Source organism: Chiloscyllium punctatum, chromosome 22, assembly GCF_047496795.1.
Source record: "Chiloscyllium punctatum isolate Juve2018m chromosome 22, sChiPun1.3, whole genome shotgun sequence".
Taxonomy (NCBI): Eukaryota; Metazoa; Chordata; class Chondrichthyes; order Orectolobiformes; family Hemiscylliidae; genus Chiloscyllium; species Chiloscyllium punctatum.
In genome coordinates, this window is record NC_092760.1 from 59,006,707 (window position 1) to 59,078,795 (window position 72,089).

Genomic DNA, 72,089 nt, shown 5'->3' on the forward strand with positions numbered 1-72,089 from the left:
TCACTGTATTTTGTTTTTCCTCACTGTAAAATATATTACAATAAAATTATTTGATTCCTGCCTTATGGATTCAAGTTATCTGAAAACGTGGAAGTTCTTATACTTTTTTCAAAGCAACAGTTCATAACTGTTGTCATGGACACTACTACAGCAACTAGATTTGTACTTCAAATTTCTTTCCTGAATATTTTTCAATAGTGTCCACTAGCCCAAGCTAATGTTAAGATTACTATTTATCCTAAATTAGTAATATCTGATCACAAATAATCAAAGAACTATCAACATAGCTGTTCTACTTAAAAAAAACCTAGCCCTTTTCTAATACATAGTTTACCACGACCCCTACCTCAGTAGTGCACTGGCAATAAGTCACCACCACCCTGGTGACACTACAGGGCCCTGGCTGCCACTTCCACTGACAGGACATTTGATGTCAAGGAGAGCCTGCCACTATCCAATCAAGTGCCTTAATGGTACAAAACCCAGCTGATCTTTCCTTAATAGAAAGTGATGCAGGACTCTTCAGATCATGGATGAGATCCCCATCATCTCTTTGAAGTCCTGACGCTGGAGAGGGGTGTTGGGTCAGATTGTCTTGGTCTGTGTGGGTACCAACAACTCCTAAAGAAGATAGCGTGCTGAGGGACAATGAGAAACTAGAGGCTGAATTTTAAAAACACAATTCATTGGTGGTAATCTATGTATTACTACCTAAATCATGAGCAAACTGGCCCAGGGTAAGTACGATCAGAGAGTTGAGGACGTGGCTCAACAATTGGTGTGAGTGGGATGGTTTTTGTGTCACTTGGCACCAGAGCAAGAGGGAGATGTATGATCAGGATGACATTTGCTGGATGCTATGAACAGTTTTGAGCCTCTTATCTAAGACAATATATACAGGCACTGGTGACAATGCAAAAAACAATGTTCAGTAAGGTTCACCTTGGGTGTGGAGGAATCTTCTAGTGAGGAGACATTGAATGGGTTGAGCCTGTACTCACTGGAATTTAGAAAAGTAAGAGGTGACATTGAAATATATTCTTGGGGGACTTGACAGGGGGAATGTTTCCCCTAGTGGGAGAGTCCCCTGGTGAGAGGACCAGAGGGCAAAATGTGAAAATTAGGGGTCACCCATTTCAGATGAAGATGATGAATTTCTTTCTCCAAGGGTATTGAATCTGTCAAGTTTTTTATTGCAGAGGGCTGAGTCACAAAGTATGTTCAAGGCTGAGATGGGCAAATTTGTAATCAGTAAGGGAATCAAGGGTTATAGGGAAATTCAGGAAAGTGAAGTTAATGATTATCAGATCAGCCATGACCTCATTGAATGATGAAGCAGATTTGAAGAGCTGGAAGACCTATTTCTGCATTTCTGATTTATGGTCTTTCTTGAACCTTGCTGAGACCCAGGTCCTGATAAATTCTATACCTCAGCCTGCAAAGGGGGCTTTAAACTAAATAGAGTTGAATTTCATTGTGATAACAAAATTTATGAAGTTAATAAAGAGAGTGATGACCAGAGTGAGACAAAGACCTGTAAAGCTTACAGATAGAAGAGCACAACAGCAAATGGGATAGCATAGTGGAAGGTGGTAAAGACAAAGGCTGTTTATCTGAAATTAAAACAAGGATGAATTACAGCAAAAAAAAGATTAAATGGGTATGTTATGACAGCCCTTACATAGTTGCAAAGCGACGGAGGCTGGGAACTGAAGAGATGACATTTCAGAAGGAAAGAAGGAAAGGAAAAGGATGTGGACTAGCTCAGTTAATAATGAATGAGGTCAGCACAACAGCAAGTAATCATCATGTCTTCAAATATGAAAATGTAGAATCAGTTTGAGTAAAAATTTTAAGTGGCACAGAAAAGAAATGGGTAGTTTATGGGTCCCATTAGAGTAGATTTAATGTAAAATAGAATAAACATCCCAAACTAATGGAGCTTGTAAGAAAGGCAGTGCAAAACTTGCACATGCTTATAGTTATATTAACAATTGGACAAATCAAATTCATTGCATTGAAAATTAATTCATAATATATTCACGACAGTTCCTTAGAAAAACATACTCTGAACCAACCAGAAAATAGACTAGTTCAGTTATGTCATCTCTTACGTCTCATAGCTAAGAATCCTCAAGGCAAGAGTGAGCAATATATGGAATTTTGCTTTCAATTTGATGGCGAGAAACGTTAGTTTCAAACTAGTGTCTTAAGCATCCATAAAGATAGCTACAATGGTAGAAAAGCAAAGGTTTTCCAGCATGCTCTACTTTTGTTTCTTATTAATGTTCCGAGAACCTGGGTTTGAATCCCACTGTGGCAAATAGTGGAATTTTAAAATATTTATCTGGAATTAAAGGTCTAATGATGACCATAAATCCGTTGTTGATTGTCAGAAAAACCCATATGGTTCACCTTACATCTTCTAGGGGAAGGATTCTGCCAATCTTATCTGGTGTGGCCTACATGTGACACCAGACCCACAGCACAGTGGTTGATTCTCTACTGCCTTCTGGGCAATTAAGGGTGGACAATAAATGCTGGCCTCATCAGTGACACCCTGATCCTGTGAATGGAAAATAATAAAACTTCCTTTCCCTTTTGTCATCTGCAAATTTAACTATCAGGCTTGCACCCCACTCATTTAAGGAGTTGACATACATTGTGATAAAAGAAATTGAAAAATGTGTTGCTGGAAAAGCGCAGCAGGTCAGGCAGCATCCAAGAAGCAGGAGGATCGGCGTTTCGGGCATAATCCCTCATTCCTGAAGAAGGGCTTATGCCCTAAACGTCGATTCTCCTGTTCCTTGGATGCTGCCTGACCTACTGCGCTTTTCCAGCAACACATTTTTCAACTCTGATCTCCAGCATCTGCAGTCCTCACTTTCTCCTAGTTGAAAAAAAAAGTCCATCGCAGACTCCCGTAGGACTCGAGATTTCAATAAAGGTTCACTTGACTGATTCCAGAGTTGAAGGGATGGATTTATGAGAAAAAGGTTGGAAAGGTTGTGTTCATTTCAGTTTAGGAGATTAAAATACAATGGTATTGAGACATAAAATCCCGACGGTCTAACAGAGTGAATGCTTTTGCCATCGAGGAGATAATTTAAACTTAAAAACTAGGAACGGAGTAAATTATTCACTTTTTTAAAAGCCTGCTCCACCATTGAATAGAATCATGGCTGATCCTCTACCGGAATGTCATATTCCAACTTTCTCCCCATTCCCCTGGATGCCTTTCAAAAACTAGAGAACACAGGTTAAAAATAAGGAGTCTCGCAAACTGAGAACAAGTGAAGCTGTGTTTTTCATCGTGAGTCTGTGGAAGCAGTGGTGGCAAGATCATTGCATACTTTCTTTTAAAGGCAGAAGTAGCTAGATTCTTGACAGACTTGGAGATGTGTAAGAGAATTGAGGCCACAATTAAATCAGCTATGATCTTCCTGAACGGTGGAGCAGGCTCAAAGGGCAGTCGGCACCTGTCCCCGATTCGCCTTTTCGGATCAATAACTGATAAACCCATAAACACTTCTTCAGAGCTGAAGAAAATAAACGGCAAAACACTTAATAAAGTTTATTGTTTTATCGATGTACTGGAAATGTGTTACGTAACATATTGAGTATCATAAATATATTTAATATACAGATATTTCTAAAAGTATGACAAGTGTAATGTGCCAATGGCTCCTCCTCATGTCCTTCCTCATTCAGGTTGGATGCGCCCCCAGCTCCGCCCAATCCCCGCCGTAACTCGGTGAAAGTGAAACCCGGGCGGAACGGAAGCTGCTGGTTCATGTTGTTGGGTTTACAACGAGAGAGATTCGCGTCCGGGATTCGGTCGATACGGAGAGACCATGAGCCGGGTGAGGAGCTCGCTGCCGCCCCGGGTCCCGGTGTTAGTGCTGCTGCTGCTGACTCTGGTACCGCTCTCAGGTAAAGGTCGGGGATAGGAGGAGCGGCCGTTCGGCGGGCGAGGCTCGAAAGTTGCTGCAGATCTGTGGAGGGGCCGCGTTAAAACGAAAGCAACAATTTGCCTCTCGATCACCCCAGATCCTCACCCTGTTTCCGGGGAAGTCAGAATGGGAGAGAAAGTAAAACTGGCGAACGGTACACGCTGGTCTGACTTATACTTCCATTTCCAAGTATTACTTTAGTTTCATCCCTCTGGGAAAGTTATCCATTTAATCCCATCCTCCGTGCATTAAACACGCCCCCAGTTTCCCGATAGACATTTCCCTCTTCAGCAATTTATCCCATTCCTTTTGAATACATTTTCAAACCAAGCTTCAGAAGATGATTAGTTTTGGGCTTTCTGGGGTTTAATGTATGTAGGACTAATCAGGAGGCAAGGAAACACACGTCTGCTAAGAGAAGGGACACTCCAGTGTAAAAATTCACCCCACAAAATATATGTGCGCATGTGGGTCTTTGTCTGTCTGTGTGTGTCTGTCTGTCTGGGGTCGGGGTTGAGAGTGTGAGAAAGTGTGTGTGTGTATGTGTGTAGTGAGTGCAGAGTGTCTTAAGTCTGTAAGGGAGTGCATATGTGAGTGTGGGAGTGTGTGTGTCTATAAGGGTGTGTGTGGATGTCTGTGTGTGCGTCTGTGTGTACCTGTGTCCGTGTGTATGTGAGAGTGTGTGTGTGTGTAGGAATGTCTGTGTGTGTGTGTAATGCAATGGTGATCACCTGTAATGTGACATGAACCCAAGGTCCCGGTTGAGGCCCTCCCTACGGGTACCGAACTTAGCTATCGGCCTCTGCTCAGCCACTTTCCTCTGCTGCCTGTCCCAAAGTCTACCTTGGAGGATGGTCACCTGAAGATCCGAGGCACACACACTTTCTCACACTCTCAACCCCCACCCCAGACAGACAAACACACACAGACAGACAAAGACCCACATGCGCACATATATTTTGTGGGGTGAATTTGTACTTGCAGAGTTACATTGCACTTTGCTCAAAAACTGCATACACTCATGTGGAACTCTTGAGTTCAAAAACTGCATGAATTTATGTAAAACTCTGTTATCTCACTTTTTAGATTAGAATCAATCTAAACATCAGGTCATAGACAGAGAACAAAGGGGGCTAAGACCTTCAACATATTGTCTAGCTATCACCATTATTAACAGCTAACCTGAGAATGCAACTTTAAAAAAAAGTTTTGTGATTCACACATGAAAGAAGTGAAACTATCACTGTATTCTAACAGGTGAAAGGCTTAACAGACAATCAATTTTTCAATGTATAATTTCAGTTACATGACACTGCAAATTTTTGCTATAAATTCTGTGTTAGGATTGAGCCCTCCACTATCACCTAATGAAGGAGCATCGCTCCGAAAGCTAGTGTGCTTCCAATTAAACCTGTTGGACTATAACCTGGTGTTGTGTGATTTTTAACCTGGTTCAGGCAGTGAAGTTTTCAATTCCTCCAAAATAATTACCTCACTAAGGGCATTGTAGGTTTGCTCAATTTTTAAAGCTCTTATCCATCTATTGAAATTACTCTGTTTGATCCTTTCAAACTCAATATAGGTTGACCAGTGTCCCTCTTTAGATCCCTGAAACATTATCTATAGGCTTCCTCGCTCAGGTTACCGTCAGTCTTTATCTCCAACCTTTTAAGCTGACTTTCCTTTTTAAGTGTCAGTTTCTGAAGTTCAAACCGTCTCTCTTTTTCTCTCTGTTCTGCTGCTTTCTCTTTTTTTCCCTCTCTTCTGTTTTTATTTGTAACTCAAACTTTTTCATTTCTGCTACCCTTTCCTTTTCCCGCCTCTAACTCAAACTGCTTCAATTGCAATTGAATTTTTGCCATCTGTATCAATGCTGATGGTTTCTCTGGCAAGTTGGATGCTAAGCCACTGATGTAATTATCTCTCCTTTCTTCACAGAAGCAGACAGGTCCAATCCCAGCTGGTCTGCTAATTCCTGCAGCTTGGTCTTATTCTCCTTTTGCAAAACTTCCAAAGTCACCGCATTCACTTCCAGAAAACTTTTGACGACTGAAAGAGCCATTACTATCCCATGCTTTGTCTACCGAAACAAACCAACACCCAAAATAAAGACACTAACACCTACCACTCACAAAAAGCCCCCAGTATCTTATGGACTAAGCCAGACTACTCAAAACGTTCTTAAGTAGGCAGCCCAGACCATAACATTGCAATTTGTTTCAGTAAGTGTACAGTGAAAATTACTCAGAGTAAGTTAGCTAGGTTGACTACCAGGTTTTAAAACAGACAAAAATGTATTCACAAAATTACATAGTGAAACACAATGAACAGAATAAAGAACCCCTACAGAACTCGGTCTATCCATGCTAGACTTAATTATGTTGTTCTGAATATACACAACAGCCCCAATTGTCTTCCCATTGGCCCCACCCCGCAGTCGAAGTAAACGCTCAGTGACGCAGTATAGTTTTACCTCCTTCATCTTTATTCCGGGCCCTGGAGGGAGAGAGAACGATCGCCCATTTGCACAGAGACATGAGTTCACGGTCTTCTCTGGAACAGCAGTTTCTTGGGGAACTATATAGTCATTTTACAGGGAGGAGCATCCAGATAAGCCAACGTATTAATTGGGTGACCGTTACAATCAACATGTATGAATAGCAGAGACCAAGACCTTTACTATTATACAATGAATGTTCTTAACCTTGTTAACTGGATTCATATAATGAATACTTTTCACCTTGTTAACTGTCCTTAGAAACTGAATGCTTCCAATATTTTTAAATGGCTGTACATAATGAATACTTTTCCACCTCAGTCAGTGTTTAAGCAAGTTATTGACACACAGCACACAGTGATTGAAACAGCAAAAATTACTAGTCCATTACAGTAATTAGAATTTGAAGAGTCCTCCCATGTGGAAAAAAAATTCACTAGTAAAGTTCTTAACTCCACAGTCCTTAGTGACCACTCCATCCCCCCAAGTCGAGTGAAAACAAACCAGTTCTCCAAAATCTCCTTTAGTAAAGTCCAAACTGAAAACAAAATTCAGTCTATCTTAGCATCACTCCTCGGAGAAATCAGATTTCTTGGATAAGGGCAGTTAAATGTTTAATAAAACTGACAAGACTTCCTTCCTTGCACTGATGCTTCAGATGAAGGATACCATCTGAGCATACAGTGCAGCTGCAGCAGCAGGCTAGGTGAATGGAGCATTCTTTGCTGTGTCTGCTCCCGTGCTGCTGTTAAATGTAACAAAGCCAACTGGCTGTTGTGATGTTAGCTTGATCAGTGAACCTACAAATCCGTCAAGTGCTTGAAAGACAACGTAAATCTCACGTGGTTTAATGTCGATAGGAAGACCACTGACAAGAAGCTTACAGACCTCCTCTTCACTGTTGTTAACCTGTTCACTTTTCATCCTCGTGACTAGGGAGCTGATTGAATCTGTTGGATCAGGTTGTGGCGGGGTGGGCGGTGGTCCAAAGGTGTGCTTTACCTGTGAATGGAGAAACTCTAGTTACTTGCTGAAAGTATCTTTGCATTTCCTCTCTCATTCCCTCCTTGCCAAAGTGGTTATCAGTATGAAGACAGTCACACACATATACTAAATTGTGTCTGTCTATTCCAACATTCTTTGAATTCTTGAAGTCTGTTACTCTATTCACTATTTATGACTAATTTTGTAGAACCCATAAACTTCTAAATTGTTCATGCCTAAACAACTCAGTCAATTATAAACAACAATCAATGGTCCTAAAATCAAACCCTCGGGTACCTCCATTCAGGTTATTCAAAAATTATTCTCCTTTAACAAATTAATACTTGGCTAATGTGAAAGCTGTCAGGAAAAGTATTTCAAAAATCTGGAACAGCAAGAAAACAACAAAAAGTTTCCTGTGCTTTAGCAATTGAAGAGGCAGTTTAAGTTTAGATGTAAATCACAAATATTCGTGGGAAACAAATGCTGAATATTTTAAAATATGTTCTCCAAATGAAACTTCCCAAATAAAACAGTTGGAATCACAGTGCCAATTTTAGTAGAAATCAACATTCTTTGAATTTTCATTATGAAGGGGGCCAATGAACTCTTAACAATAATTAACAGAACTGAAACAGTTCAGCCTCAAGTTCTGATATTCTCTAAAATCTTAATAAAACATCAAACTCAAAGTGCGCTTTTCTTTTTGTGAACACTCTGCATTAAAAACACAGCAACAAAGATATTTTAGTACAATACTCTCATCTGGCTGAAGCATGACCACTAACCCAACTGTTTCTTTTTAAACAGGCATTGTAGAATTTCAAACAAATCAGGGGCTCAAGGCCCTCAATCAATTTGTTTTAATGTTACAAGTTTGATAATTTTAAAAAGAGCATAATGTTGTACAATTTCAATGTAAAAACAAAGTCTGTCCCATTACACAGCCTGCAAAACACATTGAGTTGAGATCCTGATTCAAACAAGGCATACCAGTTACTTAAAAGGATTTCCTAAGACAGTATCTTAACAAACCAAACTTTTTAAACGTCAAACACTCTCAGCATGGCATAAGCTACATTGAAACTTTCCTTTTTCAACCCAAGTATTAGAACAACCTTTAATTTCAGTGTTTCTTGTTTTTGATATTGCATCCTCTCACTGAAATTACTCTTGTAAAAAGAGAAAACCCTGACAGCAGACCACATGGCACCACAGTCCAAGCCACTCTCTTCCCCCAGAACAAAGACTCATAGAGCCTCAAATATCATCACGAGGGGCCTTTAACCCCTTTCTCACTTTACTCCTCCCGGGGGATCGAACCCCAATTAAACACTGACAGCTCGAATCCCAAACACAGAGAGCTCGAAACTTAAACACCGAAAGCTTGAACCTCAGCACAATGTGGATGACTTGAACCTCAAATCAACTCACCCAGTGGACTTGAACCCTAGTCCATGCAGAGGTCACGAACCTCAATCAAACCCACCCCAAAAAAACTCTAACCCCAGTACCACGCAGTAGACTCGAGCCTCAATCAAACCCACTCCAGGGGACTGTAGCCCCAGTACTGCACAGAAGACTCAGACTTCAACCAAACTCACCTGTAGGGACTGGAACCCTAGTACAGTGCAGAGGACTCTAACCTCAAATATACTCTCCCCACCTCCCCCGGGAGGCTCAAACCTCAATTATACCCCACTGCCCCCAATGCAGCGCAGAGGACTTGAACCTCTGTCTGCCACTGCACTTGCAAAACTGCGCTTTCAACTGAACTAATTACCACGTGGGGAATCCATAGAAAAGAGAGTGATTGAGTGAGGATACAGTCTCCAGCACACAGGAATATCAAGAGGGACCAAGGTTTATAATCTTACCTTGTAGGCCCATTGTCTTGAGACAGCGATGTTCCGGGTGGCTGCTGACACCATCTGACCATAACTATCCATTTGGATCCTGCCGACTATGCCAATATAGTCATCCCGTTTCACCCCCTCAGTGAAAGCAAAATGCTTAGCAACACGGTATTGTTTTATCTCCTTCACCTTTATCTCCGGCCCTGGAGGGAGAGAGAGAAAACAATCGCCCATGTGCACAGAGACATGAGTTCAAGGTCTTCTCTGGAACAGCAGTTTCTCAATGAACTATACAGTCATTTTACAGGGAGGAGCATCCAGAGAAGGCAACATACATATTAATTGGGTGACCGTTACAAACAATGAGTACCAATGGCAGAGATCAAGTCCTTTACTGTTATACACCGAATGTTTTTAACCTTGTTAACTGGATTCATACAGTGGATACTTTTCACCTTATTAACTAATGTCACATACTGAATGCTACCTCATTTTATTAAATGGCTCTACATAATGAATGATTTTCCACCTTGTTAACCCATTACCCTTGCCTCCAGCACCCCATTGTTAACTGTAACTTATTTGATCTGAGTCATGCTCAGCTGAACCTCTTATTTTACAAAACTCAGAACTTAACTTGTTCCCTGCCTGCTTATGCCCTATACACATTCTTACAGTAAGTAAACCACCTTAAAACACAGTAAAAAAAACTGGAACAGCTGCTTCCAGGTTGACGTTAGAAGGGCAAAAAGAGACAGAGAGAGCTCACAGCTCACAGACAGACACAGCTCACCTTTGAACTCCTAACAAATTCTGAACTGAACTGCTCAGCTAGAGAGCTGACCACTTCCCTTTTAGTATACAGGTCACTTCTAGAACATGACCACTTCAGCCTGAAGTCTCATCTGTTTACATATAAACAAAAAGGCCTCTCAATACCCTTTAATCTCTGTACAAAACCAGTCTAATTAGAACCAGGACAGTTTTATGACTCCTCTGAAAAAAAATCAAGGACACAGTATCCTTGAGAAAAGGAACAGCTTTTAGAAAAAAGGGTCCAGCTTTGTGACAATAGTGAGAGTAGTCTCTGAAAGAATTGCCCAAGCAATTGAATGTTCCTCTTGAATGTACCTGGAACCTTCTGAAAATTTCCATAAACATTGGACAGTTCAGATGTTTCCAAATTGAATTGAGTAAAATAGTTATCCAGGAAAAGATAGTCTGACTCCTGAATGGCTATTACACTGACCCCATACTTGACTGTCTCATACCAAACTACACCATTCCCAGATTACTTGCACCAACCAGACCGTAACCTGACACCCCCCACCCTTTCTAGGGAGCTGAAACCTCCACTGATTGAAGTGAGTCATGCAGACCTGGAAGGTTTTGGGGTACACCTCTGTTTGCACCATTAACTTAACTCGAAGTGTAACAATAGGATATGACCCACAACCATCTGATGAAGAAGCAGTGCTCTGAAAGCTAGTGCTTCCAACTAAACCTGTTGGACTATAACCTGGTGTAGTGTGATTTTTAACTTTGAACAATAGGACAGTACTTTTGGCATCGTCACAGGGAATTAACAGAGTAGGAATTGACCTTTATTGTCAGTGTTGATGGTGTATTACATGTTGGGTGAAGAGAGAATCAGGGTCGATGGTTGTGCTTTTCCAGCACACTGTATCAGGCAGCATCTGAGGAGCAGGCGAATCGATGTTTCGAGCATAAGCTCTTCATCAGGAAGGGCTCCCAATGAAGGGCTCATGCTCGAACTGTTGACTCTGCTGCTCCGTGGATGCTGCCTGACGTGTGGTGCTGGAAAAGCACAACCATCTTCGACTCTGATCTTCAGCATCTGCAGTCCTCACTTTCTCCTCCCTGAAAAGAGAACCATTCTTGGCTGTTGGGACTACGTTATCAATTAAACACAATTCATTTACGAGGTATGTATTTGAATAACACACTTTTAACTACAGGTCATACTGCTATAACGTGCATTTCGTTAACACAAATTTGCTATAACACTATTGATGAATTAGGGGCACTGTTTCTAAAGTGCAAAGTTTGAAGTGTGTACTGATTCTAAAGCAGTTCCAGCTCTATTAGTATAAATGGTGCTGCTATTACCCAATTTTCTTAAAACACAAGACTGCACAAGGACAGAACTACTGCATGATAGCAGAACTGACTGTACCAGAGAGATCTCAATCATTGTCTTTCACGACCATAACATTTTTACTCAGTAGAGTTTGCAGCTGGCCAGGCTGAACATCTTCACCATTCCTCCTGATATAGGATACCAACTTGCACAACGTTAATCTTCGCAGTGTTGTTAAACAAAGGGATTTCTTCAGGCTGTTTATACACAAGTCTCTGTGCCAAATGTGTGCCTTATTTGGAATTATGCTTACGTGTGATCAATCCTGAAAATGCATGTCGTATTTGGACTTATCCATGGATGTGAGCAATCCCAAATGTTTTGTCCAAATGTATGTTTTGTCTGGTAGAGACAGCAGTTCCTGATTTCCTGCACTTATAACTCTCAGTAGACCTGATCAGAATTATGCCGAGTCACTCACATAACACGTAAGTCATTCACATTTTTAGGTCTCTTATCAGTTCCTGTCTGTTCCTGTTATCTTCAGCCTGATCCAACATTATGAAGTACATGAAAAGTTGGAAGACTGTTTTGCAGATCATTGGCCAATAAGGATAGTTTGTTTGTCCTTTGCCTTGTTAAAATATTTCTGCAGAGTTGTGTTGTCCTTTGGGTTGGATGAGTGTCTTTGTATTTGTAGAAAGGGGACTTAAGTCTAACTCTGATTAAAAGCCTAATTGTAAGCAAGCTTTGCCACTTGCTTTTAGAAATTAGTTTTGTTTTATAATAAATGTACTATTTTTAAGCTCATTAAGGAAACTTGGTGGAAGTCTGAATAGCAGTACTAAAAGGGAAACAATTGGCCAGTTTGGTGATTTGAATCTAAACATTTATGATGACAGTGAGACTCATGGAGTAGTCTGGTTGATTACTAGCACATTCCTTACAACACTGTGATTTCCACTTCAAAGTTTGCAGTTATACAAGCACTATTTGAACAGTGAAGTACCATAATGCAGATAATATGGGGAAATAAATCTAAGCAAGGACTCACTTGTTTTTTTTATAAATTTTTTATTGAAAACCTTTTTAAATCTTTTACAGAAAAAAAGGCAGTACAACAAAGCCATAACATAGTACTATTGTTAATGAATGATCTACTATTCTACCAGAAGACTACTTAACTTAAATGAAACTACCAACATATTAAATAAATACTAACTTAAACTAAATTCAAATAATGTAAATTAAATAATATCTCACTATTATATCTCACTTATCACACTGAGACTCCCATCCCTGGGAGCACCATCGACAGTACCTGTATTCTTTTTCCCCAGTTCCCTCCTCCTGGGGCCCCATGGGCACCTGTACCAATTCCCACAGCCCTAATTAATATTGCTGATATGTCAGCGTCAATATAATTTTAAAAAGGGTCACCATCTCTTGTAAATCTGTTCCGTTTAGTGGTGCACCACGTTTGTGAGGTAGTGTTAGGGGAGATGCTCCATCATCAGCCTCTGCCACCCCGTAAGACTTGGTGGTTTTTCTGACGTCCAATTCAGTAGCATGTTTTTCTTCGCACAATGGGTAAGAATATTACACAATCTCTTCCCATGTTCCCCCAGAGAGGGCACATTTTAAATCCTTGGGCTCCCACCAACCGGGTAAATGGCAAAGTCTTAGACCAATTGCCCTCTTCTTGCCTTATTATCCTCCAGACTCTCACTGTATTCAAAATAATTGGACTTTTACACTGCTGGGTCACAGATTTCATCTTGTCCATAAATAATAAATTAATTAAAGGACATCTTGACTGCGAGGCTTCAATACCAAGGACTCACCTTTAGTAGGGAAAAAAGGAGGAAACAAATCTGCTGAGAATATACTAGTGTTACTCAACGTCAACTTATCTTTCCCATCCCACAAGTGGGACTTTTTAATTCATTAATGGTCAGAGACATTTAAAACACAAACCAATGAAAGTTTTGAAGTTGAGATCTTGTCGGACTAAGCACACAAGTTAAGTTAAACGTTAAAAATCACAGACCACCAGGTTATAGTCTAACAGGTTTATTTGGAAGCATTAGCTTTCGGAGCGCTGCTCCTTCATCAGGTCATTGACAACCACCTGATGAAGGAGCAGTGATCCGAAAGCTAGTGCTTCCAAATCAGCCTGTTGGACTATAACCTGGTATTCTGTGATTTTTAAATTTGTGCACCCCAGGCCAACACCAGCTCCTTCAAATCAGGTTAAGTTAAATAAAGGGTAAGCCAGCGAGGAGTGAGTTGGGCCATGGCCAGCAAAATTTGGAATAGGTTGGAGTTTAAGCAGGGTGCAAGGTGGGAGACTAATGAGGAGAACATTGGAATAGTTAAATAAGCAAATGAGGGAGAAAAGAATAAGGGATTCCACTTGTGGTGTTCACTGAAGCATAGGAGGAGTTACCGTCAAGCTGTTTAACCTAAATGGTTATTTTTTTGCTGTTTGTTCTTTGTAAATCAAATGCATTTTAGAAAGTTTTGTTTGATGGACACTAACAAAATAGTCTTATGTTCTTTTTAATTCTCAGAAAGCAAGTTGAAGTTAAAAGACAGTCCAAGTTTCGTTGAAGTAATGTATAATGAAAATGGTCTTCTGAATTGTGAAATTGCTGAATTCACTGGGTCCGAACTGACTCCACAGAACTTGGGCATTTTATGGTCTTTCACTAGTGACACCAAAAAATCAAATGCATTTGTCTACACTTCTGGCATAATAACTGAGAAATGGAAAGAAGCTGAGCTGCTGACCAGCTCCATTATACGTGGAAACATGTCCCTGTTGCTCAAAGATGTTGTTAATAAACATGCTGGACAGTACCAATGTGAAATTTATATTCTACCAAATGATAAAGCTACTAAGACGGTAACACTTGAGGTTTTAGGTAAGAAGATTTATTTGTTGTAAGTCATTCTACATTCCAGTACAATACAGGTGTCATCTGCTTTTCAAATATTTGCTTTACACCACTTCACTTTTACGAAAGACCTACACTAGTACCTGTTTTTTGCAAATCTAAAGAAGATTTTCGTTTTTACAAAAAAATGGCAAAATTTTTCCCATATAAATCATGCATCTTTTCGCCATTTTTGGCTTATGAAAGGTTTCCTGGGAATGTTCTATTTCTGATAGCATTGTACAGGCATCCCCCGCTATCAGTTTAATATATTTAAAATGTATATAGTTAAAAGTTGCTATCTGTACTGTCAATTGTCAATCATGTATTGCAAGTTTATTTGCATGATGCACTGTAAATTGGCATTTACCAAATGAAACAAAAGTAGCAGATTCAATAAAGTACTTGAGTTTTGGGGAAATAAAGTATTTCAGTGAAGATAACTATGCAATCTGTGATTAAGAATATAGCATTAAAATTAAAGTTTGAAAAGCATTTTAGCAGCTTGATCCTGGCAGAGGTGAAGGGGACTTTGAGAAATTTTTCTTCACTTTCACTTGCATGCCAGGATTATCTTTTCCTTCTGAAACACCACAGCTAGTAGAATGGTTAGAATTAATAATAAGTTTTCTTCATTTTTCAACAAGCCATGCAGTACCTAAGTCCCATTGCATGTCTTTGAAATAGCCCATTGACTTGGGTTGGTTTATTGTCTCATCTGAATGATGACCTTGAACAATACCACGTGCAATGTTTTGTTATGTTGACCCTTATCACATCACACTCAGCCTTCACATTTCTAGGGGAGAAAAAAGGTCTGTTAGGTCTTTCCTAGTGGTTATAACTTCTCAGTTGCAGTATTATCCTTGTGAACATATCTGTTTTTATAATGTGGAAACCAGAAATGGACACATTACTTGAAATTAGATCATGTCAGATTAATATGCAAATTAAACACTTTTACAATTCAAAATTTCTAGAAATGCATCTCAGTGCTTGAGATTTGGTCTTGTTGTCTTGATTACTTTCTTTCTCCACTATCCCACTTTGACTTTATCTCGCCAATATCAGGGCTCTATGTTCTTATTAAAATGCAATTTCATGCTCATCTGAATTCATTTCCTATGTGTTAATTTGGGTGCAAGTTCATCAACATCATATTTTTTAGACATGTCCTTCATTTTCTGTTGTTTGCACTGTCTTTTTTTTTAAATTTCAAAATTATATTCTGGAACCAGAACTACAAATTGCTAATTTAAATCATAAACAACAATGATCCCAGCACCAATCTTTGAGGAATACCACTTCCCACCATTTGTCTGTCCTAACCCCTATATTTATGTGTTCTATTCTATTATCTACTCAGTCACCTATGCAACTTCCTTTCTAAAATGAAAATCATATTAATTGTCCTCCAGTTCTCTGGGAGAAAGTGAGGACTGCAGATGCTGGAGTAGAGTCAACAGTGTGGTGCTGGAAAAGCACAGCAGGTCAGGCAACATCTGAGGAGCAGGAGAATCGATGTTTTGGGCATAAGCCCTTCCTGATGAAGCGCACAAGCCTGAAACATCGATTCTCCTGCTCCTTGGCTGCTGCCTGACCTCCTGTGCTTTTCCAGCACCACATTCTCGACTCCAATTTTCTGGCACTGTTCTCTTTACTGATGATTGTTAATTGAGATATATTTATTTAATAATGGCTCTGCTATTTATTTACCTTGCATAGATCCAATCAATGCATTACTTTTGAAGTACACATGCAGTTATTGTTGAGACTAACATACCTGCTTATTTTGGTAGCCCGGCCTACAGTAATCGTGACTTCGGAAAAAATTGTGGAAGTTGGAACAGGTGGAGAGATGGCCTTGGGCTGTCAGTTAAGTGGGTATTATCCTTGCGAAAGCAATACGGAATGGTTGCAGACAACCCCAGCAGAAGGAAAGCCAAACGTGTTGACTGATATTTGCACAGCCCCGCCAGTCAAAAACCCTGATGGAACATGCAACATAACCACTGAAGTTAGATTACAGCCTGGAGTAGAAGACATTGGCAGCACTTTCACGTGCCGTGTCTCTCACAAGTCTTTTACAAAACCACACCAGGTGGAAGCTTTGGTGACTTTGAAAGGTGAGTTGCAATAAATTTAGCTTTTCTTTATTAAACACTAAGTCTATAGCATTTGGTTAAATTCATATTGAAAAGCATTTTAATATTAACCAAAGAACTGCAGTTATAATTTCTTGGGGACACAATCAAAGATGATGCTTTTGGAATGGATTTGTTTGATACGGGCAGGCTAGTGAAATTTTAACTTCCTTGTGTTCTTAAAATTTATTTTTACAAAGCATTTCAACTTGATATAATACTCGATTAACTTCTATATAAATGTTACTAAATTAGATTACATGTGTATTGTGAGTAATAACTCTGAATTTGCTGTGGTTTTGCGTATGTCAATGTTTTTCAAATGATCATTTTTAAGTACAGGTATTCCCTGACTTAGAATGCTCATATTTAGAAGTGCCATCTGACACATGATTATAATTTTAAAGACCTGACATATGAACACTTCCTATAACAAACAGCTGCTTTCAGTTGACGTGCATTGTGTTCTGACTTGCATGCAGTTTGGCTTGCAGGAATGCAACTGGAGACTGTCTTTGTTACTTGTGTTCCATCTAATGAATTAGACACCTATTCTTTACTAAATATCTACTTCTGCCTTACATGTGACTCGACAACTTTTCAGGATTCTTGGGACAAGTTTAATTGTAGTTTGTTTAACGGATTTTAATTTTCCATTTATTGCATTAACAAACATTTTTTGTGGAAAATTAGCCTATGACCATTGTTCCCATGCATTGTAATAAATTTTAATGAAGGTGTGTGGTGGGTAAGTTACTCAAGAAGATTTTTGCTGGATAAGATGTGCATGCATTTGGAAAGACAGGGTTTGATTAGGAGTAGTCAACGTGGCTTTGTGTGTGGGAGATTGTCAAATAACTCTAACAAATTTGTCAGGCACAAAGTGACCAGGAAGGTTGACGAGCGCAGGGCAGTGGATGTAGTATGTATGGATTTTAGTCAGGCCTTTGATAAGGTTCCACATGGAAGGTTAGATAGCAGTGGAATTCAGGGTGAGCTGGAAAATTGGATGCAAAATTGGCTTGATGGTAGGAAGCAGAGGGTAATGGTGGAAGGAGACTTGTCGGACTGAAGGCCTGTGACTAGTGTAGTGCCTCAGGGGTCGGTACTGGGCCAATTGCTGTTTGTTATCTATATCAATGATTTGGATGAGAATATAGAAGGCAAGATTAGTAAGTTTGCTGATGACACTAAAATAGGCAGTATCATGGACAGCAAGGAATGTTCTCAGAAATTGCAGCAGGACCTTGATCAGCTGGGGAAATGGGCCGAGAAATGGCAAACTGAGTTTAACATAGATAAGTGTGAGGTCTTGCATTTTGGAAAGTCAATGGTAGGGCCTTAAGGAATATAGTGGAACAGAGAGATTTTGGAGTTCAGATTCACAGCTCTCTGAAATTGGAGTCACAGGTAGACAAGGCAGTGAAGATGGCTTTTGGCACACTGGCCTTCCTCAGTCAGGGTACTGAGCATAGAAGTTGGGAAGTTATGTTGCAGTTATACAGAACCTTGATGAGGCCACACTTGGAATATTGTGTTCAGTTTTGGTCACTTTGTTATAGGAAGGATGTTATTAAACTGGAAAGAGCGCAGAAGAAGTTTACAAGGATGATGTCTGGACTCAATGGTCTGAGTTAGAGGGAGAGGTTGGACAAGCTAGGACTTTTTTCTTTAGAGCATAAGAGACTGAGGGGGCATCTTGTAGAGGTGTATAAGATCATGAGAGGCATGGATAGGGTGAATGCACTCAAGCCTTTTTCCCAAGTTTGGGGAATCGAGGACAAGAGGGCATCAGTTTAAGGTTAGAGGGGAAAGAATTAAAGGGAAACTGAGGAGCAACTTTTTTTTACAAAAGGTAGTATGCGTATGAAATGAGCTGCAGTGGAAGTGGCTCAGTGGAACATTAACAACATTTAAAAAGCATTTGGACAAATACATGGATAGGAAAGGATTAGAAGGATATGGTCCAAGTGCAGGGAAATGGGGTTAGCATGGATGGACATTTTGGTTGGCATGGACCAATTTGGGCCAAATGGCCTGTGTAGGTCTATGACTCCACGTTTAAAATTTAAAATGAAATTGGGTGTACATTGAATGAAGCCATACGACCCAACAATACTATTAGCATTTATGATTAGATTAGATTCCCTCCAATATGGAAATAGGCCCTTCGGCCCAACAAGTCCACACCAACCCTCCGAGGAGTAAGGCACCCAGACCCATTCCCCTACCCTATGTTTAACCCTGACTTGGCAATTTAGTATGGCCAGTTCACCTGACCTGCACATCTTTGGATTGAGGAAACCGGAACAGCCGGAGGAAACCCATGCAAACACTGGGAGAATGTGCAAACTCCACATAGACAGTCACCCGAGGTGGGAATTGAAGCCGGGTCCCTGGTGCTAACCACTGAGCCACCATGCCGCCCCATTTATAACCACACTAGTTTTCTCCCATGTCATCTGCCTTATCTCAGCCTCAAAAGTATATACGTTCTTAGCGTTTTCTCTTGTGTACTTACCTGGTTACCTTTTTAAAATCACCAAAGTTATCTGTCTCACTTACTGTGGTAGTGAATTCTTCATTGTAACCATTTTCTTGACTGAAGAAATTTTCTTTATTTTCTCATTGGATTTATTAGTCACTTCCTTGTACTTGTGGTCCTTAGTCTTAATTCCTCCTGTAAGTGAAAACATTGTTTCATTTCTACTTTGTCCAAACCACTTATAATTGTAAAGACCTCTTTAAGGTCAGTTGTAAGCATCCGGTTGTTTTGAAAATGGAGGCCCCAACCAGTTCAATTTTTTTCAGTCGATGTGATCTCAGTTCTGATACCATGCTTGTGAACGTATTTTACACTTTCTGTGTTTTTTTTATAATAGGCTACCAGAACTATTCACTCTACCTGTAGCCTCTCCAGGTTTCTGTACACATTTAACAAATGTACCAAGTCTAAAATCAATCCCATGATTTTACCTGACACATTTAATGCTTTGTTCCCTTGCTGCTGTCATTGATGTGTTCACCTGTTTTCCTGAATTCCTTCATACCTTTACTCTTTAAAAAATAAACTGCAGGTGACACTTCTGTTTATTTTTCTATTGACTTCATTATATTTCTTGATGTCACTTAACTATCTGCCCTGCAGGTTTTCTGATACGATGTTCTGTTCCGTTCTTTTGCTTATAGTGTCAACTAAACTTGCTCTTTTTCTTAAGTATTTGTAAATTTTGATATGAAGTTTCTTATTGCTCAGCCTGAAGTGTCAGTTTTTGTTTAAATTGCCCATCCCTGGTTGCCCTTAAAATGGTGATCATCTGCCTTCTGGAACCTCTGCGGTCCATTTGTTGTACATGGACCTACAAAGCCTTCAGGAAGGGCGGACCAAAATTTTGATCCAGTGACATTAAATAAATGCAAGTAATGAGCAATGTTGATCCCCACATTGACTCTTGTGCAAATGCACTTCCATTACAAATATCCTATTTTCCAAGTAATACAACTGGATCAAAATCAATGACATGTACAAGTGTAAAAACTAGTACCTATTAATTTGTCCTTATTAATTGGTTTGCCCAGGACTGTGCTAAGTATTTCTCTATTATACTTTACTCTATTGTACAGTATTACACAAGTGGGACTATTAAAGCAGTTGAGTGTAAGAAATATGTAACTTTTCTTTTGCAGAAGCTGAAATTCATTGGTCCAAAGCTTCAATAATCGGAAGCATCTTTGGGAGCATCATTACTTCTATTCTTGTACTCGGACTAGGAACTTATTTCTATATGCGGGTCTATTATAAAGGTAAAGCCACATTCTGTGTTCTGTGTGCTACTTCAGACACTTTAGGAGATAAACCTGGAGTAAATTACAGGTTGTTTATGGGTTGGGAGGAAACCTATTGAAAGTGCTTTTGCAGCAAAGCCCTATCTTTAGCCAATGAATCTCAAACTTACTATAGTTTCATTTTTTTTTGTTTTCAGATTATGCGTTGTTGTTAAATAGCAATGATTACTCTGCCAGCAAAGAGTGCTTAATCAAAATGCAAGCTAAAAACAAAATGCTCTGTAAATCAGATAGTTTCAGAAGTGCCCTGCTTGGTATTTTTGTTTAACCTTTATTAACTCCTCACCCAACTACTTCTTTGCTGCTGTAGAGTACTTCTGTTACTCTACCCTAACTTTGTACTGTTTTACTATATTTTGATCTTTGATCTTGTGCGGTGTTGCTGATAACAATTACCCAATGCATTCTGGAGTTTACAGTCAATGGATTCTTGAACATTTAAAAGGAAAAGAAACCTCAAAAGTACCAATCATTCTGCTTTTTAAAAGAGAAAGTAAGGATCTTGCTTTCAGCTCTTTAATAATTAATTCTAAAATGTAGCTGTTTTCTGCTATTATGAATGGTCTCTATAGCTGCTGAGCTGTTCTGGTAACATGAGTTATGTTCCAGATTTGATCTATTACCAGAAATAGAAAGCACAATTTCAAATTGATTTGCAGATCCTTTGACATGGTGAAACCATTCTGCATGCTTGGAGTGCAGATATATAATTATTTTTGTCATGTCTCACTTTCTTATTTTTAAAAACAAATAACTGTGTTTTATTTTAGTTTCTTTTCTGTGCCATTATTTAATTTCCTTCTCTAGTTCTCTTTCCTGTTGCTCTTTTATCCTCCTCATCTGTAAACCTTTAAATATTATTTTGAACTGCACCATTGTTGCCCTTGACTCTGTTGAAATCATATGTTTTCAGAAAACATTTAATTACTTTTTCTTAAAATTCTATTTTGAACTTTGCCTATTTATTTTTATGGCCACCTGTTTACTGTATCGCCACCTTTCTGCAAACTCTTAAATCACCATAGAAGATGTTTTGCATGCACTTGGTGTTCTTCATAAAAATGCTATTGCTCACTTTCCAAAAACCACTTCACCCTCCAATAGCTAGTTAATTCAAACATTGATTAGATTAGATTCCCTACAGTGTGGAAACAAGCCCTTCGGCCCAACAACTCCACACCGACCCTCCGAGGAGTAACCCACCCAGACCCATTTCCATCTGACTAATGCACCTAACACTATGGGCAATTTAACCTGGCCAATTCACCTGAACTGCACATCTTTGGACTGTGGGAGGAAACTGGGGCAAACCCACGCAGACACTGGGAGAATATGCAAACTCCACACAGACAGTCATCCGAGGCTGGAATCGACCCTGGTGCTGTGAGGCAGCAGTGCTAACCACTGAGCCACCGTGCCACCCATACCACATTATGTGAATCTAAGTATGCAAGCAATTCATCCTTGTGTTAGTGTACAGCACAGTTTACTTAATGTTTACTAATTTCAAAAGTCCCCGTTCTGACTGAGTATTTCCATAAGAGATCTACCGGTATTGTAATTTTTAAGATTTTTTTTTGGCAAACCTTGCTGAACCTTAACCATGAGAATTAAAACAAATAACAATAAATTGAGGCAAGTTGGTAAGAATTTTCAGGAAGTGCAAAAGATCACCTGGAAAAATGCAATTTTTTTTTATTCCTAGTTGCACCAAGCATGTCAGAAATTCAAAAACCTGTGCAAATTATACATCAAGAACCTGCAGAACTTATTTGCCAAGTGTCTGGATTTCAACCTCGTGTTATTACAATTGCCTGGTATTTGAAGAGGTTGAATGATGCTGAAATGAAGCTGATTGATGAATGGCAAGACAGCAACATATTCAGCTTTGCTTTGAACAAGGACAAGAAAATGGAAAAGGTTGAGAAAAGGAATGAAACTGGTGACGATGTTTGGAAAGTCAGGGCAGGCAGTATCCAGAAAAATAATGATGGAACTTTCAGCATTTCCAGCATTCTCGAGATTCATCCTGACATATTTATGGACAATGAAGCAGAAATCACATGTAAAGTGATGCATCCATCCAACAGTGAAGCTATCTATAAAAAGATCAAACTCCATGTTGATGGAAGTAGGTTTTTTTTTAAATGAATTGATCAAAAGACACAATTCTGTGAGGTAGAATGTGTGGACCCTAATGTTCAAATTGATCATAATTCCAATGTCCATTGTCATCATGGTAAATGATTCAATTGAATGTTGCTCTGTGTCTCTTGTCCTGTTACTTCCTCCATCCTATCATATTGTAATATTGTATTCCTATTGCTGGCATGTAACTTTCATCCCTTTGTCTGAAAGAGATCCTGGAATTTTGGAAAATAGGGCTGGAATTTGAATCTCTCTACATCTTTCCCAAAACAGCTGTTCACATTTGAAACAAAAGAGATTAAATAGTAGTACAAATTCAGATAAATCCATACAATCTAATGGCCATAACAGATCTATGATGACCTAGATTGGGACCTGAACACTAAAGTAGGTAGTGAGATGGTTGATGCATTGATTTTAATTTTCAAAAACTCATTGGATTCAATGAAGATTCCTTCACATTGGCTGTTTTCCAATGTAACTCCTCGAGATTGGCAGTTGAATATTGAAGGCAAGTGATGTTTGGGAAGAACAGGAAGCTAGGAAAGGAATGGCATTGTTACAAATGATGCTAGCACAATAGAAATAGGTGACCTAATTTCAGAAAACCAGGATATAGAAGTGGTCTGGGTAGAGATGAGGAATGATAAAGGTACAAAGTCACTTGTGGGAATTGTGTCCACGTGCACTAATAGTAAGCACTCAGTAGGACAGGGTTTCAAGGAACAACTAATGGCATGTTGTCAAAACAGTACAGTAATTATCCTAGGGGAATTTTACCTCCCTGGAAAAATCAAGTAAGAAAATATAGCCTAAAGGAGGAATTCATTTAATGTTTTGGAGACAATTTCTTCGATCTGTATGTTATGACATCATTAAGACTGCAGGCTATGCTAGGCCTGGTTTTGACCAATGGGTTAGGATTAACTATTGATCTCATAGTGAAAGTGCTACTGGGTAGCAGTGGCCAGAACATGATTGAGTTTAGTGTTCAGTTTAAGGGAGAGTTTAAACAAGGGCAATTATGAGGCTATGAAAGCAAAAATCAACTGATAATTTACATTAAGAGTGATAGGTCATTGAGGTGCAATGGTAAGCATTTACGGGGATAGTCCAGGTTTAGAATAGCCAGCTGTCTGACTGATGCCATAACATACTGATTGAACAATATGTACTTTTCAACAAATAAGGAAAATTCCGTGGGATGAATCCATGGTTACCAAAAAAAGTCAATCCCTTGGGAAAGCGGCTAACATAATCAAAGACCTCTTCCATCCTCTTCCATCAGGCAGAGGATACAAAAGTTTGAAAACATGTACCAACAGATTCAAGAACAGCGTCTTCCCCTTTATTATCAGACTTGTGAGCGGACTTCCTCATATATTAGAGTTGATCTTTCTCTGCACCTTCTCTGTGGCTATTACATTCATCAGAACAGAATGCAGAATATAGTGTATTATCCTGCTGTTTGTATGTAACATAGAATTTGTCTAGATAAATATGAAACAGTGTGACATTAATAAATCAAATCAAGCTCGAAGCAAAGGCCGATAATTTTGCAAAGATAGCTAGCAGTTTGGAAAGATTATTCAAAACAATAAATTACTAAATGTTTAATACAGAGGGAAGAATTAGCATGAGAGAAAGCTAGCCAATATTACAGACAGGATTTTGTTTTTAGATATTTAAAAAAAGAGAGTTAACAAAACAAGTGTTAGTCCTATAGTAAATGCATCTGGGGAATTAGGAACGGAGGATAAAGAGATGGTAGGCAATTGAACAGGGTATTTTGATCGCAGTTCATCACAGAGTAAGATTCTGGAAATAGCTGTAAATAAGGAATTGAAAAGGAGAGAGGAACTCCAGAAAATTTCAGTTACCAGAAGATAGTACTGAGTAAGTTTTTGGGACTGCGAGTTGACAAGTCCCCAAGTTCTGATTGATTTCATCCTAAGGGTTTTAAAAAGGAAGTAGTTCGGGTTGCATAGTGGCTCGGTGGTTAGTTCTGCTGCCTCACAGTGCCAGGGACCTTGTTTTGATTCTTGCCTTGGGTGACTGTGTGGAGTTTGCACATTCTCTCTGTGTCTGCATGGGTTTCCTCCGGGTGCTCTGGTTTCCTCCTCCAGTCCAAAGATATGCAGGTTATGCTAAATTGGCCATGCTAAATTGTCATGTAGCATCCAGGGTTGTATAGGTGAGGTGGATTAGCCACAGGAATTGCAGGCATACAGGAATAGAGCATGGGGTGGATAAGAGTGGGATGCTGTTTGGAGGGTTGGTGTGGACTCGATAGTGGACTGCTTCTACACTGTAGGGATTTTGAGATGGTTGACGCATTGGTTTTAATTTTGAAAATGTATTGGATTCAGGGAAGCTTCCTTCAGATTAGAAAACCACCAATGTAACTCCTTTATTCAAAAAAGGAGGGAGGGCGGCAGCAAGTATGAAACTACAGCTCAGTTAGCTTAATATCTGTCATAAGGAAGATGTTACAAAGTCACTTGGATAAGTTCAAGATAATCATGCAGAGCCAACATGATTTTGTCAAAGGGAAATAATGTTTAACTAATTTATTGATTTTTTTTTTGAGGAAGTATCTTGAGCTTTAGAGAAAAGGGAACCAGTTGATATATTGTATTGAGATTTACAAAAGGCATTTGGTAAAGTAAAAAAAAATCAAAGGCTATTGTGGAAAATAAGAGGTCATGATGTAGAGGGGTAACATTAACTTGGATAGAAGATTACATGGCTTTCAGGAAGCTGAGAATAGGAATGAATAGGTCTTTTTTAGGCCAGCAGGATGTCACAAGTCGTATACAATGAGCTAGGTGCTGGAGCTTTAACTCTTTACAATTTACGTAAATGGTTTGGATGAAGAGATTGAAGGTATAATGACTAAAATTGATGGTGACACCAGGATATGTAGGAAAGTGGGCTCTGAAGAGGATCTAAGTCTACAAAGAGATATAGGTAGGTTATATGATTGGGTAAAGATCTGGCAAATGGAGTAAAATGTGGGAAAGTGTGATATTGTCCATTTTGTCATATTTAAATGGTGAAAGGTTGCAGAGCTCTGAGGTGCATGAATCACAGAATATTAGTATGTAGGCACAGCAAGTAATCAGCAAAGCTAATAGAATGTAATGTTTTATTGTGAGGGGATTAAATGTAAGAGTTTGAAGTATTACTTCAGTTATACAGGTTCTGCTCTCTGGAGTAATGTATGCAGTACTGGTCACTGTGCTTATGAAAGGATATTGATAGTTGAAGCAGTACATGGAAGGATTACTAGATGATTACCTGGAGTAAGCAGATTGCCTTATGAGAATGGTTATTCTCTAGGATATTGAAAAATCAGAAATGACTTAATTGAAACATATGAGATTCTGAGGGAACCTGACCAGGTGGATGTCAGAAAGATGTTTCCTCTTGTGGGAGAATCTTGAACAAGGGGTCATAATTTAAAATTAAGGGGTTGCACACTTAAAACAGATATGAGGAAACTTTTTTTTCCCTTCTGAAGGTTGAGTGTCTTTGGAATTACCTTCCTCAAAAGGCAGTGGTTACAAAATCTTCAAATATTTTAAATGTAGAGATAGCTATATACTTGATTACATTGGGGATGAAAAATGATCAGGGAAACGTTTTAAATCGGGTCAGCCATAATCTTACTGAATGGCTGAGCAAACTCAAAGGCCTGACTTGCCTACTTTTGTTCCTTGTTTGTGAGAGGTTGGGTCAATTCAAAATTGATTTTTTTTAAGCTGGGCAAGGGTATAGAAAGAAACACTTGCATTTTTACAAAGCAACTTCTATAATCTAAGTTAAAAATCACACAACACCAGGTTATAGTCCAACAGGTTTAATTGGAAGCACACCAGCTTTCGGAGCGTCGCTCCTTCATCAGGTGGTAGTGGCCTGATGGCCCACTACCACCTGATGAAGGAGTGACGCTCTGAAAGCTAGTGTGCTTCCAATTAAACCTGTTGGACTAAAACATGGTGTTGTGTGATTTTTAACTTTGTGCACCCCAGTCCAACACAGGCATCTTCTAATCATGAGCTCTATAATCTAAGGAACGTAAGACACTTTATAACTGATAAAGTACTTTTGAGGTATAATAGGTCTTGTAGGAAATAGATAGCATTAAGATTCAAAATAAACCATAATTTAATTGGATAACAGAGTAAGCTTATGGGGCTGAATTGCTTCCTGCTGTTCCTATGTTCCTAACTGTGCCCTGGGTGACATTACCTTTCTGTTACATTTTACGTTTCTGGAATTTGGAATGGAATTTTTGGTATGACTACAAATTAGTACAACTGAAGGCAAACAAGAACTCCAACAGGGGTTAGAATGGAAAGCAGACTACTTGAATAATTGGAGAGCTTTAGAAAGGATTAAGATAAACAGACACAACAGTGTTTTTGATTGCATTTGTTTTGGTGAAAGATTTATGGGTTTTTTTTAAAAAGAAGGAATAATGTTTATCTTAAGTTCTCTATGATTGAAACTGATCTGTTCTTTTCCCTCTTCAGTTCCTCCTAAGTTGGCTCACATAATTAAGCCGCCAAACGTACAGCATGACAGTTCTGTGACGCTGACCTGTCCAATAAATTTTTTCAAGCCACATCCTCTAAAGATCACATGGTATAAAGAAATGCATGGAGAGAAAATCCCTTTGCTGTTTTTAGACAATGCAAATGAAGAAAATATGTATCCAGATAAATATTCCCACTATATGACTGGATTTAATTATTCTGACCACACTCGCAGTGTCTACAGCATGCTGCTTTTTAATGCAACAATCCAAGAAGAAGACAAAAGTCAGTACTTCTGTAAAGTTGAACACATTGGCTTGAGCAGTCCAGCAGAGGAACAGGTTCAACTGGACGTAACAGGTAACACAAAAACACAATTTTCTTTTCATTTATTTGTCTCACTTAAGATGGGACATCTTCTGTCCTCTTTCTCTCGGGCTCGTGAATATGGAGTTTTCTTCCACAGTGGAGGCAGGGTCCTTGAATATTTTTTATGGCACAGTTAGACAGGCAGATTTTTGACTAACACGGGAGTAAAAAGGATGTGGGGAGATGGGGAAAAGTAGACGTGTGGCCACAAAAGATTTAGCTGTGATCTTAAGAAGTGACTGAGCAGTCTCATGAAGCTGACTAGTCTACTGCTCCTAATTCATGTTTCTATGTATCACATTGATGTGAAGAATATCACAGAAGCTAATATTTGTGAAGAAACAGAAGATAATATTTGTGCAGCTGGTATTGTGCCACTACCTGGATGTATTCAACCGAATAGCCAGAGTTTTCTTGCTTCACCCTCTCTTAATTCCAGTGGATAGCACTCTACCAAATCTGCCTTGAGTTGGATAATGAGAGACAAACTGAGTGGCAATTGGAATCAGTTCCTGACCACCAAACACATTCCATTAACTTTTTGATTCAAGTTCTGTAGTCATAGGCATCTTCTTTCTTCAAACACAAAAAAGGAGATCAAATTGAGGTATTCAAGATGATGACAGGTACAGATAAAATAGATGTGGATCAGATGCTTTTTCCTCTTGTGGGCATTCTCGGATGAAAGGGCATAGTTGTAGGATAAGGGATAGCAAATTTAAACAGAGTTGAGGCGAAACTACTTCTCCCAAAGGGATATGAATCTGTGGAATTTACTACCCCAAAGTGTGGTGGGTGCTGGTGCAGTGAGTAAATTTAAGGAGGAGTTAGACAGATTTTTAAAATTGATAATGGGTTGAAGGGTTATAGAGAGACAGCAGGAAAATAGAGATGAGGAGCATATCAGCAATGATGGAATAGCAGAGAAGACTCAATGGGCCAAATTGCCTAATTCTGCTCCTGTATCTTATGAACTTATGAACACACACAAAAGCCATTGAATTACTGGAAAACTAGTCATGCATTATAAGCTACCTTTGTTAGTAGAGAGTAGTTATAGTAAGAAACTGAAGGATTGTTGTATAAAGAAAGCGCATTGTCTCAGAGATGGCATCCTCACCGGGGTATCCTGTGTGTAATTGATTCTGTATCTTAGAATGTTAGTAAGACACAGATTCAATGGAGAAAATGATGTTATGGAAACACCTGCCCCATTTGGCTTGACAGTCCATAACTAAAACAATACTGTCTCTACTCTTTTAACAGCTGCTACTGGGCCTCTTGTTTATTTCTGCGGTGTTTTCTACATTTGATTCCACCATGCCATTTCTTTTTCATTTTGTTTTGTTTTACCTTCATCACATAAAAAGTATGTTTGAAGCATTATTGCACTGATATTTGTGAGAGCTTGCAGTCACCAATCTCTTGTTGTATTTCCTAAATTACAATAATTAGTTGAAAACAGTGTTGGGACTTCTTTTTCTTCCTTTCCTATTCTGATCTGTAATCTATTGTAACATCAATACCACCCCCTACTGCTGGACTCCAGATTGTGAATTGCCTAAAGATACTTTTATGACATGATCAATAATCGCCCTTGAAACCTTTTTCTACATATGCCAATATGTACACGTATTTGTCATTTCCTCTTCTAATATCTTGGCTCACTTGGGAGCTGAGGTGTTTGATTCATGCCACATTCCAGACTGACCTTTCTATTCAGTAAGGAATGAGTATGACACTGCTGGAGAATCGTCTTTGGCTGGGATGTTAAACTGAGGTTCCGTATCAGGTTTTATATGGATGTTAAAGATCCTGTTACTCATTAAAGTAGAACAGTGAGATCACTGAAAATGAGAGTTCTTCATAACAGGGAAGATATATAAATGTATAAATGAGGTAATGTTCTAATATTTTATTTTCCAGCTTTCCCGTCTCTTGATGCCATCTTAAGTGACCCTGTGAACCCTGTAATTGGAAAAATGTTGACTCTAACCTGCAAAGTGCATTCCTTTTATCCTGAAAGTATTACTGTCCATTGGTTGAAAAATGATGATGTAGTGGAATCACAAACACCTGAAACTATTCAAAATTCAGAGAATGGATTGCATGAAGTTACCAGTTCATTTATAATTACTCCAACCTTATCAGACCTACAGTGTAAATATAAATGCCAGGTCGATCACAAGAGCCTTATGTATCCAAGATTTGCAGAATATATTCCTGAGCATTTAGGTATGTTTATTCTTATTTAAAAGCCTTTCTGCAATATTTGTTTTATTTACAAGTCAACTACATCGGTTTCACTGTATTCACTGAAATTAATCATGTTCCCTGGCCAGGATGCTTGAATTTAGCAGTCAGCTGTTTTTAGTTTGCAGAATAATGTTATTGGAATTGGAATGTATTTTAGTGATATAGAATGGGTAACTATGTAAATATTTTTGTAACATCATTTCACAGTTAAAACTGTTATTAAGAGAGGATTTCAGCTAACACACAAGTTACACTGATTGCTACATTATTCACCTTATCCTAAAATCAGATCATTGTCATCAAAATGAAATAACATTTTGGTGTATTTAGTTGGTGGTGTATTTTTGTGATATTACGTCCTCTATATCACTCCTTAATAAATTTTAAGCATTGAAGAGCTGCATGTAAAATAATGCAGTAAAGAGGAGGGCTGACGGGACAAAATTGGGTGTAAGAAAGATTAGTCACATTGCCAAATTAACGGTAGATCTGGCATTACAGAAATGGTAGGGAGAAGTGCACTGCCTAATTTCTCAACAGCATCATGTACAGCAGAATGAAAGCAGTGATTCAGGAAGGCAGCTCGCCACTACCTCCTTGAGCAACTGAGAGAGGGACAAGAAGTGCTGGCCTGGCCAGTGATGCCCAAGTACATTTTTTTTCCAAAGTAATGTTCAAGAAATAATGCTTGACCAGGCACAAAATTCTTGACTTTTTAAAATTTTATGCTATTCTAGTGTGGACAAACATTTGTTTTTGCTCAATGATGACTGTTCTAAATGTACTAGTAGTAAAATCATTATATTGTATCTACAGCCATTGTTTGAAATTAAGTAAAACTCAACTACAGCAACCAAGTGTAATGTTGGGTGTTGGTATAATCCAGTTCCAGGTGAGGTGCCAGTATTCTGGTGATTTATTCTTGGGATAGTTCAGTTTATACTCTCTTAGAACATTATTTCTTTATAAGCTGAGCCGTTCTGGTGCTAAAATATGACTTTTATTTGGGAAGGAAATATTTTTGTGGGGTTTTATCACAACAAACTAGCCAAGAGAATTGAGTTAACATAAAACATGAAGTTTTTTTGCATGTACATGTAATAATTAGTATTAGTAGCCTGCATATTTGTTGTTTTCCAAATACAGCAATTGAGTAAGTTCAAAATAGTTTGTTATATAATTTTTGGTACTGATGTCTGAAATGAAAGCTAGTAAAATGTATTTCTTAATGTTTCTCTTGATTTCAGTATCCCATCCTCAAGTATCTGAAATTACAAGCAATTCTGCCAGCCCTGAAGTAGGGAAGGAGTTGATTTTAACCTGTAATATAAGTGACTATTATCCAGAGGATATTCAAGTTGAATGGTTCAGAAATGAAGTGAGAATTAACAATAATGTCAAATATGAGAAAATTGCAGAGCAAAATTCCTGTAAAGATGGTCTGCACAGCAAAGTCACCACAATAACTTTGACTCCGAGTACAGATGATCATCAAGTTGAATATAGGATCGAAGTTTGCCATTCAAAATCTTCAACCAAACCTATTAAGAAATGTTTCCAGCTATGTCTTAAAGGTGAGTTAAAAGTATTCTATTTGATTAAATGAAATAAGACCATAAGAAGAAATAGGCCATTCAGCCCATTGTATCTGCTGTACCATTGAATCAGATCGATTGGATAATTCACAACTCCACTTTCCTGTGTTTTCCCCATAACCCTTAATTCCTTGCCGATTAAAAATCTGTCTAACTCCATCTTGAATATACTTATTGATCAAGCCTCAATAGCCCTTTCTGGTAAAGAATTTCACCAATTCACTACCCTCAGACGAAATTCCTCCTCATCTCTGTTTAAGTTGTAATCTCTTGTTTGGAGATAATTCTCTTTGGTGCTGGACTCTCCCACAAGGTGAAATAGCCTTTCAGCATCTGCCCTATCAAGTCCCATGCAAGTCTTCAATGTTTATTTTAACAATTGCACATACAATTTATTCCATCTCTTCTCAATACAGACCCTCCATACCGGATATCAGCATAGTGAACCTTCTTTGGATTGCTTCTAATGCAAGTACATCTTTCTATAGATAAGGGGCACAAAACTGTTCACAGTATTCCAGCAGTAGTCAGACATATGCTGTGTAGTTTTGGAAAAATCTTCATATTTCATATTCCATTCCCTTTGAAATAAAGGCAAATATTCAATTTGCCTTCTGTATTGCCCCCAAACTTGGATGGCAACTTTTTATGATTCGTGGATGAGGACACGCTAATTCCTCTGTTATGTAATGTTCTGCAGTCTTTCTCTATTGAAATAATATTCAACACCTCTATTCCTCCCTCCTGCATTCCTGCCTAACCTCATATTTCCCTATATTATGTTCTAGCCCCCAAGTTAGTATCCACTTGCTTAACTGTCTATATCCCTCTGCAGAGTCTTTTCCTCACCGTTTGCTTTCCCACCTGTTTTTGTGTGATCTGTCAGCTTGGCTTTGGTACAAACATTTTTCTCATCCAAGTCATTAATATACATTCATGTACATTTTAAACAATTGTGGTCCCTGTTAGAGGTTGCCATTCTGAAAATGTCTTCTTATCCAACTCTGTCTTCTGTTAGCTAGCCAATCCTTTATCCATGCTAACATGCGATTTCTAGAACCTTATTAAGTAGGTGTGGTACATTATTAAACAACTTCTGAAAGTAAAAATATATTATACCAATTACTTTCCTTTTCTCTCTCCTTCTTGTTACTCATCCAGTAATTCTATGTCAGATATGATTTTCCCCTTTAGGAAACCATGTGGACTCTGCTTGATCATATTATACATTTTAAATATCACATCCTTTATAATAAATTCTTACATATTCCCAGTAACAGATGTCAACAGATGTTTCCTTTCCTTTATAAACAAAGGTGTTTTCTAATCCATTGGAACTTGCTTATGAAAAGGTTAATTGAATTGTATTTGATATGCAAAAACATTTTAACTCTGCCATTATGCATTTCTTTCCCTTTCTTTGTTCTGAATAAAAATAACTGGATCTGTCACAAATAACTTTTTTTTGATTAATGATATTGTGAAATGGATGCTATGATGGCTCAGTGGTTAGCACTGCTGCCTCACAGGACCAGGTACCTGGGTTCGATTCCAACCGATGGCAACTGCCTGTGTGGAGTTTGCATATTTCCCCAGGTCTGTGTGGGTTTCTTCAGGATGCTCCAGTTTCCTCCCACAGTCCAAAGATCTGTAAGTTTAATGGATTGGCTATGCTAAATTGCCCATTGTGTCCAAGGATGTGCAGCTAGGTGGATTAGCCAGGAGAATGCAAGGTTACAGGGATAGAATAAGAGAGTGGGTCTGAGTGGGCTGCTGTTCGGAGAGTCAGTATGAACTTAATGGACCGAATGACTTGCTTCCACACTAGTGATTTTGTAATCCTAAGTATCCTAATCATACAACAGATAATCAATGTCAGTACTCTTTACTGCTTCACTTTTGGTGTACATCTGCCCACAGTCACTGCCTTAGGCTTCAGGTCAGCCTCCTTGAGGATGAACCCACAGAAAGTAACTGACTCGGATGGACCCCCCAGCAAAAGCACTTGATCCTGTGCAGACCAGGTGGAGGGAGTATTTTTGCAGAAACCTTTAACCTCTCCTTAGTACGATACAAGGTTCCCACCTGCCTCAAGAAGTCCATTCTCATCCCGATGCCAAAGACAAATCAGGCAGAATGCCTTATGACTACCATCCAGTCACTCTGATATCCATCATTATGAACTACTTTGAGAGGTTAGTTACCACACACATCAACTCCAGCCTCCCAGATTACCTTGATCTGCTACAATTTGTCTACTGTTAATAGGTCTGCAGTGGACACCATCTCCATAGTCCTACACTTATCCCTGGAACGTCTGGATAACAAAGACACCTATGTCAGACTATGTTTATGTGTTGAAGTTGGAGGTAAAGTCAATAACTCCAACAAAACTCCTCTCCAAACTCTGAGGTCTAGGACACTACAACTGCTGTGCGACTGGATCCTTGACTTCCTGACCCACAGACCGCAATCAGTAAGGATAGGCGACAACACCTCCGCCATGATAATCCTCAATATCGATGCCCTGCAAGGCTGCATTCTCAGCCCCTCACTATATACCTTCTACCCTCGTGGCTGCATTGCCAAATTCAGTTCTAACTCCACTTCCAAATTTGCTGATGACACTACTCTAGTGGATCGGATCTCAACCAACAAGACAGAGTACAGGAACTTGAACATGGTGTAAAGATAACAATCCCTCCCTCAATATCAGCAAAATGAAAGAACTGGTCTTCAACTTCAGGAAGTGGAGTGGAGGATATGCCCCTTTCAATGATGCTGAGATGGACGTGGTCAAGAGGGTAACGTTCCTTGGAGTAAATATCACTAGCAATCTGCTTGGCCAACCATGTTGCCGCTACAGTCAAGAAAAAACATCAATGCCTGTACTTCCTCAGAAGGCTAAGAAATTTACCATACCCACAATGACTCTTATCAATTTTTATAGATGCACCATAGAAAGCATCCTATCCAGATGAATCATAGCTTGGTATGGTAACTGCTGTGCCAAGACTACAAAAATTAGAAAATTGTGAATGCAGCCCAGTCCATCATGAAAACTAGCTTTCCTTCCATTGACTCCATCCACATGTGCGGCTATCTCGGGGAAGCAGCCAACATAATCAAACACCCCTTCCACTCTGGTTATACTCTCTTCCACTCCCTTCCATAGGGCAGAAGATACAAAAGTTTGAAAATGCATACCAACTGATTTAAGAACAGCGTGTATCCTGTTGTTATCAGATAAATGAACAGCCCTTTCAAAGTTGATCTTTCTCTGCACATTCTCCGTAGCTGTAACAATATATTCTGCACTCTGTTCAATTACGCTGATTACTAATGTAAGGTGTGATTTGTTTGTTTAGCACAAAATACAGTACTATATCTTGGTACATGTGACAATAATAAATCAAAACAAATCAAATCATTGAATCCATGCCATCAATATCAGGGAATCACTAGTGGTCAAAAACTACACAGGATCAGCCACATAAATGTCATAGCTAACAGAGCAGATCAAAGGCTGGACGTTCTGTTGATTACTCAAGAGATTTCCCAAAGCTTCTTCACCACCTAGAAGGCATCTGTCAGCATTGTGTGGTTGAATACCGTCCACATGGCTGTATTGGTGATGCTGTAGCAAAACTGAAGAATCTTAACACTAAGCTAAGACATGCTCGTTGACTGGCACCCTATCCAGCTGTTAACTGGTTAACTGGTTCATCAGTGGTGTACTTGGTTATGATGTTTATATGTACAGGAAGCACTGTGACAAGTTGCCAAGGCCTCTTCAACTAACTTTCCAACCCTGTGATCTCCACCACGTAGAAGGACATGACAAGAGGGTATGTAGACAGCCACTGTTGCTTCTTTTACTGCAGTCAGCTATCATCCTGCTTTAGATATTCAAAGCCATTCCTTCATTACAACTGGATAGAATCCTAAATTCCTTACTTAACAACACATTAGAATCCTACATGGTGCAGCTTATCATGAGTTAGGGGTTAAAAGAGATGAATAACAAATGATAGCCTTGTCAGCAGTATCCATAATCTGAAAAATTAAAATAAAGAAAACCTACTGGCTTTGTGGATCTTTTAAATGTGTCGTTTTCTCTCTGTTAATAGGCTCACCCAAAATGTCAGCGTTCAGAATGGAGCCAGAGAACCCTTCATATGGACAGCACCTATCAGTGTTTTGTTCAGTTTCTGGAATTTCCCATCGGAATGTTACAGTGGACTGGTATAAAGAATCTCAATTAATTAAAAAAGGAGTCACAAATACAAAGCCTATACTTAACTCTGACAAAGCCTACAAGATAGATGCGTGTCTGAAATTTTTAGTGACTGCAGAAGACTTTGAAAGAAAATTATTCCTTCAGTATAAAGACAAAGACAAAGGTGATAAATTTACACAACATATTCACCTTCCCCTCCAAGGTGAGTTGACCTTATGCTCTGATGTTTAAGCTTAATGGGATTATCACTTTTCTTCCAGCATTTTGTTAGAAATGGGTGATGTCTACAGGGAACTGATGGCATCTGTGAGCCAGCCAACGAACAGGGAGGCTGTTCAACTGATCAGATTGAAGAATTATCACCAGCACATTGCAGACAGCAGAGCACCAGCTTTTTAAAAAAGGAAATGTAATTCACATAAATCATACAAGAAACAAATAAAGGTTCAGGCAGAAACCTAGGATTAACATAAAATATGTGAAGATGGAAAACTATGCTTTTAAAAACGTAATTTATACTATTAATTTTATTTTGAGAAAATGAAACTCCAAACTTGTAAAATTATTAATGTCAGCTAGGAGGTTGAGTGGTGATTACCACTTAGTGTATTATTCCAATTCAGTGACTCCTCATTAAAATTGGATGAAAATGATGACATGTTCAAACTTTGTTTATTCATTCATTGGATGTGGGTGTTGATGTCTAGGCCAGCATCTGTTACCCATCCAAAATTGCCCAGAAGGCAATTAAGAGTCAACCACACTGCTGTGGGTTTGGAGTCACATGTGGGCCAATCCAGGTAAGGCAAGGATGGCCTAAGGGAAGTGAGAATGGTCGGCAATTAGCTTAGCATGTGGGATGACAGTTATTTATGTGCAGTTTAGCGGAGATTGCACCATTGCAGTCTGTGGAGGGGTACCAGCATTTTCCAGGTTTCACTGTTTAATTAGACATGGGTGGGCATAAGAAATTGTTGATTTTTATGTGTAACAGTGAGCAATGTTAATATTACAACATAGGCTGTTGGTTGAAGAGAGAAACTTTTGCTTTATCAGATCAGTGGAAATTACAAAGTACAAGTTTGATCTAGCTTTTCTAAATACTTTGATAGTAAACACATTATATTACTTTTTGGAAGTTAATATAACCACTTAACTTGAGCAGTTACTGAAAAAAACATTTAAGCCTTTGAAACCTAAATATAAATTTATTTAAATTGTCTCTAGTTACAGTTGGTATCTTTGAGAACTTACATTTTGTTTCTGCATTTCTCGTAGCTATGACTCCTGAAGTATCAGAAATAGAGTGTCAACCTCCTCACCCCAAAAAGGGTAAAAAAGCTATTCTTTGCTGCAAGATTGAACATTTTTGTCCCATGGATATACTGGTTATTTGGAGCAAGGGATGGACAGAATACAAGGATGAGAAAAACACTGAAATACCCAAAATCGATGAGAAGGGACTTTACTCTACAGTTACAAGGCTACCAATTGACGTAGTTGGAGGCAGAACAGAATACACTTGTGAGGTTCGGCATCCAAAAACCAATGATATTGTAGAGAAGACATACGTTCTGCAGGTTTAGGTATGTTCCGCATTTTCACTTCTCCTTAATAATTTGTTTTAAATACTAGCAAACTTTGAACAATTGAACGTGATAAGTCCACCTAGAGAACTATGTTGTCTGTCAAGTTGCCTCAGCTTATTGAGATATTCGTTGTTTTACAGGAGTCTCTATCATTGTGGTCTTCATCCAATATATTAAAAAAATTACAATAGTATATTATAATTAATAGATACAAAACAGATTTTGTTCAATTTGTATGCCCTGGTATTAAATGCATTTTAAAAGAAAATTGGAGTTTGAGGACAGAGTTATGGTGTAACCTATGCTCTGTGGAAATTATTTGAGATTTACATGCAAACCTTCTCTGGGTTGCACTCTCTTATGTCTTAAAACTTAACTCCAATAATGTAGCACAAAGTTTTTAAAGAAAGTGTACAACCTGAGGATATCAAACCGTCAGAAGTGCTATAATTGATTAGCATGTTGTTATAAACTGCACTTAACAATACTGGTGAAAACTCTGCTCTGTGTTTTTAAATTGAGTCCCTAAATCGTCAAGATGTTAAGAGATTGTGATTTGATATTAACAATTCAATTAAATCAGATTTATTTTTCTCATAGAAATCCTCACTTTCATGGTATGATTTTAGTTGCTAACAGAAGTACTTGTTCTTTTTGGTGGCTTTTTGAAATAATTTTAATTACTGCAACAGAGTAGTTGGAATACTCTAGGGTGTAAAATAATTATGACATATTGGTGCTATTTATACTATAGCTCCTTCAACCACTGATTCGAGCAGTGCAAATTTTGATTATTATAATCTAATGCCAGTTTCTTTATCCAACCCTTTTATCACCATGTCTGAGATGCTAGCAGTTTCGCATCTGAGTCAGCAGGTGTTGTTTTGAGTCCCACTCCCATACTGAAGTTCAACAATTTAAGCCGATTGCTATATCTGTCAGAGGTGTCGTCTTTTGGATGTGACTTTAAATCGAGGGTGTGCTTGCCCCTTCAGAGGGATCTCATAAATTACGTAATGCTCTTTCAAAGAAAGCAGGGACATTATGCCCAAGTGACCTGGTCAATGCATTTTCTCAATCAACTTCATGAAAATAAATGAGCTGTCATATTTTCTACTTTTACGACCTTAGCTGAACTTGAAATATATGTTTTAAGATGACCTTTTACTCTACATATATTTTGGCCCATTACCCAGTAATCAGAGGATTTGTCTTGTAAGTTATTGCTGTATCATCATAGTCTCACCAGACCAGAGAGGTGCTCTCTTATTAGAAAGAAGCAACTGGTGGTGATTTAACCTGAGGGCCACCAGACCTCAGGCCAGGGAAGAGGTTGAGAAGGAGAGTTCTTCATGGTAACCTCAAACCAGTAAAGGAGTTTTGAACCAATGCTGTCAGCATTTCACTGCTCTGCAAATCAACAATCCAGCCAACTGAGCTAAACCAATTCCCTAATACATTGCATAAATAGATATTTTGGTTGTGACATGTATGAAATTAGCAGACTAAGCTTCTCCCCAAGTATTTTCAGCTTTCATATAGAGAATCTAATCTAATCTAATCTATCAAAAAGTGGTGTTTTATTGGTGCTCGTGATTGATATGCCACTTTCTATAATTAAGTACATAACTAGGTGATGAATATTGAATAAGAGCAAAGAACAAAGAACATTTACAGCCCAGGAACAGGCTCTCCAAGCCTGAGCAGATCCAAATGTACTGTCTAAACCTATCGGTCAATTCATAAGCATCTGTATCCCTCTGCTCCCCACCTACTCATGCATTTATCCAGACGCATCTTAAATGAATCTACCGTACCTGCCTCTACCACCTCTGCTGGCAATGTGTTCCAAATGCCCACTACCCTCTGTGTGAAGTACTTGCCGCGTGTATCCCCCTTAAACTTTCCACCTCTCACCTTGAAAGCGTGACCTCTCATTATTGAATCCTTCACCCTGGGAAAAAGCATGTCTCTATCCACCCTGTCAATACTATGATGATTCTATGATGAATCTCAATCAGGTTCCCCCCCAATCTCCTTTTTCTAATGAAAATATACCTAACCTACTCAACCTTTCTTCATAGCTAGCACCTTGCATACCAGGCAACATCCTCGTAAACTTTCTCTGCACCCTTTCCAAAGCGTCCACACATCCACATCCTTTTGGTGATGTAGCGACCAGAACTGTACATAGTATTCTACATGCGGCCGAACCAATGTCTTGTACAATGTTAACATGACTTGCCAGCTCTCATACTCAATACCCCGTCCATTGAAGGCAAGCATACTATATGCCTTCTTGACTACTCTACCCACCTGTGCAGCAACCTTCAGGGTACAATGGACCTGCACTCCCAGATCTCTCTCTGCCTGTCAACTTTTCCCAAGGCTCTTCCATTCATTGTATACTTCGCTCTTGCCTAAATGCATCACCTCACATTTGTCTGGATTGAAAACTGTCTGCCACTTTTCTACCCAACTCTCCAGTCTATCTATATCCTCCAGTGTTCTCTGACAGTCCTTATGCTTTCTGCTACTCCACCAATCTTCGTGTCATCTGCAAACTTGCTGATCATACCAACATGCCGTCTTCCAGATCATTTATGTATATTACAAACAACAGTGGCCCCAATACTGACCCCTGTGGAACACCACTGGTCACTTTTCTCCATTTCGAGAAACTCCCTTCAACTACTACTACTCTGTCTCCTGCTGCTCAACCAGTTCATTATCCACCTAGCTAGAACACCCTGCACACCTTTGACTTCACTTTCTCCATTAGTCTACCATGGGGAACCTTATCAAACGCCTTACTAAAGTCCATGTATATGACATCAACAGCCCTTCCTTCATCTATCAACTTGGCCACTTCCTCGAAGAGCTCTATTAAATTGGTAAGGCACGATCTCCCCCGTACAAAACCATGTTGCCTATCACTGATAAGCCTATTCTTTTCTAAATATAAATAGATCCTATCCCTCAGTACCCTCTCCAGCAACTTTCCCACCATCGACATCAGGCTCACTGGTCTGTAGTGACCCGGAATATCCCTACTACCCTTCTTGTACAGGGGGACAACATGAGCAGCCCTCCAGTCCTTCGGCACCTCACCTGTGTTTAAGGGTGCCACAAAGATATCTGTCAGGGCCCCAGCTATTTCCTCTCTCGCCTCCCTCAGTAACCTGGGAAAGATCCCATCCGGTCCTGGGGATTTGTCCATCTGAATAACTTCCAGCCTACGCAAAACATCATCTTCCCTACTTATGTCAACGTGATCCAGACTAATCAAATTTCTATCTCTAATCTCAACATTCATCATGTTCACCTCCTCAGTGAACACTGATGCAAAGTAATCATTCAGAATCTCACCCATTCTCTCAGGTTCAGCACACAGCCTTCCTTCATTATCCTTTAGTGGACCAATCCTTTCTCTAGTTACCCACTTGCTTCTTATATAAGAATAAAATGCTTTGGGATTCTCCTTAATTCTGCTCGCTAAAGCTATTTCATGACCCCTTTTAGCCTGCTTGATTCCTCGTTTAAGACTTGTCCTACTCTTCTGATATTCTTTCAGGGCCCGTTTGGTTCTTAGCTGCCTAGATGCTTCCCTTTTCCTCTTGGCTAGTCGTGCAATTTCTCCTGTCATCCATGGTTCACGAATCTTGCCCTTCCTATCCTTTGCCTTCAACGGGACATGTCTATCCTGCACTACCTTTAACCTATTCTTGAAAGCCTCCCACATCTCAAATGCGGACTTCCCTTCAAATAGCTGTGTCCAATCCACATTTCCGAGCTCCTGCCTAATTTTGATATAATTAGCCTTGGCCTAGTTTAGTACTCTTCCCTTAGGACCACTCTCTTCTTTATCTAGGGGTATTCTAAAACTTACAGAATTGTGATCACTGTTCCCAAAGAAATCCCCCACTGCAACTTCTACTACTTGTCCTGGCTCATTACCCAGTACCAGGTCCGATATGGCCCCTTCCCTCGTCGGACTATTGCTTTAGAAAACTCTCCGGGATGCTTCTTATAAATTCTATGCCATTCAGACCTCTGCCGTTAAGTGTATCCCAGTCAATATTGGGAAAATTAAAATCTCCCAACACCACTACCTTATTGCCTCTACATCTTTCCATAATCTGCTTACGTATTTGTTCTTCTACTCCACGTTCACTGTTGGGAGGCCTGTAACACAGCTCCAACAGTGCGACTGCACCCTTCTTATCTCTCAGCTCCACCCATAAGGCCTCACTACCCAAGCTCTCCATAGTGTACTCTTTTAGCACAGCCGTGATATTGTCAAGGGAAAAGTTAAATGAAAACTTACAAAGTCTCTCTACTTGGACTAATTCATTGGTATCTAGAGTTGAACCTGGATATAGAGAATAAAGAAATATTCTGATGCAATGATGGGGAGTGACTTTTTCTTACACACCATTTTAAACAAGTAAATCCTGAACCTGACAAAGAAACCTGCTCCCAGAAATAAAGGTTTAAATCTGGTTTCTTAGTTGAATTGATAGGAGCAAGGGCATACCAATGAATCCCACGAGCTGTCCATCATTCAATAAGATTATGGTAGATCTATATCCTGACTCCATCTATCCAGCTGCCATAGCTGAAATTATTGTAGTCTAGAGTGTGGTGCTGGAAAAGCACAGCAGGTCAGGCAGCATCCAAGGTGCAGGAGAATCAATGTTGTGGGCATAAGCCCTTCATCAGGAATGAGGCTTGTGGGCCGGGGGGGATGGGAGTCGGGGGAAGGTAGCTGGCAATGTAATAGGTAAATGAAGGCGGGGGTAAAAGTGTTAGGTCGGAGAGGAGGATGGAGTGGATAGGTAGGAAGGAAGATGGACAGGTCAAGAGGGTGGTGCGGAGTTGGAGTCTTGGGACTGGGATAAGGCGGGGGGAACAGAAATGAGGAAACTGGTGAAATCCACATTGATCCCATGTGATTGCAGGGTCCCAGGTGGAATATGAGGCATTCATCCTCCAGGCGTCGGATGGTTAGGGTTTGGCAATGGAGGAGGCCCAGGACTTGCATGTCCTTGATAGAGTGGAAGGGAGAGTTAAAGGGGAAGGAATGTCTTTCCACATCCGACAGAAATTTACCTGCACTTTCACACACGTCATCTACTGTATCCGTTCCACCCGATGTGGTTTCCTCTATATTAGGGAGACCGAATGTCAACTTGCGGATTGTTTCAGAGAACATCTCTGGGCCACGCACACAAACCACCCCACTGTCCTGTGGCTGAACACTTTAACTCCCTTTTCCAGCATCACACCCTCGACTCTGATCTCCAGCATCTGCAGTCCTCACTTTCTCCCTATAATTATTGTAACCGACGTAGTGTGCCATCAGGAAGCAGTAGGGTTTAGTAAACAGAATAGAAATATGAATAGAATAGTGATCTGAAATGTTTACTTTTTCTAAGCACTTGAATATTATAATCTATGTGCAACTCTGGTTTCATTGGTATTATATTCAAAAAATTGTTAAGGCAGTTTACTGCAGATACTGGAAATCTGAAACAAAGACAAGAGAATGCTGGAGAAACTCAGCAGGTCTGTCAGCATTTGTGGAGGGAGAAACAAAATTAATGTTAGTAAGTCTGATATGATGTCTTCAGAACTGAAAGATGATGGAAATTGTTCTGGTATATACTTTCGACAGAGGCAAAGGCCCAGAGTGGAAGAAAGAGTTATTAATAGTGGAAAAAGATATAAAATGGCTGTAAATTAAGGTGTGAAAGAGCACATCCCTTTTTCTGTCTCCCCACCACATATAACCCCTTTGTCCTTTGCTGCTCTGTCAGATTTAAAAAAAAATGTTCCAACATCTATCAATTGTTAAGGGAAGATTGAATAAGAAAATAATGTTTTGAATAGGTGACTGTTAAATATAGTCACAAAATTTGGATAATATTTTGTGGATAATTTCTTCTTTCCCTTGTGTTTATTTTATTTGTAGCTTGATTATTGCAGCACTGAACCCTATTTTGTTACTATTCAATTTGAAAAGTTAGTCCAATTTTTTTAAACATATGTATAAAATGCTAACCTATATCAATTTTATTTTTCCAGGTTCTGTACCCTACACAGGCATCTAACTGAAGGATACTCTGTATCATGAAATGGAGTGCTTGCACTTTGAATTGTGCATATTAAGAATGGAATATTTTTATTGAAATAAACAAAGATTAATTAGCATCTGTGAAACAACAACTCAACAGGAATTTTATACATACTATGTTCAGTTGTAAACTGTGAAATTGAATTTAAAAACCGATAATTTGTCTCGCACTGAAGAAAACATTCCACAGAAGCTGTTAGATTGTCAGAAACCATCTTTTATTTATTTGATTCCAATCTAATGTTAGATTGCTCATTTTGGGAAAACACCAAAGATTTCAGACTTTTAGAAAATCTTTGATCTCTGACTCCCTTGGTGCTGTTGGTGCCTTCTGAAGTGGCCTGACAAATCAGCAAAAATGGAGATTGATGTTAAATGTGACCTCACTTGCAGAGCCTGTAATCATTGAAGTATAGCATGGTTGTTTTTACCTTATGCAGATATAATGAGAAATGTACATGAATGTATATAATTGTGGATCATGTTCTGTTATGGAACTATGATTAAATTGATCACCTTGACTGGTTTAACAGTTAAAATGATGTTGCAACACTAAAGCACAAGTCGCTACAGGATGTAGAAGCATAGGGACAGATGATGCCCTAGTGATATTATTAAGCTAGAGGACCTGGGTTCAACTCCTGCCATGGCAGATGGTGGAGTTTGATTTCAGTAAAGCCCAAAACTGGCAATTAAGAATCTAATGATGATCACGAAACTGTTGATGATTATCAGAAAAACTCATCTGGTTCATTATTGTCCTTTAGGGAAAGAAATCACCATCATTATCTGATCTACATGTTACTCCAGACCCACAGCAATGTGGTTGCCTCTCAATTGCCCTCTGGGCAATAAGTACTGGACTGGCCATTGATATCCACATCGCTTTAATGAATTAAAGTAATCATGAGCAAGACTAAGCCCATTTGTCTCCATTAGCCCAGCTAACCCCTTAATCCCAGAAATCACTCAGATGAACCTCAATGCATCTCAAAAGTAAAATGACCAAACATTTACACACTACTTCAGGTATGATGTTACCAATGCACTGTACAACTGAATATTTCATTTGCCTTGCAATAAATGATAGTCATTGTACTTGTAATCTGATATTGATTCATCTACCAGGACACCCAAGATCCTCGTTCCCATACAGTGTTCTATAGACTGGTCTATAAGTAATATATTACTTTGTTCATTCTTCCTGGTAAAGTGGATAAAAAGTTAGATTTTCCCACATTATGATCCATCGTCAGTTTATTTCCTCATCCATTTAACCTATCACTAACTCTTTTTAGAATTCTTATAAGCATCTTGTCAACCTAAAAGTGACCCATTTATCTCTGTTTCCTGCTACGTAGTCATCCTGTTAAAATATTACAAGTCTACAAAGCTTTTTTTAAATATAATAACCCTTGTATAATCTTATCAAACACCATTTGAAAATCCAAATACACCATGTCCACGGGTTCCCCTTTGTCCAAACTGCTTGTTTCTTCCTCAAAGAACTCTAATAAGTAGATTGGCCAAACAATATTTCGCTTTCACAAAACCATTTTGGCTCAGCCTGATGAAGAGTTTCTAAATGCTGTTAATAGATTTAAGTATTTTCCATGAGACAGATGTAACTGCTCTGTAGTTTTCTGTTTTCTTGATTAGAAGTGCTACATTTGATATTTTCCTATAGAGTAGGAATTTTCTAGAATGCAGCCATCTTTACATGTATTGTTGTTAAAACCCGGCTGATTCACTAATGTTCTTTAGGGAAGGAAATCTGCCATCCCTTCCTGGTCTAGTTACATGTGACTCCATACTCATAGCAATTCGGGATGGGTAATAATGTTGACATCGTCAGCGATGCTAACTCTAAATTACTATTTTAAAAATGTCTTTATCTTTGCTATTTCAGAATGATATTTTGTCTCTTTCTATCTGCCATTTTTGTGAAATTTTAGCTGAATTAGATCAGAATATCTGTCAAGAAGCCAGATTTCCATTCAACATAAAAATTGAATGTGTTTTGATTTTGTGAACAGAAAGATTTCTTGTCAGCAAGCTGGGTGCCAGATTGGCCATTAAGCTTCATGCCCTCTATATGTAGTTCAACCTTTTGATTTATTTTACTAGCTGGTTGTGAGGATCTAAAATCTGGATCTAGGCTGTTGTCAGGAGCAACCATTTAATGCATGCTTTTACTAACTACAAAATGGCCTCTCAATGCAAGTAACATAAAATAACATAACAAAATGGCTTCCAGGAGCAATGGCATCTAACTCTGCTGAAAACTGCATTCCTAAACTAATTAAAAGACATCAGCAAACAATGCCCTGTTCATAGTATGAATTAACTAAGTAAGATACGACATGACATTGGAAACCAGGTGTCCCGGAGATAAAGAAGCGCAAAACAAGTCAGTTCCCAGGAAATATAATTGGCTTAATTTTATGTCTGTTTGTCATATCATTTCATTTTATTGGATTAAGTTTGCAATTAAGGCTGTTCTGTTTGTTAAGAAACCTATAGAAGTTGTCTGTGTTTTAAGATTGTGCACAGCCTTTCCAGAGTTTAACTTCTGTGTTGCTGGACAATCTATGCCTGACATCATAATAAATTGTTAAAACTTGCTAAAAGAGACCAAGCTGCTAGTGTTTGTTTGACCGATCACAGAATCGAGAGGCCCCTCTCGGGGGTCCAAATCTTCAGCTGATCAGTTGATAAATCTTCAGCTATTTGATGTTGTTTTGCTTGTACTCAATAAACTAACTTGATCCAAGATGGCAGCAGTCTGAGTGGTCTGCTGGCATGGGCTCTCTGCCATGCCTCTGGGCAAAGTGGACCTTTACCCCCCCCCCCCCGCCCTTTCAAACACCCCAAGGAGAAAAAAGTATTAATTTAAACCCGTTGATTATTTTGAGCTGCTGAAATCACCGGAGACACCTTCAGGCCAGGATGAAGATCGGTAAAGGAAAGGGGCCTAAAGGAGGACAGCAGACAGGGCATTCCCCTAACGCTAAGCTCTGATGGTTGGTTTAAAGCAACAGTGGAGCCACTGTCTGCCACGCTAAAAAAAGCATGAGCAGGAAATGCAGCTCCTGGAACGAAGACTGGAGGCAGTGGAGGAAAGGACCGCAGCATCAGAGACTGGTGGAGGTCTCGGAAGGAAGGATCCGAACACTGGAGACCAGGTTCAAGTCTTTCAGCATCAAGTTGATAATCTAGAAAACAAAAATAGAAATAAAACCTTATGGATCGTGGGCCTCCCAGAACATGAAGAAGGCGAAGATCTCATTGGCATCCTGCGAGGATGGCTCCCGAAGTTTCTGCAGTTAGAGTTGGAGTCGGGCCTGGTAGGTGTGGAGCAGGCCCACCAGATCACAACACGCAGGTCTGGGCTGGAACAGTGCCCACGTGTGGTCCTAGTGCTGCTCCTGTATTATAAAGAAAAACAGTTAATAGTGGAATCAGCAAGAAGATTGGGAAAGAACTCACAAGTCTTAATGTATAAAGGTTCAAAGATAATGTTTTTTCAAGATTTTTCAGGAGCCCTGGTCCAGAGGAGAAGTACATTTGATGTTAAAAAAGAATTAAGGAACTTAAACGTCCAATATTCCATGAGGTACCCGGCCGTGTTATGTCTCACCCGTGCGGGGACGGTATATAACTTTGACTCTGCTGAGAAGGCGAAGGACTTTGTGAAATCTCTGAAATGAAGGATCTGAGTTGGGACGGGAAGGGAGGAGGCATTATTGCTAACATTGGTTTGGGGTATTTTTTTCGAATTACCCCCCCTTTCCCTCTTCCCTTTTTTTTGTGATTATTAGTTGTACATGGATGATCTTGTTGTAAATTTGTTAAACTGGGACTATTTTATATATCGGTTGGCTGGGTAACATCTAGGATTTTTTTTAATGCTGTCTGTTTGATCTTGCATTTGGGGTAACTATATTTGTGACTAAGACGTGTGAGGAGTGGTGGGGTGGGGGGGGGGGCGGGGATTGGGGGTCGCGAATGGATATCTACTGTTTCAGAATGTAAATAACAAGTCTTTATTATTTGTGAATTGCCTGGGGCTAGGGTACAGCCTCAGCTAGAGGGAGTTAAGATGGTAATAGGGATTGGGAAGGGTGCCCCCTACAGGTAGGGGGGAAGATCCCAAGTGAATGGGGGATTATTTGGGTATTTGTTTCAGTTAGATGTAGTTTTTTTTCGATGTAGTTGTTTCTATAGGAATAGTTCTTAGATTTCATAGAGTTAGTATCTTTGTAATTCGTCCCACCTCAGATAAGTTCCTTCCTCCTGGGAAACTACGGGCTGTCCTAGATGACCATGGCAAGTGATTTGTTCAGGTGGTGCACCTGGAATATAAAAGGGAGTCATTCTCCTGTTAAAAGAAAGAAGGTCTTGTCGAGCCTCAGGAAGGAAAGGGTGGGTATTGCCCTGCTGCAAGAGACTCACCTAACTGACAAGGAACATTTGAAACTACAGCAGGGGGGTTATGACAAGGTGTTTTTTTTTCATCCTTCAGTTCTAAGAGTAGAGGGGTAGCTATAATGATAAGAAGGAATCTCCTTTTTCAAGTAATGGAGCAGATTAAGGATGATCATGGAAGGTTTATTATTTTGAAAGCCCTGATACATGGAGAAGAATATGGTGTTCTGAATGTATATTGTCCCCTGGCGCACCCTCTTAAATTTCTAATTGATGCAATGGCTGAATTAATGAATCTTGGGGTTCATCGTAGGATTATTGGAGAGATTTTAATCGCCTTATAGATCCAGAGATTGACAGTGTGTCAAAAGACCTGTCAGGTACGCCCACACAGTCTATACAGTTGGTGGACATGTGTGATGAGTTGGGATCAGTGGATGTGTTGAGGTACCCTCAACCCTAACGTAAGAGATTTCACATTCTATTCCAACTTACGCAAATGTAATATGCGAATTGATATGATTTTTATGCCGTCTGATGGTATAGATGGAATATATGCATGTAAAATAGGGAATATGAGCTGTTTCAGATTATACATCAGTATATTTGGATATTAAAGCCAAGGGCAGTAGAGCAAATGCACGTCACTGGCACATGGATTCATTTTTGTTAGGGGATAGTAAATTTACTGAATATATTACAAGGGAATTCAGGACCTTTTGGGATATTAGTTCAGGTGCAGCTAGTAATCCGGTAATACCTTGGAAGACCAGTAAGGCATACTTGCGAGATCTGATTATTTCATATTCGGCAACTAGACAAAGGAAGAGGGAGGAGCAGCAGGCGTTGCTGGAGGCCTGACTGAAGGTAGCTGAGAAAACATACTAAACTGTCATTGGTTAAACTTCAGCGGGTCACAGCTCTCCGGGCTGCCCTCAACTCAACATACACACACAAGTAGCTAAAAAAACAAGAGATCTCCTTTGCCAAACAAAGAATGTTTTAATTCGAAGATAAGCCTCTCAATCTATTACCACTGTTAGGGAGAAGACTGGTACAATTAACTGTGATTCCAAAAAGATCAATGCTAGGTTTAGGGAATATTTTGAAGAGCTACATCGGACGGAGGGGAGTAAACATAGTAATGGGAAATGTTTTGAAAATCTGGACTTCCCCAATGTGATTAAGGAGCAGGTTTCCCTTTTGAATGCGCCTCTAACAGTACAGGAAATGTAGTAAGCAATAAGCAATAAGCGAGGTGGCAAAGCACTGGGGCCAGATGGATTCCCAACTGAATCTTATAAGGAATTCATGAACATATTAGTGAAACTACTTTTGGGGAAGTACAAATACTCCTATACACAGGATTGTCTGCTGTCTACTCTTTGGGAAGCGGTAGGGGGCTTAGTGGAGATGCCTAACTTGAAGGATAAAATGCAATTCCCGTTTAGGTGGTCACCAAAAGGTTTTCTTTATTTGGAAATTTTTTATTACCCCTTCCATCTTCTGTATAAGGCTAACTTTGTACGATTACTAGAGAGGATAAAACAGGATGCAGCAATGGGGGGGATTACTGTTATCATGGTTGGGCCGAATATCTTTGATTAAGATGAATGTCCTTCCCTGACTGCTATATCCAATGAGAATGTCCCATTCCTGTTATCTAGACAAGTATTATGGAGGATTAATGATTGGCTAGGGTCCTTTATTTAGTAACATAGGCATCCCCTAATTAAATTCACGAAATTACAGCTTTCGCAGGCTGAGGGAGGGGTGGATCTTATGGATTTCAAGAAATATCGAATAAGTGCTGAGTTAACATATGTTGATGACTGGGTATGAGGGATTTCAGAATCGATATGGCTTGATATTGAAGCCTCACAGTCGAAATGTCCTCTAATTAATTAATTATTTATCGACAAGATGAAATCCATGACCCAGCAATGCCATAGTCCCATTATCTTGAATACGGTGAGAGCTTGGAGGATAATGAGGCAAGACGAGGGCAATTGGTTTAAGACTTCGCCATTTACCCAATTGGTAGGAGGCCAAGGATTTAAACCGGGGACAATGGACTCCGGCTTTAAGACATGGGAGAACAAAGGAATTCTATGTTTGGGAGATTTGTTCGAGGGAGAGGTCCTGATGTCATTCAGTCAGTTAAGTCAGAAATATGGACTATCCAATAAGGACCTTTTCCGATACTTCCAAATAAGGCACTATATACAGAGGAAGACCACACTCCTGGCGCAATAAGTCAGATGTGGGGACGTGGAAGGACTCTGGGGACATGCCGTGCTCTGGGGACATGGAAGGACTCTGTAAGACGTGGAACCAAGAGTTAGGACAGGACATTTCACCGGACATACAGGAAGATATCTGGGGTAATGCAAGTAAAATTAGTATGTAACAGAGCACAGGCTATGCAATTGAAGATCTTACACAGGGCTCATATGGCACCAGGAAGGCTAGCTAAGTTTAAGAGAGGAGTGTCACGAGAATGTCCCAAATGTAAAATTAAGATAGGTACTCTCACATATTGTTATTGGTCACGTTGCAAGGTCCAAAGATATTGGTGTACTATAGTAAGGGAGTTAAAAGACATTCTGCGGATTGATATTAACATGGATCCAATAATTCTTCTTTTGGGGCTGCCAAACTTGCCCTCTCTGGGGGAACATGGGAAAAGACTGTGTAATATCCTTGCCCATTGCATGAGGAAGAACATTTTACTAAATTGGCCATCAGAAAAACCACCAGGTCTAATGGGGTGGCGTAAGCTGCTGATGGTGTATCTCCCTCACGATTACCTCACAAATATGGTGCACCACAAAATGGAAAAGCTTTATAGGACATGGTGGCCCTTTTAAAATTATATTGAAATGGACTAGTTGGCAATATTATCAGGGCCGTGGGAATCTTTATGGGCGCCTGTGGGGCCTGGGGAGGAGGAGACCGGAAGGAAAAGAATATGGGTACTGTAGGAGGTTCTCCCAGGGATGGGAGCCTCAGTGGAGGTGCGATAGGTAAGACAGAATAAAGTAGTAAGACATTATCTAATTTAAGTAGCTTGAATGTAATTTAAACTAGTATTCATTCAATATGTTTGTAGTTTAGTTTTAGTTAAGTAGATGACCTCCCAACTCCTGTACTCAATACTCTGACCAATAATGGAAAGCATACCAAACGCCTTCTTCACTATCCTATCTACCTGCGACTCCACTTTCAAGGAGCTATGAACCTGATTAATTGTGTTCAAGCTTCATCTTGTTTCTGGGTTTTTTTTTATATACAAAAATGGGGGCTGTTATGGTGCCCATATCTCCAGAGCCTGTCTTCAAGTGCCATCTGCCCCAGAGATATGCAATAATCTATGCAGATTTGTTAGAAAATATTCATAATTAAACATGTAGTTACCATGCAGATCCATTAGATGGCACATTTGTATTACCAAATAAAGCTCTTAAATGGAGGCAGAACGTACGAGTAAGTTTTTAATGGACCTTCGGACATTTGATGTACTGAACAATGTGTATTTGATAACATGTTGGCAACTGGTTATGGGTTACATTGATATGTTAGACATTGTTACAGAGGCTTTGAGGACGAACTGAATGTGGGGCCTTACTCTTTCAAGATGTTCTTTCCCAACCCAGTCCAGAGGACAGCATGGTGTTGGTGATTATGGCACGCCTCAGTGTTAACCATTTCACACTCTTCTACAACATTTCTTTTTTCCATATTCATTTTAACATCTCCCCTAGTGATTATGTACAGTAGAAGAAGCTGTGTTCAACAGCAATATGTTCAAGATTTAAGTGCATTAGAATACTGTGCAAATTGAGCAGTATCTTTTGGGGCAATTTTGGAGAGAACAGTAAAGTGACCACAGCAGTTTTGAATCTACCAAACTGAACAGCTCCTTGTTACATTTGTGATTGTTAGTGGATATCCTACAGTAATGTAAATACTCCGAGAGCAGGTCACAACATGGGAACTTTGAGGAAAGTAGTTCATTCCTGACTTGCCCAACCTTGACCATCACCTGCAAGTCAGGAGTGTGATGGAACACTCCCCGCTTGCCTGGATCAGTGCAGCTCCAACAACAACCCAGCCCATTTAGTGCCTTAAACATTTATACCCTCTACCACTGATAAACATGGCAGCAAGATGTGCTGTAGCAACTCCTCACACTTCCTTCAATAGCACTTTTTAAACCTGGCACCTCTACCACTCAGATGGGTGAGGGCAGCAAAAGTTCCCTTGCAGGGCACATGTGATGATGTGAAACAATACTATTGCTCATGTACTGTTGCCTCATCAAGATCCTGAAACTCGCTTCTTAAAATATTGCGTGCAGTTCTAGTCTCCTTCTTATCAGAAGGATGTTGTGAAACTTCAAAGAGTTCAGAAATGATTTACAAGGATGTTGCCAGGTTTGGGGGTTTTGAGCTATAAGAAGAGGCTGAATAGGCTGGGGCTGTTTTCCATGGACCAACGGAGGGTGAGGGGTGACCTTACAGAGGTTTGTAAAATCATGAGGAGCATGGATAAGATAAATTGACAAGGTCTTTTCCCTGGGGTAGATGAGTCCAGAACTCGAGGGCATAGTGTTAGGGTGAGAGAGCAAAGATATAAAAGACACCTAAGGGACAACGTTTTCAGTCAGGGTGGTGCGTGTATGGAATGAGCTGCCAGAGAAAATGGTGGAGGCTGATACGATAACAATATTTAAAAGGCATCTGGGTGGGTATATGAAAAGGAAGGATTTAGAGAGACATGGGCCAAGTGATGGCAAATGGATTAGGTTAGGATATCTGGTCAGCATGGACAAGTTGGACCTAAGGGTCTGTTCTGTACTGTACATCTCGATGACTCTGTAACATAATTGGGGCATCCTCTTACCCAAATTATGTAGCAACTCAAAAAGGTGGCCCAACTGCACCTTCTCCACCTTATAGAATCCGTGTCATGCTAAAAGAGGCCATTCAGCCCATCAAATGCGCACCATCCCTCTAAAGAGCATCCCGCCCAGACCCAGCCCCTACCCTATCCCCGTAACCTTGGATTTCCTAAGCTACCTAGCTTGCACATCCATAGACGTTATCAACAATTTAGTATGGCCAATCCATCTAACCGGCATATCTTGGAATGTAGTTAAGGTTGAGCATCAAACGCTGGTCTTGCCAGCAGTGCTCATATTTCAAGAGAGAATTTAAAAACCTTAGCCTTTACCATTACCCAACAATAGCCCTAATCCTGAATCCATAACCAAACCCACAACAGTAGGTGTTAATGTAAGTTGTGAGAAAGATGTAAAGATGCTTCGAGCAGATTTGGATAGGTTATGTGAATGGGCAAGAGCATGGTTTATGGAATACAATGTGACTGAAGGTGCAGTTATCCAGTTTGGTTGATAAAAAACAGAAAATGTTTTAAATGGTGAGAGGTTGTCGAATGTTCATGTCCAAAGGCACCTGGGAATACAAGTAATGTGAAGGTTGTGACAGTCCCAGAGGACCCTAGGCTGCTCTCTCATTTGAGAGGGGCACCAGCGGTAAGTTAAAACTGAGAGTCACCATGTCTCAGACAATGTTGAGAACACAGGCCTTCAAGGTGACTTCAGCTACTACAGGAATTGGAGTCCACTATATCAGACTGCATTGCAAACCAGCCAGCCAGCTAACTGAGGGACTAAACGCAGCATGAAGCTGCATCATAAGAAAGACAAATGATATCTTGGTCTTCATTACAAGGGAGCATGGGATTTGAGTACAGAAGAATCAATATCTTGCTTTTACTTAGAGAAGCCACATCAGTCGTATGTGAAAAGTTTGGTCTGCTTATCTAAGGAAGTAAATATTAATTCTAGAGGGAATGCAATGAATGTTCATCAGACGAATCACCGAGTGGCAGGAATCTTTAATGAGGTGAGATTGAGAAAATTGGGGGTGTACTTTTGAGAGTTTTAAAGAGTGAGTGGTGATCTTATTGAAACTTTAAAAATTTTTACAGGGTGTGATAAAGTGTGAAGAGACGGTCTTGTCAAAAAGTGTGGTGCTGGAAAAGCACAGTCAATCAGGCAGCATCTGAGGAGCAGGACAGTCTATGTTTCGAGCATAAGCTCTTCATCAGGAATGTGGGGAGGCCCAAGGGGGTTGAGAGATATATAGGAGGGGGGTGGGACTGGGGAAAGGTACCCAGTATTGCGATAGATAGATGAAGGTGGTGGTAATGGTGATAGGTTGGAGTGGAGGGTGGAGCGAGTAGGTGGGCAGGAAGATGGACAGGTGAGACAGTTCAAGAGGGTGGTGCCAAGTCGGAGGGTTAGATCTTGGATAAGGTTGAGGTGGTAGGGAGATGAGGAAACCGGTGAAATCAACATTGATCCCTTGTGGTTGGGTGGTCCCAAGGTGGAAGATGAGGCGTTCTTCCTCCAGGCGCTAGGTGGCTAGAATTTGGCAGTGGAGGAGGCCCAAGACTTGCATGTCCTTAGTGGAGTGGGAGGGGGAATTGAAGTTTCAGTCATGGCAGTGGAATTGTTCAGTGCGTGTGTCCCAGAGATGTTCCCTGAAATGCTCTGCAAGTTGGCGTCCTGTCTTCCCAATGTAGAGGAGACCACATCGGGAGCAACGGACTCAGCAGATGTGGTGTGTGGAGGTGCAGGAAAATCTCTGCCAGATGTGGAAGGATCCTTTGGGACCTTGGCTGGACGTGAGAGGAGAAGTGTGGGCAAGTTTTACACCTCTTGTGGTGGCAAGGGAAGATGCCAGGATTGGGGGTGGGGGCATGTTGCTGGAAGGGCATGGACCTAATGAGAGTTGCAGAGGGAATAGTCTCTCTGGAATGCAGATAGGGGTGGGGAGGGAACTATATCTCTGATGGTGGCGTCTGTGGGTGGCAGAAATGGCGGAGGAGGTTGGTAGGGTGGAAGGTGAGGACCAGGGGTGTTCTGTCCTTGTTACGATTGGAAGGGTGAGGTTCAAGGGTGGAGGTGGGGTAAGTGGAGGAGATGCGCTGGAGTTGCCAACAGTTCAGTGAATATCTCTGGGACACACTTACTAAACAACCCCACTGCCCTGTGGCCGAACACTTCAACTCCCCCTTCCACGTTGCCAACGACATGCAAGTCCTGCGCCTCCTCCACTGCCAAATTCCAGCCACCCAACGCTTAGAGGGAGAAAGCCTTATCTTCCACCTTGGGACCCTCCAACCTCACGGGATCAATGTCGATTTCACCAGTTTCCTCATTGCCCCTCCCCCCTACTTTAACCCAGATCCGACCCTCCAACTTGGCACCGCCCATCTTCCTTCCCACCTCATCTACGTATCGCAATCCCAGGTACCTTCCCCTCAGCCCCACCCCTCCAATTTATCTCTCAGTCCCCTTTGCCTCCCATCCACCCCCACATTCCTGATGAAAAGCTTATGCTCGAAACGACTCTCCTGCTCCTCAGCTGCTGCTTGACTAGCTGTGCTTTTCCAGCACCACACCTTTTGACTCTGATCTCCAGCACCTGCAGTCCTTACCTTCGCCCTGTTAAGAGATGGTCATGTCTTACCAACTTAACTTGATTCTTTGAGGAAGTAACAACAGGGATTGATAAGGGTAGTGTAGGGAATGTTGTCAAAATGACTAGAGTAACGCATTTGACAAAGTCCCATGTGGCAGATTGGTTCAAAAAGTAAAAGCCCATGGGAATGTAGTGAGTTGGATGCAAACAAAGAGTGATGGTCAATGGATGGTGTAAATTGAAGGCAATTTCCAGTGGTGTCCTGTGTGTTTCAGGGTTGGATCCATTGGTGTTTGTTACCTATATGAATGTTAGGAGCTTCAACGTGGGATGTGGGATTGGGAAATTTGGAGATGACACAAAATTGGTCATGTGATTGATAGTGAAGAAGATGGCTGTCCCCTTCAGGATGACATCAATGGTTTAGTTGAGTTACCAGGGCTTGAAAATTGCAGTTATGAAGGATGATTGGAAAAGGTCAAAGGCGTTTTCCTTAGAACAGAGGAGGCTGAAGAGGTGTACAAAATGATGAAGGGCATTGAAAAAGAGAAAAGGCTTAGTTCCTCAAGTGGAGAGGTCAATTTACAACTGCATAAATTTAAGGATTAGAAGGGATATGAGGAAAAATATTTTCAGCCAGAGGGTGGTAGTATCTGGAATTCATTGCCCAGTTTGCTGGTGGAGATAGAGACCCTTAATTTGTTTAAAAGGTGACCCACTAATCCAGAGCCTCAAAAATCTAGCTGTTGTGGGTAAGCTCATCAAAAGTTACCCTTAATTCAGCTACTTAGATTAGATTTCCTACAGTATGGAAACTGGCCCTCTGGCCCAACAAGTCCACACTGACCCTCGGAAGAGTATCCCACCCAGACCCATTCCCCCTTGACTAATATATCTAACACAATCGGCAATTTAGCATGGCCAATTCACCTAACCTGGACATCTTTGGATTGTGGGAGGAAACCGGAGCACTCTGAGGAAACCCACGCAGACAGAGGGAGAACGTGCAAGCTCCACACAGACAGTCGCCCGAAGCAGGAATTGAACCTGCATCCCTGGCGCTGTGAGGCAGCAGTGCCGACCACTGAGCCACTGTACTGCCTAACATTATAAAATTTCACAGGCAATCACGTACTGAAACAATAATTCAAGCTTTATTGCATGTAGCAACCAAATATTAGACCCCTCAAGTATAAGCCTGCAAACCAACTCAGCTATTATCTGATTAATGATGAAATCTGGCCAGAACTTCAACCAACTGTTGCTGGGGTGACTTTCCAGGGTTTGATCCTTGTTCAGTGTTGTTCTTTGAAGTTCTGCTGTTCGATTCTTATACAGGTTTTCGGGCTTTGTTTTCTGAAATGATATATTGATGATTTATTTAGAGTCACTTCATGTGAGTTACTGCAGATCTGTAGCTAACTTGCTTATCAAAAATATTTTTTTGTTTCTTCTTACATTTGGCAATGACTGTTTGAAAATACAGCTTCCCTTTGATTAACTCCTTAAATTCTTCTGCAGGGCAATCAGTTATCCTTGTGGATATAAAGTATCCAATTTTTCAAGCAGGTGTCAAAGTAGTTTTATCTGTGTAGCCTCCACTCCCAGATGTGGCTAATTGCTTTCAATTCCTGTACATGTTTGTCCTTGTCTTTAATAGTTTATTTCAGACGGAATTATTGTTGACTCTTTCTACATGTAACAGTTCATGTTTGTTGATTCATTCAATCCGTGGGCAGTTATTAAAGTTCTAAAGTCTATAATATCACATAATGCTTTAACCTCTAAACTCAGCTGCAATCCTAGCCACTAAGCTTGAACCTTAATCTAACTAACCCTAGTCCTAATTCACAAATCCTAAGCAACAGATCAAAGGTCTTTGGTTAAACTTAGAAGGTTAGAAATCTGATGGTTATGGCAAATACAGAGATGGTGAAGAGGGGGAGTCACGGGAGGTAGGGAGAACATAGGAATATTTAAGACCATAAGAAATAGGAGTGGAAGTAAGGCCATGCGGCCCATCCAGTCCACTCTGCCATTCAATCATGGCTGATGGGTATTTCAACGCCACTGACTCACACTCTCCCCATATCCCTTAATTGCTTGAGAGATCAAGAATTTATCAATCTCTGCCTTGAAGACATTTAACGTCCCGGCCTCCACTGTGCTCCGTGGCAATAAATTCCACACTCCCACTATTCTCCGGTTGAAGAAATGACTCCTCATTTCCGTTCTAAATTGACCCCCTCTAATCCTAAGGCCGTTCTCACGGGTCCTAGTATCCCCGCCTGACAGAAACAATTTCCCAGCATCCACCCTTTCTAATCCATGCATTATCTTGTAAGTTTCTATTAGATCTCCCCACAACCTTCTACATTCGAATGAATACAATCCCAGGATCCTCAGCAGTTCATCATATGTTAGGCCTACCTTTCCAGGGATCATCAATGTGAATCTCCGCTGGACACGCTCCAGTGCCAATATGTCCTTCCTGAGGTGTGGGGCCCAGACCTGGGCACAGTATTCTAAATGGGGCCTAACTAGAGCTTTATAAAATCTCAGTAGCACATCACTGCTTTTACATTCCAACCCTATTGAAATAATAACATTACATTTGCTTTCTTAACCATGGACTCAACCTGCAAGCGAACCTTAAGGGAATCCTGTACTAGCACTCCCAGATCCCTTTGTACTTTGGCTTTATGAATGTTCTCACTGTTTATAAAATAGTCCATGCCTGTATTTGTTTTCCAAAGTTCATGACCCTGCATTTGCTCATTTGGAATTTCATCATCCATTTCCTGGACTATTCTCCTAAACTGTCTAAATCTTTCTGCAGCCTCCCCACCTCCTCGGTACTACTGCCTATCTGCCTAACTTCGTGTCATTGGCGAAATTTGTCAGAATGCCCCAGTCTCTTCATCCAGATTATATTAATATATAAAGTGAACAGCTACGGGTCACCACTTGTCACCAGCTGCCATTATGAAAAAGAACCTTTTACCCTAACTCTCTGCCTTCTGTCAGACAGCCAATCCTCAATCCACGCCAGTAGCTCACCTCGAACACCTTACTCAGCAGCCTCCCGTGAGGCACCTTATCAAAGGCCTTTCGGAAGTCTAGGTAGATAACATCCACTGAGTTTCCCTGGTCTAACCTGCTTGTTACCTCTTCAAAGAATTCTAACAGGTTTGTCAGAACCCCCCCCCCCCCCCCCTTACTAAATCCATGCTGACTTGTTCTAATTCTACCCTGCACTTCCAAGAATTTAGAAATCTCATTCTTAATGATGATTCTAGAATTTTACCAACAACTGAGGTTAGGCTAATCAGCCTATAATTTTCCAGCTTTTGTCTTGATCCTTTCTTGAACAAGGGGGTTTCAAACAGCCATTTTCCAATCATCTGGGACTTTCCCTGACTCCAGTGATTTTTTGAAAGATTACAACCAACGCCTCCACTATTTCTTCAGCCACCTCCTTCAGAACTCTAGGATGTAGCCCATCTGGGCCTGGAGACTTATCAATTTTTCGGCCTTTTAACTTTTCAAGTACTTCCTCCTTTGTAATGGCCACCATATTCAACTTTGCCTCTTGACTCTTCTTAATTGTTGGGATATTACTCATGTCTTCCACTGTGAAGACTGACACAAAATATTAAGTTCTTCAGCTATTGCCTTATCTCCTAGCACTGGCCTTCCTGCATCAATTTGGAGCTGCCCAATCTCTACTTTTGTCTTTCTTTGTTTCTTATATATTGAAAGAAACTTGTACCAACATTTCTATTGTTACTGACTAGCTTACCTTCATAGTTGGTCCTCTTCTTCTTTAATTCTATCTTTGTTATCCTCTGTTTGTTTTTACACTCTTCCCAATCTTCAGATTTCCCAGAACTCTTGGCCACGTTATAGGCTCTTTCTTTTTCTGTGATACATTTCCTGAGTTCCTTCATCAGCCATGGTTGTCTAATTCTCCCCGCCCTGGGTAATCTTTCTTTTCTTTGGGATGTACCTCTATACTGTGTCCTCTATTACACCCAGACACTCCTGCCACTGTTGCTCTACTGTCTTCCCCACAGGGCTCTGTTTCCAGTTGATTTTTGTCAGTTCCTCTTTCATGGCCCTGTAATTATCTTTATTTAACTGTAACACCATTACATCTCATTTTGCCTTCTCTTTTCCAACTGCAGACTGAACTATACTTTCTATTGGGATTTGTTATCTATTGGGCTACTGGAGAGATAATGACAAAAGGTGGTCTTTCTAAATCGAGAAACATAAGGTGATTTGAGAGGAGGTGAAGTGTGAAAAACAAATTAATCATCAACAACTGCTCAACCCAAAATGAAGCAAGATATAAGAAGAAGAAATGAAGCCAAACTTTGAGTGTTTCTAATATTTTCTGTTTTTTTTATTTTTGAATTCTGGTGCTTTGCTCTTAGACTGATACAGAGTCAGTTATATAGTTTGGGCATCAGACTGTGTCCCTAACATCTGTGGGGCAGTTCACTGGAGGTGGAGCCATGAGGTCAGCATGTGGCAGTGGATGATGTGGGGTTAGGATGTGCTTAGGACCCTTTGGGACTATGGAGCAGTTTCTGGATGGCATGCAGAGGGAGCAGAGTTAGTGCCATTGGGAAGTGGCAGGGGAAGGGAAGCCAGCATAGTGATGGAGAAGAGTTATCTATGTGATCCCCAGGGATCCATAGATCCACCAGTGGGGGAGAGTTCCACCAATGGGAGTAACAGCTACATAATGGTGTGGAGTGTGTGAAGGTGGTTGAGGTGCTGATCTCCAAATGATCCTGGGGGTTGGGCTGGACCATCTGCTGCAGGTTGAGATTCATGACGAAATGGTAAAGACTGAAGTGTGGCCAGAGAATTAGGAACAGGCAAGTGCAACCTGGGGCCTAGGTCTAGAGGGAACTAGAGCAGGCATCCAGCTGCTAGGAACCCAGGAGGACAGTCTTGACAGCATGAACTCCCCCCTGAATCTGAGATGCTGAAGACACCTCTGGATCCAGACAGTAAGGTAACTGGAAAGGAGCAGACAGTAAGATTGCTCCCAGAACACTCACTTTGCTTTGGTTTCCCCTACTGCAAATTCAGTTTTAAACCCAATCCCATTTGGCAAAGAGTAGGAACAGGTGATAAAACACTATACCTCACTTCTACTGAACACAAAACATTCTGCCTCCCATTGTTTAATAAACAACTTGTCTGCAAATTTGGTGATTCTCGACAAGGAGATGAGGTCGAGATGTTTATGGATAGAAGGTTTCTGCCACTATTTCTCTTCACTTGATTGTGTCTAAGGGCCTTTTTTAGATTTATGGCAGTAGAGGAACAACCACTAGTGAGTCTTAACAAGATGACAGTAGTGGTTCTTAACAAGTTTTAACTTATTGCATGATAGCAACGAGGTTCAAGTTATATTGACTAGTTAGGCAATGTTACTGAGACTATTGGGAATCATGCTTGACATGTCTGTCCCCTTCAGATCTGAACTAGCCTCCACACCTCCCCACTCAAGTACCCACGGCATTATCAGATTGAATGAAGCACCATCCAATCTCCAACATTTGACAAAAACAATTGTGCCAGCAAATCAAGGCCAAACATATAATCATATAAACTCACTTCCTTAGGTTCACATCCCCATTTTAGTCCTTTATGTTCTTATCCACAGGCAGAGCTACATTTAGCACTGAGACAATAAATGAAAGTAAAATGAAAGTGCAGAATAGGAATTAAAATTGTGTGATCATGTCATTTTCTGAGTTCTTTGGGTGTTGGCACAAGCTCAGGCCAGACGTTTTCAGAACTGTTAATCTATGTTTTTTGTTACATTGTAAATGTAGCTAAGGCTACAGTGTGGGAAACTCTGAACAATACAGGGTTCAATGTCAGTCTAAAACACCAGCACATTATCACTGCAGTCACATTGGCATCAGTGCCTATTTTACCCACATAATTGTCAAACCCTATCACTACATCTCCCCCACCAACGCTGCCATAAAGTACTTTTTCAGAATCTAATTAGAAGTACTTTCTTAACATTATTAACTAAAATCTGAAACTAAAAGCATTCCATTAAGACTGAATATATTTTCCCCCACACCTTTTCCTCCCAAAGATTGTCCTCCCAAAGACAAGTGTTAATAAACTCTCCCAATGTTCCATTGACTAGTCACTTAAAATGTTGGTGGAGGAAAATGACAGGAAAGCTGACGTACAACTGTGCTCTTGGCATGAGTAACAATATCCCAAAATGCACTGCACTGAAATAACAGATGGACAGAGGGCTGCTGCTTCAGGATGAAGGCAGATACGTGCACATCAAGGGGTACCACTTCTGCTAGACAAGACATCAGTAATTTTTATCTTTTTCATGATGCATTCCACTGAAGAGAAAATCTGACATTGAAAGACTACGGGAAGGTGAGATTGTGCAACTGAAGAAGTGCTGAGGAGCATCACCATTCAATTACAGCATTAGGTCAACAATAGCGTGAGATTCCTGTGCCATATTGTCAATTCTCAGATGCAGAAATGAGTGAAGTGCTGGAAAGACTGTAACGTTTATGTTCACACTTTTAAAGACTCGCTCAAGAGCTGCAAGGAATGTACCAAAAGCTCTTCCGCCGCTGGTTTCACTGGAAGAACAGTCAACACTTCCAAGTGTGCACCTGGAGCTCCGACAAAGCATTCTGAGTGAAAAGCTGAGATAAGACGAACTTCAGAATTTGCTGCAATATCAGACAGTGCCTCTGAACAACTGGGCAAAGAAAATAATTTTCTAGGTTCTTACATGAAAGGAGAATATGATTCTCATATTTAAAGACTGCTGAAAAATTTTCCTGAATACCCAGAACTTCCTTTCGCCTGTGTTTTTGGATAAAGTTGTCAAGTTCATCGATAAATGATTCTCCAGTGTGACCAGCTCCTTAAAGGTGCAAGTATTGAAACATCCATCGCTTGATAAGACTAGATTCCCTACACTGTGGAAACAGGCCTTTTGGCTCAACAAGTCCACACCAACCCTCCAAAGAGCAACCCACCCAGACACATTCCCTACCACTATAGGCAATTTAGCATAGCCAATTTGGATTGTGGGAGGAAACCCATGCAGACAATGTGAAAACTTCACAAGACAGTTCCCTGAGGCTGGAATTGAACCCGGGTCCTGGCCGTTGTGAGACAGCAGTGCTAACCACTGAGCCACCATGCTACCCATGTACATGCAGCTTGTGCATGAACACTGCTGGCCATATAAACTGGCCTCACCTCAAGATGAGATGGAGAATTTCTCTCACCCCAATTTGGAAAAGTATTAGGAAAATCTTGACATTCTGCATGAAGAAGTGAAGTTTCATGCACTGTAGCATCTAAGTCTGGAATTTATGAAACTTGGCCTGTTAATAAGGTAAGCTGAAACATCTGGAGAATCTCAACAGGTCTGTTGTCTTCAGTTCCAAAAAATGGTTACTGGGTTAGGGTGGTGCTTCTTCTTTCTCTCCACAATCTTGCCGGACCTGCTGAGTTGAGTTTCCACAACTATTTCTGTTCTCATTTTGGCTTTTCAGCATTTTCAGTTCTTTGAATTTTGCCTAATAATTACACATCAGCAGGTCATTAAGTCATCAGTACTGACTCCATGCTTCAAATGGTGACCTGAGATGACTCTGTTCCTGTGGAACTGTGCTTTCCACACAGAGTCATAGAGATGAACAGCATGGTACAGACCCTTCGGTCCAACTTATCCATGCCGACCAGATATCCCAACCCAATCTAGTCCCACTTGCCAGCACCCGACCCATATCCCTCCAAACCCTTCCTATTCATTTACCCATTCAGATGCCTTTTAAATGTTGCAATTGTAACAGCTTCCACCACTTCCTCTGAAAGCTCATTCCATATAAGTGCCACCCTCTGAGTGAAAACATTGCCCCGAGGTCTCTTTTATATCTTTCCCCTCTCACTCTAAACCCATGCCCTCTAGTTCTGGACTCCCCGACCCCAGGAAAAAGACTTTGCCTTTTTATCCTATCCATGCTCCTCATGATTTTATAAACCTCTATAAGGTCACCCCTCAGCTTCCGATGCTCCAGGGAAAACAGCCCCAGCCTATTCAACCTCTCTCTATAGCTCAAATCCTCCAACCCTTGCAACATCCTTGGAAAACTTTTCTCAATCCTTTCAAGTTTCACAATATTCTTCTGATAAGAAGGAGACCAGAACTGCACGCAATATTCCAAAAGTGGTGTAACCAATGTCCTGTATTGCTGCAACACTGCTTCCCAACTCCTGTACTCAATACTCTGACCAATAAAGGAAAGCATACCAAACACCTTCTTCACTATCCTGTCTACCTGTGACTCCACTTTCAAGGAGCTATGAACCTGCACTCCAAGGTCTCTTTGTTCAGCAACACTCCCCAGGACCTTACCATTAAGTGGATTAGTCCTGCTAAGATTTGCAAATTAAACTCCATCTGCCACGTCTCAACCCATTGGCTCATCTGAATCAAGATCCTGTTGTAATCTGAGATAACCTTCTTCGCTGTCCACTACACCTCCAATTTCGGTGTCATCTGCAAACTCACTAACTATACTTCCTATGTTCATATCCAAAGCCATCTAATAAATGACGAAAAGTAGTGGACCCAGCACCAATCCTTGCGGCACTCCACTGGTCACAGGCCTCCAATCTGAAAAGCAACTCTCCACCATTACCCTCTGTCTTCTACTTTTGAGCCAGTTTTGTATCCAAATGGCTAGTTCTCCCTGTGTTCCGTGAGAGCTAACCTTGCTAGCATGGGGAGCCTTGTCGAATGCCTTACTGAAGTCCATATAGATCACGTCCACCACTCTGCCCTCACCTATCCTCTTTGTTACTTATTCAAAAAAATTCAATCAACTTCGTGAGACATGATTCCCATGCCCAAAGCCATGATGATGATCCATAATCAGTACTTGCCTTTCCAAATACGTATACATCCTGTCTCTCAGGATTCCCTCCAACAACTTGCCCACTACCAGTGTCAGGCTCCCCAGTCTACAATGCCATGGCTTTTCCTTACCACCTTTCTTGAATAGAAGTAACACGTTAGCCAACCTCCAGTCTTCTGGCACCTCACCTGTGACTATTGATGGTACAAATATCTCATTAAAGGGGCCCAGCAATCACTTCCTTAGCTTCCCACAGAATTCTTGGGTACACCTGATCAGGTCCTTGGAACTTATCCGTCTTTATGCGTTTCAAGATTTCCAGCAATTCCTCCTATTGTCATATGGACATTTTTCAAGATGTCACCATCTATTTCCCTACATTCTATATCTTCCATGTCCTTTTCCACAGGAAATAATGATGCAACATACTCATTTAGTATCTCCTCCATCTCCTGCGGCTCCACAGAAAGGCCGCCTTACTGATCTTTGAGGGGCCATATTCTCTCTCTAGTTACCCTTTTGTCCTTAATGTATTTGTAAAAACATTTAGAACTTCAATGTTTTGATCTGGTCTTTCCTTTTCCATCATTATTTTAAATCTAATAGAATTATGGTCGCTGGCACCAAAGTGCTCCCCCCACTGACACCTCAGTCACCCGTCCTGCCTTATCTCCCGAGTGTAGGTCAAGTTTTGCACCTTCTCTAGTAGGTACATCCACATACTGAATCAGAAAGTTTTCTTGTACACACATCTCCGATCTAAGTACTTGCCTCAGACTTAAGACTGCCATAAAGATCCCCCTCTGAAGGACAGTGGTTGGTGGGCTGCTGTCAACATGCTGCCAATCTGAGTATGTCTCACTTTATCTGACTGAGGGCAATTCTTCAGCTAATTCACCCCATTTGTAGTAAGTTTACCAGCCTCTAACTTGGAGGATTCTTCTGAAGATTCTGTAAACTTATAATTCAACTTGTCTCATGGTTGCCCCATGTAGTTCCTTCAGATTCTTCTGAGAAAAAAACACTTCCATTTGATGCACCTCCACAGCATCGACGGTTAGCATAGGAGCAGCAATCTTCAACAACTGAGATCAGCAAGTCTGGGAGGACACCCCACAAAACCTATACGTACCAGCAGGTGGCAATGTTATATTGCACAAAAAACTCACCTATTATAGTATCATGTGTAATCTCTGTGTGCAGTCAGTTTGGGCAATAAGTACAATCCTTCTTTATTGGCACACAGTATGGAAAAGGTCAGAATTCTTTACATTGCATTTCCGAGAATAAAGCATTCTTGTCTCCCTAAGGAAACAGAAAAAAATCATAGCTAACAAGTCAAAACAATAAAATTAATGTAAAGAACCAGTAACTGCCCAAAGCAATGTTCTTCCTATCCCTTTTTGGATTTTACATATCAACAGAATGAGTCACAGACTTTACCAACATGTGAATTCTCGCACGCATAATTCCATCAACTAGAGATAGTCTTGCTGTAGCAGCAAGAATAATTTATAAAATTACCCATAAAAATATCATCTACTATTGCAATAAATGCAAGTTAAGAGAGGCAGAAAAATGAACTCTGATGTATTTGCAAGTTTTATCTTTTGCCACTTCTCGCAATTGCTTAATTGTGTGTGGTGATGAAAGCCACTTGGAAGAATTAATTTGTTTTGGGCAAGGTTCCTATTTTCCTAGAACAACAGGAACATGATTCAATATTTGTTGGACGCCATGAAGAAAGTTATTTAAACCCTGAAAAATGGGAAAAGCAAACAAAACATTTTAATTAAACATCGCAAACTGACCTGTCAGCGATTCCTGTAACAGAAAAGGAAGAACAATCAATCCACAGCAACAACCCCAAACTCGCCAAAAAACCCCCATGGTCAATGAGCAAACCCTTCCCCTACAAACTTACACCCCAATACTGGAGTGGCACACCAATCTCCACCCATGATGATCACTTTATAGGGGAGGAACCAGATAAAATGCAATCCAAAACAAGTCCTCAACAGTGATCCAAGTGGAAGATAATCATTTAATATCAATGGCTATGATGGTGGATGAAGCAGTAGGAAGATCTCCAGTCATTCAGCTGCTTGCCCTTGGAGCTAGATCTACCTTTTGCGTGTCAGCTGATGTGCAACCTCATTCCCATGTTAAATGATGTCTTGGAGAACATGCCTACCTACCTATGTGCCCAACATCACATCCAAAATATGAGCGCCATCTTCAGACACATAAGGATGAAAGTTTTTGATGACCATGACATCTGTGCTGATACCAAGAATCTTGTGTATAAACTATTCAGTCCTCTCACTGTATTTGGCTCCTGGATAACATTTAGATGTTACCTCAAGGCCCTTAAGAAGTACCATCAATGCTGTTTGAGCTGGAAGACAGGCATACTAACATCAACATCTTTGAGGGAGGCAATACCATCAGCACTGAAGGCCATGATCATCCAAAACCAACTTCACTGGCCCAGCCAGGTGCTCAGGATGCCTGACTTCTGATTGCCAAAGCAAATCTTCTTTACCCAACTCAAAGAAGGCACTTGAATGACAGAAGGACATAGGAATAGGCTCATGTTCATGCCCTTGCACCCCCACCTCAACGAATTCTGCACACGGCACAACATGGAGCTCTTCTTCCACCACCTCCACTTCCACCTCCACACCTTCTTATTTGATAAGAACTCCCAGACTCGCTCTGAGGACCCCTTGTTCTGCTGCCAACCTTCCTCCTCCACTTGGTCACGCCATGCCGGCCTTGTGCCCACCCTGACCTCATCATTTCTGACTGCCAACATGACATTGGTCACGTCAATTTCTCCACCTCCCTCACCCACTCCAACCTCACACAGTCCGACCGTGCAGTGCTCCATTCTTTCTGCACCAACCCCCGATTCACCATCAAACCTGCTAACAAAGGCAGGGCAGTGGTAGTCTGGAGAACGGACCTCCACGTCGCAGAGGTCGAATGCCATCTCTCCAACACCATGTCCTATCTCCCCCTTGCCCACGACTCCACCATGACTCATCATGCCAAAATCACTCACACTGTCCATGCCCGCATTGCCTCTGGTGATCTCTCCTCCACTGCCTGCAGTCTCATATGCCCCCAGCCCTGCACTGCCCAGTCTATCTGCTCCCCAAGATCCACAAGCCCAACCACCCCATCGCCTCAGCATGCTCCTGCCCCACCGAACTTACCTAATTATACCTTGACATCATCCTCTCCCCACTGGTTCAGGCACTTGCCATCTACATTCGTGCCACCAACCAGGCCCTCCATCTCTTCAGTAACTTCCAATTCCCCGGCCCCTAGCCCTTTATCTTCTCTATGGATGTACAATCCTTATACATGTCCATATCCCACAAGGATGGCCTCCAGGCCCTCTGCTTCTTCCTCTCCAACAGATCCATCCAGTCCCCCTCCAACAATACCCCCCTCCACTTTGCCAAACTGGTCTTCACCCTGAATAACTTTTTGCTTTAACTCCTCCCATTTCCTCCAAATCCAGGGGGTGGCCATGGCGACCCAAGTGGGCCCCAGAAATGCCTGCCTCTTTGTCGGTTATGTCAAACAGTCCCTCTTCAGTACCTACGCAGGCACAATGCAGGGGAGAGAGAAAGAGAGAGAGAGAGAGACAGAAAGAAACCCACAGTGCTAACTGACACAGCAGTGAACTTGTGCAGCCACTGGCTTTGCTGTTTGAATTCATGTATCGCTGAACATCGGAGTGCATCTGGAAAAATTAACAGTGAAGTTCACAAATGATCTTGGGAGAACCTGTTTGGGAGAGATCACAGCACAGAAACAGATAAGTGGATAGTTTTAAGTGTGGCCTTGGGGCCTTGCTCTAAGTCTGCAGTAGTGAATAGAGTGGGTTCTTTCCTGATTAAATGTTTTATTGAGAGAAGTTTCTTGATTAAACTTAAAAATATAAGCTAGAAGTATTAGGTTAGCCTGGAGCAGTGTTTTATCGAGGAATAAGACAGTGCTATTTTCTGGGTCTGTAGATTGGAAAAAGCAAAAATGGCCCTGAGTAGAGTGATATCCTCTCCTTGTCGGATATGGGGGTTCAGGGAGAGTTTATGAGTTACTGAGGATTATATCTGCAATAGATGCCATTGTTTGCGAATCCTATCAGATCAAATGGATTGGTTGGAGAGACAACTAGAGGCAATGGGGAGTTTACAAGAGCAAGGGGATGTGATGGATGGCAGTTATAGGAAGGGAGGAAAGTGGCAGATACATTCACATAGATGGGTTAACTCAAGGAAAGGTAAGAGAGGTAGGCAGGTAGTACAGGAGTTTTCTGTGGCTATCCCCATTTCAAACAAGTATGCTGTTTTGGAAAATGTGGGTTATGATGGATTCTCAGGGAAATGTAGCAAGTACAGCCAAGTTTCTTGTATGGAGACTGGCTCTAATGCAACAAGGGGTACGTCGGGTTCCAAGAGGTAAATGGTGATAGGGGATTCCCCATTCCGAGGTACAGATAGAGGTTTCTGTGGCCAGCAGCAAAAAATCAGAATGGTGTGTTGCCTCCCTGGTGCCAGGATTAAGGATGTCTCAGAGAGGGTGCAGAATGTTCTCAAGGGGGAGAGGGACCGGCATCCAATGACATAGACGGCAAAATGATGAGAATCTGAAGGGAGAATATAGAGAGTTAGGCACGAATTTAAAAAGCAGATCCTCCACCATAGTAATATCTGGATTCCTCCCAGTGCTGCCAGCTAGTGAGGGTAGGAATAGGAGGATAGAGCAGATGAAGGCATGGCTGAGGAGCTGGTGTATAGGAGAAGGGTTCACATTTTTGGATCATTGAAATCTCGTTTGGGGTAGGAGTGATCTGTACAAGGAGGACGGATTGCACCTAAATTGGAAGGGGACTAATATACTGGCAGGGAAATTTGCTAGAGCTGTTCAGGAGGATTTCAACTAGTGAGTTAGGGGGTAGGACCCAGGGAGATAGTGAGGAAAGAGTTCAATCTGAGACTGGTACAGTTGAGAAAAGAAGCGAACATTCAGGGCAGGTGAGGACAAAGCAGAGAATAAGGTAGGACTGAGAAGTTAAACTGCATTGATTTCAGTGCAAGGGGCGTAACAGGGAAGGCAGGTGAACTCAGGGCATGGTTAGGAACATGGGACTGGGTTATCATAGTAATTACGGAAACGTGGCTCAGGGATGGGCAGGACTGGCAGCTTAATGTTCCAGGATACAAATGCTACAGGAAGGACAGAAAAGGAGGCAAGAGAGGAGGTGGAGTGGCGTTTTTGATAAGGGATAGCATTACAGCTGTACTGAGGGAGGATATTCCCGGAAATACATCCAGGGAAGTTATTTGGGTGGAACTGGGAAATGAGAAAGGGATGATCACCTTATTGGGATTGTATTATAGACCCCCTAATAGTCAGAAGGAAATTGAGAAACAAATTTATGAGGAGATCTCAGTTATCTGTAAGAATAATCGGGTGGTTATGGTAGGGGAGATAACTTTCCAAACATAGACTGGGAATGCCACAGTGTTAAAGGTTTAGATGGAGAGGTACTTGTTAAGTGCGTACAAGACAATTTTCTGATTCAGTAAATGAGAAGGTGCAAAACTTGACCTACACTTGGAAAATAAGGCAGGGTAGCTGACTGAGGTGTCAGTGAGGGAGCACTTTGGAACCAGCAACCATAATTCTTTTAATTTTAAAATAATGATGGAAAAAGAGAACAGATCTAAAAGTTGAAGTTCTAAATTGGAGAAAGGCCAATTTTGATGGCGTTAGGAAAGAATGTTCAAAAGCTGATTGGGGGCAGATGTTTGCAGGTGAAGGATGGCTGGAAAATGGGAAGCCTTCAGAAGTGAGATAACAACAGTTCAGATAACAACAGTATATTCCTGTTACAGTGAAAGGAAAGGCTGGTAGGTATAGGAAATGCTGGATGACTAAAGAAATTGAGGGTTTGCTTAAGAAAAAGAAGGAAGCATATATCAGGTATAGACAGGATAGATTGAGTGAACCCTTAGAAGAGTATATAGGAAGTAGGAGTATACTTAAGAGGGAAATCAGGAGGGCAAAAAGGGGACATGAGATAGCTTTGGCAAATAGAGTTAAGGAGAATCCAAAAGGTACTTACAAATACATTAAGGACAAAAGGGTAACTAGGGAGAGAATAGGGCCCCTCAAAGATCAGCAAGGTGGCCTTTGTGTGGAGCCGCAGGAAATGGGAAAGATAATAAACGAGTATTTTGCATTGGTGTTTAATGTGGAAAAAGACATGGAAGGTATAGAATGTAGGGAAATAGAGAGTGACATCTTGAAAAATGTCGATATTACAAAGGAGGAAATGCTGGATGTCTTGAAAAGCACAAAGGTGGATAAATCCCCAGGATCTGATCAGGTGTACCCTCGAACTCTGTGGGAAGCTTGAGAAGCGCTTGCTGGGCCTCTTGCTGATATATTTGTATCATCGATAGTCACAGGTGTGGTGCTGGAAGACTAGAGATTGGCTAATGCGGTGCCACTATTTAAGAAGGGCGGTAAGGACAAGCCAGGGAACTATAGACCAGTGAGCTTGACGTCGGTGGTGGGCAAGTTGTTGGAGGGAATCCTGAGGGACAGGATGTACATGTATTTGGAAAGGCAAGGACTGATTAGGGATAGTTAACATGGTTTTGTTTGTGGGAAATCATGTCTCAGAAACTTGATAAAAGTTTTTGAAGAAGTAACAAAGAGGCTTGATGAGGGCAGAGTAGTAGACGTGCTCTATATGGACTTCAGTGTTCGACAAGGTTCCCCATGGGAGACTGATTAGCAAGGTTAGATCTCATGGAATACAAGGAGAACTAGCCATTTGGATACAGAACTGGCTCAAAAGTAGAAGACAGAGGGTAATGGTGGAGGGTTGTTTGTCAGATTGGAGGCTTGTGATCAGTGGAGTGCCACAAGGAACAGTGCTGGGTCCACTACTTTTTGTCATTTATATTAATGATTTGGATATTAGCTTAAGAGGTATAGTTTGCAGATGACACCAAAATTGGAGGTGTCGAGGACAGCGAAGATGATTACCTCGGATTACAATGGGTTCTTGATCAAATGAGCCAATGGTCTGAGGAGTGGCAGATGGACTTTAATTTAGATTTAGCAAGGTGCTGCATTTTGGGAAAGCAAATCTTAGCAGGACTTATACACTTAATGGTAAGGTCCTATGGAGTGTTGCTGAACAAAGAGACCTTAGAGAGCAGGTTCATAGCTCCTTGAAAGTGGAATTGCAGGTAGATAGGATAATGAAGAAGGCATTTGGCAAGCTTTCCTTTGTTGTTCAGAGTATTGAGTATAGGAATTAGGAGGTCATGTTGCAGCTGTAGTGGACGTTGGTTAGACCACTTTTAGAATATTGTGTGCAATTCTGGTCTCCTTCCTATTGGAAGAATGTTGTGAAACTTGAAAGTTTTCAGGAATGATTTACAAGGATGTTAACAGGGTTGGAGGATTTGAGCTATAGGGAGAGGTTGAATAGGCTGGGGCTGTTTTCCCTGGAGCGTCGGAGGCTGAGGGGTGACCTTATAGAGGTTTATAAAATCATGAGGGGCATGGATAGGATAAATAGACAAAGTCTCTTCCTGTGGTGGGGGAGTCCAGAATTAGAGGCACAGGTTTAGGGTGAGGGGGAAAGATATAAAAGAGACCTAAGGGGCAACGTTTTCATGCAGAGGGTGGTGTGTGTTTGGAATGAGCTGCCAGAGGAAGTGGTGTTGGCTAGTACAATTGCAACATTTAAAAGGCATCTGGATGGGTACGTGAATAGGAAGCTTTGGAGGGATATGGGCTAAGTGTTAGCAGGTGGGACTAGGTTGGATTAGGATATCTGGTCAGCATGGGGGAGTTGGACCGAATGGTCTGTTTCTGTACTGTACATCTCTATAACTCTATAACTCATTCGCTGTTACATTGATGACTGCATCGGCGCAGCATCTTGCAGCCAGTCTGAACTAGA

The 72,089-nt window shown here is 40.7% G+C and overlaps 1 protein-coding gene and 1 long non-coding RNA gene across 2 annotated transcripts; one reads left to right on the forward strand and one right to left on the reverse strand.

Annotated features, from left to right (window-relative positions):
- The first annotated feature begins 3,780 nt into the window (after positions 1-3,780).
- Positions 3,781-45,771, forward strand: LOC140493680 (uncharacterized). The gene is made up of 11 exons (XM_072592410.1): positions 3,781-3,933; positions 13,965-14,318; positions 16,130-16,456; positions 20,162-20,278; positions 22,026-22,451; positions 27,007-27,369; positions 29,305-29,613; positions 30,882-31,208; positions 35,360-35,671; positions 36,748-37,055; positions 43,146-45,771. The coding sequence occupies exons 1-10, from the start codon at positions 3,855-3,857 to the stop codon at positions 37,053-37,055; spliced, it is 2,922 nt and encodes a 973-aa protein (XP_072448511.1). The 5' UTR covers positions 3,781-3,854; the 3' UTR covers positions 43,146-45,771.
- LOC140493681 (uncharacterized) lies at positions 14,312-46,621 on the reverse strand. The gene is made up of 3 exons (XR_011963735.1): positions 46,436-46,621; positions 19,040-19,154; positions 14,312-15,129 (listed from the first exon to the last, which is right to left on the reverse strand). It is a non-coding gene; the product is annotated as an uncharacterized lncRNA (long non-coding RNA).
- Positions 46,622-72,089: the final 25,468 nt, after the last annotated feature.

Bases quoted from the DNA above. Each gene is read 5' to 3' on its own strand.
- LOC140493680 (XM_072592410.1), top strand. From the start codon at position 3,855: ATGAGCCGGGTGAGGAGCTCGCTGCCGCCCCGGGTCCCGGTGTTAGTG. The intron at 14,319-16,129 runs GTAAGAAGATTT...TTATTTTGGTAG, and splicing joins GGTAACACTTGAGGTTTTAG to CCCGGCCTACAGTAATCGTG. The intron at 27,370-29,304 runs GTAACACAAAAA...TTTATTTTCCAG, and splicing joins GGTTCAACTGGACGTAACAG to CTTTCCCGTCTCTTGATGCC.